At 44.8% G+C, this 72,089-nt stretch overlaps 1 long non-coding RNA gene across 1 annotated transcript; it reads left to right on the top strand.

The window, feature by feature from the left end:
- The first annotated feature begins 34,561 nt into the window (after nucleotides 1-34,561).
- On the top strand, nucleotides 34,562-68,930 carry LOC131812969 (uncharacterized). The gene is made up of 5 exons (XR_009346564.1): nucleotides 34,562-34,718; nucleotides 37,097-37,201; nucleotides 57,883-57,924; nucleotides 67,952-68,014; nucleotides 68,227-68,930. It is a non-coding gene; the product is annotated as an uncharacterized LOC131812969 (long non-coding RNA).
- Nucleotides 68,931-72,089: the final 3,159 nt, after the last annotated feature.

The following is a 72,089-nucleotide window of genomic DNA, read 5'->3' as shown; positions in this document are numbered from 1 at the left end:
CATAATTTCTTTCCTCTTACCTGCTCAGCTTGCTTACCTTCTGTTTCTCTGCCCTCCACTTCACTAATTCATTCCTCTGCTTTCTCCAGCCTATTTATTGCATCTAATGTATTTTTATTTCCATTTATTGTGTTCTTCATCTCTGATTCTTTTTTTGTTTTGAGACTTTGTTAAGAGTCTCACTCATGTCCTCAATTCTTTTGTTAAGTCCATTGAGTATGTTTAAGGATCATTACTTTAAATTCTCTATCAGGAATATTATTTATATCCATTTTGCTTAGGTCTCTTGCTGTGGTTTTGTCCTGTTCTTTCATATGGGACATAGTCCTCTGTCTCCTCAATGTGTCTAACTCTGTGTCTGTTTCTCTGTGTTAGGGAAGTCAGCTACATTTCCTGCTCTTGAATGTTATGGCCTTATGAAGTAGAGGTCATGAAGTAGTGCCTTGCAGTGCAGTGTCCTCTGTTCAATAGAACCTGATACTTCAGGGATATATCCTGTGTGTGTGCTTCATGTGCCCTGTTACTGGGCTGCTTTTTCCTTCAGTCTGCTAATCTGAAGAGACTCTTGTGAGAAATGTTTGGCCAGGGTGGGACACATAGTTTTAGCAGTGTGTGCCTAGGGCTTCCACAGGTCCCACAGCTGCCCCTGAGACCCTACAGAATGCATGGGTCATGGTTTTGGCATGATTTCTGCTAGTCTTTTGGGGGAGGGTACCCACAGCACTGGGACTGAAGCAGCTGTGACTGGGAAGGGTGGATCCACCTAAGCACAGTGAGGCAGGGCTTAACGTAAACAAGTTATGCAAGGGGTTAGGAGAGGGAGATGGTGTCCAGCGACTTCTTTGTTCCTGGAAAAGTCTCTCTGCAAATGCTGCTCTTCTGGTACATGCTCTGAGATGTGTAAATAACTCTTCTTCCTGTGTACCCCAGGCATTTTTTCAAACTGCTGCTTCTACTTGTGTATGCTCTCTTTTTAAGGGCAGGATCTCAGCTTCCTGGGTATAGTTTTTTGTTTGTTTGTTTTTGTTTTTGTTTTTGGCATTTATCACACTTGGTGTTCTCTGAGCTTCCTGAATTTGTGGTTTGGTACTTAAAAATAATTTGGGAAAGTTTCAGTCATTGTTGTTTCAAATATTTCTTCTGTTCCTTTCTTTCTTTTTCTCTGATATTCCCATTATGCCTGTTTTACCATTTGTGGTTGCTTCACCTTCCTTGGATAACCTCTCTTATTTTTTTCAATCTTTGTTCTCTTTGCTATTCATTTTGGAGATTGCTGTTTATACATCCTCAAGCTTAGAGACTCTTTTCTTAGCTGTGTGCAGTCCATGAACAAGCCCAATGAAAGCACTCTAAATTTCTGTTATAGTGCTTTTCATTTCTATACTTCTTTTTGGTTCTTTCTTAGATTTTTATCTCTCTGCTTACATTGCCATTGTTGTGTGCTATTGATTTTACACATTAGAGCCCTTAGCATATTTTTAAAAAAGATTTATTTATTTGAGAGAGAGCGCAAGAGAGCATGAGCAGCGGGGGGGGGGGGGGACAGACAGAGAGGGAGAGAGAGAACCACAAGCAGACTCCCCGCTGAGTGTGGAGCCTGATGCAGGACTTGATTTCACCAACCCAAGATCATGACCTGAGCCAAAATCAAGAGTCAAATGCTTAACCAACTAAGCCACCCAGGTGCTGCAAGAGCCCTTAGCATATTAATCATAGTTGTTTTAGATTCCTAGTCTGATAATCCCAACATTCCTGGTATGCTAGTTCCGATGCTTGCTCTATTTCTTCAAGTTGTATTTTTTGTCTTTTAGTATGCCTTGTAATTTTTTTTCTTGATAGTTAAACATGTATTGGGTAAAAGAAACTATTGCAAATAGGTCTTTAGTAATGTTATGGTGAGGTGTGGAGGAAGGGGAAGCACTCTATAGTCCTGTAATTGGATCACAGCCTTTTAGAGAACCTGTGCCTCTAAACTTCACAAGTGTTTCTCAGTTTCTCCCCTCCCGTTTAGGTGAGACAGGATGGCTAAAGAATTGGGTATTTCAGATCAGTTGGGTTTTGGTCTACTCATTTCTCCTAGGGACAGCTCTTGTTAAGAAGATCAGAATACTCTGGCATATTTCAGAATGGTTCCTTTTCTCCTTTTCCTGCCAGAAGCAGGAGGTGACTTTTCTCTGATATTTACTATGAGAGAGTGGTTGAACTCCTGGAGTCAAAAAAGTGGTGTGGAGGCCCTATGACTGGGTTTTTCTGGAGTTTTTAATTCTCAGATTTGTCCATACTGAACCTCCAGCAATAGGTTCATTACAGTTTATGTTTTCTTAACTTGCCAGTAGTTCCTGCTGCTGTTTCCACTTGCAAGTCTCTGCTCTGTTAGCTGTGTCTCCCTACGTTCTCACCTCTCCCTCTCTCTCATGAGAATTTAGTGTATGATAAAGGCAACACATCTTAGGATGGGTTATTAAATAAATAGTATTTGGATAACTTGGCAACCATCTGAAAAGTAGCTAACTTGGATCCCTACCTCACTCCTTCCATCAAAATAAATTCCATGACCCTCAAATGTGTAAATATAAAAAGTTGAAAAACTCAAAAGATATTATAAAAATTGAGATTAAAAAGTAATAATCTTATCAAGAGAGAGTTTTCTAAATAAGACATAAAACCCAGAAACATTTTAAAAAGTTATTAAATTGAAGTAAAGAAAATAATTTTTTTTTTTTAAGATTTTATTCATTTATTTGACAGAGAGAGATCACAAGTAGGCAGAGAGGCAGGCAGAGAGAGGAGGAAGCAGGCTCCCTGCTGAGCAGAGAGCCCGATGCGGGACTCGATCCCAGGACCCTGAGATCATGACCCGAGCCGAAGGCAGTGGCCTAACCCACTGAGCCACCCAGGCACCCAAGAAAATAATTTTTAATGTGAAAGACAAATACAGCCCGACGGGATAATAAGCAGAGATTAGTATTTGCTACACATGGGTCAATAAATGACTAGTTTCTTTAACATAAAGAATGCCTACAAATAAGTTTTAAAAACCCAATGATGGACCAGAAGCACTAAGGGCAAAGAGATGTTAGAGGAAGCCATCTAAAAGGACAAATTCAAATGTTTCTTAAACAAATAAGAAGATGCTCAGTCCCACTCATAACAGAAATAAAAATCTATAGCTGCATACTCTTTTTCATTTTATCAGAATGTCAGACATCAGAATCTTGATAACACAAGGTAGGTGTGAGAAAACAGTAAATATATAAAATATCTGTGGGCAGTAATTTGGCAAAATGTTTCAGAGTAAGAAATGTACATACCTGCTTCACATCCGCTATCAGGGAAGTACAAATTAAAATAACAGTGAGATACCACTAAACAGCTACTAGAATGGTCCAAATCCGGAACATTGACAGCTCCAAGTGCTGGTGAGGATTTGGAGTAGCCGGAATTCTCAGTCATAGCATTCCCATCAGCTGTTTTCACTTTGGAACAACACCCTTACCATCTGACCTATCCATCACACATCTTGGTATTTACTCTAAGAAGTTGAAAACTTACGCAAACACCAGCACATGGGTGTTTACAGCAGCTTTATTCATACTTTCTAAAACCCAGAAACAACCAAGATGAGTCCTTTAGTAGGTGAATGGATAAATGAATGGTGGTCCATTCAGACAATGAACTATTATTCAGTGATAAAAAGAAATGAGATACCAAGCCATGAAAAGACCTGGAGGAACCTTAAGTGCATATACTATGAAGGGGAAAAGCTACACACTATATGATTCCAATTAGATGACATTCTGGAAAAGGCAAAGCCTATAGAGATAGTAAAAAGATTGGTAGTTGCCAGGGGTTGGCATTGAGGGTATGGATTAATAGAGAGCATGGAGGATTTTTAGGGCAGTGAAATACTCTCTGATATTGTAATGCTGTGTAATGACATGCATCCAATTGCATAGAATTTACAATACCAAGAGTGAACTCTAATGTAAGCCATGGGCTGGGTGATTATAATGTGTCAGTGTAGGTTCACCAGTGGTCACAGATGTATCACTTTGATGGAGCATGTTGATAACGGGGGAGACTGTGTATGTGTGGGGGCGGGGCTTATGTTGGAAATCTCTGTACGTTCCTCTCAGTTTTGCTATAAATCTAAAACTGCTCTAAAGTAAACATAAAATCTTTTTTTAAAAGTACATACCTTTTGACCTAGAAATTTCACTTTTAGGAATTTATTCTTAAGAGATACTAGCCAGATTTCAACTTAATTTTACTCAACGCTTGTTGATTGAGCATCTACTGTGTGCTAAGCACTGTGATAGGCACAAAGGATGTAATGATGAATGAAACACAGCCTCACTGTAAAGTCATTTTATATTTTTTACTTTTTAAGAGAGAGAGTATGCAGGTGCATGTGAGCAGGGGTGAGGAAGAGGCAGGGGGAGAGAGAGAAAAAAATCCCAAACATACTCCATGCCCAGCGCAGAGCTAGATGCGGGGCTCTATCTCAAGACCCTGAGATCATGACCTGAGCCAAAAGCAAGAGTTGGAATCTCAACTGAGCCAGCCTGGTGCCCCTGTAAAGTTACTTTATAATCTTGCGATTGGAATTGAAATACTTTATGCCACAGATGAAAACAGTAAGGTTCAGAGAGGTGAGCAGGATCTTGAACTGAAGTCCGCCTGACTCTAATGAAACACTAGGTGTGTGGGCTAAACATTTCCTTCAAAGTGGCCCTTAAGTGCAAGAGAATAGAGAATGTTTACAAAGAGCGGGAGGCATCGCCTCAAGTGGCCTCTAGGAGGCAAGAGAATATATATTATTTGTTTCTAAAATGTCATGCACATTTTGCGTTCTGTGTTGTCTATCTCTACATGTAAACACGTGCACACACATTTTTTTAGAGAGCATGCACGTGAATGAGTTAGCAGGGGAAGAAGGGGTAGAGAGAGAGAATCCTAAGCAGACTCCACGCTCAGCATGGAGCCCTGCGTGTGAGCTCCGTCTCACAACCCCGAGATCATGCCTGAGCTGAAACCAAGAATCAGACGCCTAACTGACTGAGCCACTAGGCACCCCACACATACATGTTTAATATAAAGTAATGTTTAAAAAATCATGTCATTACTTACCAATTAAAAGACAACTTTTTTTGCCTCAAAAACTTCAAGTACATAACAGCTACATGAGGAAAAAAGCCTGTGTTTATCCGTGGCTTCTCTTCCTTTTCCCACCTCAAAAATATTCCAAAAGAGAGAAACACCACACCAGTTAAGCCAAGCTACTTCTTGAAACTGTGTTGCTTTCTTGAAATTCTTCATCATTTTATCTTTGCATATGTTTTTTGTTAATGGAGGGTCTTGGTGTCTGGCTTATGCAGCCTGGCCTTCTTGCTTCCCAGGGACAGGTTCTGGGCTGCCTTCTTCCTAACTCCTGGTGCACTGGAAAGGGTTTGGGTCAGGTTTTCACCCCACGGCATCTCTGGGTTGGAGCATGGCAGTGGCTCTACTTATCTTAGCTGACTGCACCAGGGTACGCTCCGTAGGTGACTTGGCAGAGATCTCTAGCCACCCCTGATCCAAACACCAAGTGCATCTTGCACAGAAGCTGCAGTCCTTTGGGAGGTTGCCCAAAGCTGTAGGTTGGTGTTGCAGGAAGGAACGATTGACTTCCCCATCCCAGGTGGTCGCAGCATTGGACCTCAGCACGTACTTGCCAAGCCCCTCCCCCTTGCCCATGGTCCACGTAGCAGCTCAGAGGAGTCCACGGAGGTGGGGGCAGTAACGGAGAATGAGCAGTGGGGGTGAGGGAAGGAAGAGGGGAACCCGCCTGTAGGGATCTTTAATACAGTGATGTGGGAAGGGTGACGGGCCACATGTTGGGGGCTTGGTCACCCTCTCTTGGAATGACACCTGGTAAGTAAAGCCCTCTGGCCAGAGCGGGGTCTAGAAAGTCTGGAGGTTTAGAGCATGAGGTTTAGTGAGATTGGAAATATGCCCTCAATTCTTATTCATCCCTCACTGTATCCAAGCCCTTTGCCCTGTGACTCTGCGGCTGCTCCCCTCAGGAGGTGGCTGTTTCCTGCTCTTTGAATCCAAGTTGCCTTGAAATTTTCTTTGGCCAATAGAATGTAGGGGGCCCTGGATCTGGTGATCTGGTGTATTGAATTAGGAATATGAATTAGGATCTGCTGAATGAGAGCACACAGGCCACCCGTAGCAGCTTGGTAGGTAGCTCCCTCAGCATCCGAGCTCCCATTTCGGGAAGTGGACCACTGTCCTCCATTCCACTCCCAGACCCACTGAGCCTGGAATGCTGCCCTAGGTCCCCCAGACCCTCCCACCCCATCGCTCCCTGTCCACTCAGGTGTGACTCCTGACCCGAGATGACTCGGCCACAAGATAGTGAAGGGCACCCCACTGGTGCCCTTCCTGGTCCCACTGGACCCAGCCTGACTTTCCTGGACCTCCTGGCCAAGTGGCCAGGTGCTTGGCAGGGGACTTCACCCAACATCTGCGTGTGTGTGTGTGTGTGTGTGTGTGTGTGTGTGTGTGTGTGTAGGGGCAGCTGCTGGCCTCCTCACCCCAGCCCTGTCCTCTTCAGCTCTCCCCAGCCAGCTAGCGGATGCTGCAGGAGCCGGCTGCTGGCTGGCCTCATTAATATTTATGACAAGGAGAGGAAGTTGCATAAATCTTTCCTGATACTTAATTAAACCAAACTTCTTTTGATTTCCCCTCTTTCTGCCTCACTGAGTGTGGCCAGCATGCCTATTAGATGTGCTTCCTCCCCGAGTGGCCTAGAGTGGACAGAATCCCTTAGCTCCTCCGTACACCCAGTTTCCTTCAGCTCTCAACTGGGAGCTCGGGGAATCCCAGGGACCCCAACATGTGTTCGTAAGACTGTAGCTGTGGCTTTGAGCAGAGGCTCCCCTCCACTCCTCTGGAGTAGCAGAGACCCAGAGAGACACTGTCTGTACCCCTCAAAACATGCCTCTTCTAGCCCAGAAAGATGGAGATTTTAAAAGAGTAGCTGGGGAGAAGCTGCTGCCTCCCTCCTTCCTGGTGCTCAGACAGCGAAGTCAGAGTTAGTCCCAGAGCCACTGAGGAATAGCTGACTCCCTAGAAGGGCTGGCTCTAGAGGTGTCCCTGCACCCCCACCCCCACTTCCTACGTGGCACCCCAGCCAGAGGACCCTAGCGTGAACCTGGTCAGAGCTCAGAGTTTCCCTGCGCTCCAGGAGCTGGTTAGCACCCGGCTGACATATCTTTGATATGGAATCATATACAGGAAGCAGCTTGACCCCTGAAGGCCCCTCTTAGCGTGGGATTGACACCGAGCATTGACTTTGCTTCAGGCTTATCCACAAATCTCAGCCAATTTTATTAAAGAGCCGCGTGTGGTGTGGAACATGCCAGGGAGACAACTTTATTTATAGATCTTGATCGGCAGAGAGGAGCCCACACTTGATTCTGTTGGCGCTGGGCCTCAGGTGGGAGGGGGTGATTGGCAGGTGCGGCTCCTCACTGCCCTCTCCCCCCCCCCACCAGCTGCACAAGGAGACACACAAACACATGAGCAGGCAGGCATGTGGACATTAGGCCAGGACATACATGCATACATTCACAGGAGCGAACACATACAAACATACACACACACGCAAGTCCTACATGGCAATGGACTGAATTGTGCCCTGCCCCCCAACCCATATGCGAAGGTCCTAACTCCCCAGTAGGCCTATATTTGGACTTTTGGGAAGGTAATGAAGGTTAAATGAAGTTGTAAGGGTGGGTCCCTAATCTGATAGGACTGATAAGGTGCCCTTATATAAGAAAAGGAAGAGACAGCAGAGATTGATCTATTTCTCTATTTCTCTCTCTCTCTCTTTCTCTCTCTGCGTGTGCAGAGGGAAGGCCATGTGAAGACAAGTGAGAAGGCAGCTGTCTATAAGCCAGGAAGAGAGTCCTCACCAGATACCAGATTTGCTGGCACTTTGATCATGGACTTCTAGCCTTCAGAACTGTGAGAAAACAGTTGTCTATTTAAGCCACTCAGACTGTGGGATTTTGTTGTGGTGGCCCGAGCAGACTCATACATACATACATACATACATACACACACACACACACACACACACACACACACACACACACACACACCCATAGAGATAGGCACCCGTAGCCTTGCATCAGTTTACACACACATTGGGACAGGCACATGGGGACATATGCTGACCTCGCCAGATCAAGGTCGCATCTCCCCTGATAGACCTAGAGCCCCAAGAGGATGCTCAGTGATGCGCTGGTGACTCTGGGAGGGAGGGAGAGAAGGTGTGTGGATGTAGATGTGAGCGCAGACAGTAGGAACGTCAACCAGTAGGTACGTGTATAGACATTCTTACCCTGTGACTTCGCAGTGTGTGTAGAGTTTTGTAATTAATAGTCATCATCAATAATGCCTACGGGTGGACTTACCCTCAGTAAGTGCAGTTGGCATTGACCGTGTTTTCTGTGATCCGGGCACCTTGCACATGTCATGTCATTTTTGCCTTCACAACTTGGAGGAGCATGGAGACTCTATGGAGAGGACTGAGAGATGTCAGAAAAGGCGCACAAGGGGACATGGCTGAAGACAGACGGAGTTAGCCCACCAGCAGTCCTGTTAATGAGGATTCTAACTGACCCTAATGCTAGCTGGGCTCCAGACCCGGCTGACTCAGCTGGGAAGGGAAGGGCAGAGAGACGTCTGTTGGCCATGCCGCCATCAAGGCTGGCTAATGGGAGAGGTCTTCGGGTCTCCCCATCATTAATTTCAGGCTGCTCTGTGGCCATTAATGTGGACTAAATCCAGACACAAGCAAGTGACCTGTCTGCAAGGTTGCCAGACAGGGTTTCTCTCTGGCTGCAGCAGGGTCAGACTGAAGATGTTTTGGCTCCAGAAACCTCTCTCTGTGTGGAGACAAAGGGTTCCAAAGGGGCACATGGATTGCTGCCAAGTGAGCGTGTTCAAGGAAGATGGACTTCAACCCAAATTCCTTTGGCTCCCTGTGTTGAGCCGGGGCATAAGCTCAACGAGTGCTCACAGCCACTGGCCCTGAGGAGCTCCGAGTAGCAAGATAGTGTGGGGCTGAGAGGGGTCCCCACAGACAGTGAAACCCCTGAGGGGGATAATGCAGGATGTAGGGCCACAGGTCAGGAATGGAGGGGAGAGGCTGAGCTGTGTGGAATGGAGGGCGGGGACTGGAAAGGGGGGCCTTTGTGCTCCATGTTGCATGGTCTCGGGGAGTCTCACATTCCTTGTCTTAACCCTGGTGGTAGTAAGGGTAGAGGGTCTGGGTTCCACGCCATCGGGACTCCAGGCTTTGCACAAAAGGGCAATGCTGGGCTTGAAGCAGGCATCTAACAGTTAGGACAGGGCATTGGAGAAGGGCTTCAGGCTGCAGGGCCCAGCCAGGGATCAGGGCTGACCCGGGGGGCAAGGCTCCTTCTGTCCTGCTGGTGAGGTGAGTGGTCTGGGCCAAGGCTGCTGGGGAGCGTCAGGAAGGGCCCGAGGCAGGCTGGGGAGGCAGTGTTCACCCTGCCCTCTCCCTGATGGCAGCAGGGCTACCAGCAAAGATGGGGTTTCCAGCATGACTGGGAGGGAGAGATCAGCAGGAACAGCGGGAACTCAAGAGTGACTGCTTCATGGGTTTGGGTTTGGGGCTTTATTTTGGAGTGATGAAAATGTTTGGCAGCTAGATACAGTTCGTGGTTGGTAGTTGAAGAACACTGTGGATGTACTAAACGCCACTAAATCATACACTTTTCAGTGGTGAATTTTATGTTATGTAGATTTCAGTTAGAGAAAGGAACTGAGAGAGAGAGAGAGAGAGAGAGAGAGAGAGATGGGCATTTAGCTCTATACTCCTGCTCTTGAATCCCAGCTCTGTCACTCACCAGCCAGGTGACCTTGGAAATGTGTTTATAACCTCTGAGTTTCACCGTCTTCATCTGTAAAATGGGATAATATTAGTACTTACCTAATTTATTATTCTGGATAAAATGACAAGATGGATTTGAGTGCCTAGAATATAGCAGGAACTCTGACGGTTTGTAAAATAAGCCAAAGTACTTTCTAGATGTGCCTTTAAGTCTCCTATCATCCCAAGTCAGACAAAAAAAGAGAGGGAATTTCAGTAGTGCTTGGGACCAGGGCTCTTATTCAAAAATCTGCCAGCCCAGGGGCAAGATTTTCAGTAGCCAGTCCAGGGACCCCCTCCCACCCCTGCATTATTCTCCCATGTCCAAATTAAGACCTCTCTGAAGAGCTGCTTGTGCCACCCCCAGCGGATTGAGGAGCTTGAGGAAACAGAACCAGGAAAGGAGAGGTGATTCCTGGGAATTATAGTTGTTTATTGATTGTTTCCTACCAGGAAATAACTACAGAGCATTCAGTGTCCAGGAATATTGTGTTCCTTATAACCTGGCAGTTCCACTAGGACATTCCTTATCAAGTCACCACATCCATGCCAGATGATCAAACTGAGAAACAAGAACCCATCAGAACGATGCCTGAGGCCTGTTCATAGGGAACAACCTTCCTGGGTGAGGTAGGAGCAGAAGCAAAGAGGAGCCTCCAGCATGTTCTGTGGTAAAGAGTAAAGACGAGTAACCGGGGAAGGTGGGGGCAGCATTGGTTGTAAAAAGACTCTGTGAAATGTACACTGTCGGGGAAGAACAAATATTTAGAGAAATTTTGCCGCAGGAAACCAAAGTAAATTTTAGAAAGTATTTGCTTTGTTCTCTCAATAAAAGTCAGGAAAGCAAGAGCATTAGAAAAACAGAATATGATAAGACCAAGGATAGAGTTGAAAAGCGATGAGGTTAGCAGAAATAAAAACAAGAGTGGCATCTGATCTAGAACTATAAACAAAGGTAAAAATAAAATCACATAGTTAAAAATCAACATTCTTAGAAACAATGATTTTAAAATCCTCACTGCAGAAAACCGAATCTGTCTTGTAGAAGAAAACTTGACAAGCTCTTTTGAAAGCCAAGGGGAGGAAAAGAGATTTTTCAAAATGATTGATAGAAATGACAAAAAAGAGGGAGACCCAATTAATTAATAATCAATAAGTATTTAATAAATATTGCTGCATTAATATCCTTGAATAAGAAAAGAAAATGAACCAGATATATAATTAAAGATACAGGGGAAGAATACTTCAAAAATGAAGAAATTAGTAAACTCACAGATTAAAATGTACAAATTAGTTTTAAGAGATATATGCATAGACATGTTTAATTATAAGAATAAAGCCCCATAGAGATATAGGCAGATGAAAAAGTTGTCTCTGAAGAAGCAAAATTTGACTTGCCCAGACTTGTCTAAACCAGTGAGTACTAGACAACAATGAGGCAAGTTATGAAGGAAAGATTTTGTGACTTAAGCATTTTATGCCTTTGTTGTCTGGCGTGAAAGCAGTTGATATCAGGCTATACCCCTAGGCTCATCCTGCAAAAAAAACACTTTAAGAAATTTTCCAGCTCAGTTCTTACTAACCTTTTCCGTGTGATGGCACAAAAATAGTTTGTCACATACACTGGTTTAAGAAAGTCTGCTCTCAGGGGCATCTGGGTGGCTCAGTTGGTTAAGCACCTGCCTTTGGCTTGGGTCATGATTCCAGGGTCCTGGGATCGAGCCCCGCGTCAGGCTCCCTGCTCTGAGGAGCATCTGCTTCTCTCTCTCCCTCTGCCTGTTGCTCTGCTTACTTGTGTTCTCTCTCTGTCTCTCTGTCAAATTAATAAATAAAACCTTAAAAAAAGGAAAGTCTGCTCTCACAGGATCTGTGAGGATGAGATTTGGACTTTGGGAGGATCATCCTAGAGGTTTAAGGAGGATGGATTACGGAGCTAGGTGGGAACGAGAGCAGTTGCGAGGATGTTCAGTAAAAAAGGTGAACGGCTGTGAGGCAGAGGAAAACCAGGAGCGTGCGCTGTTCTGGAAGCCAAGAGAAGGAAGTGTTTCCAGGAGGCTGAGCTACTGTGACAAATGCTGCTGGGATGCCAGGAAAAGTGGGGGACCAAGAGCTGACCCCCAGAATTAGCAGCATGGAAGTAGCTGATGGGTTGGATATCAGTGGCTTCCAAGGGATGGTACGTTTAGGGGAACGTAAGGAAGAAAAGTCGAGAAATTGATATAAATGATAACATTTTTGAGGATTTTGCTGCAAAAGGGAGTTGAGAAATAGGGCCGTAGTTGAAAGGCAGATGGAATCCAAAGTTGTTTTTTGTAAGGGAGAAATGTGAGCACGTTCAAAGTTTCTTCCCATTGGGAGGGAACTTTGGTGACAGAGGAGAGAGGGGGAGAATTACTGGGCAGTGCCTTTGTGTGACAAGAAAGGCAGAACCTCATGCTCAAGTGGAGGGTTGAAGTGATGGTCTAGAGTGACAGGAAGGAAGCCAGAGAGTACATGGGTCCATGTGCTGGTGGGTGGAGGTGTGCAGTGGTGGATTCCTGCGGAGAGGATGGCAGGTGAGGTGCCAGAGGGAAAAGTCCAGCAGAGAAGATTTTGCAAGGGTCTACAGGGTGGGAGAAGGAATGCATGGGGGAAATGCAGAACAGTTGCTGGGCCACATCAAGGCCATGGAGACTCCTGGTCATAATTTTAAAGTGAGAGCAGTCGTATGCTTTTCTCCATGTCTCACGGTTGCATGCTTTTCTCCAGTTCCATTGAGCTGATTGGAAGCAGGGAAGAAATTGGATTGAACTTGGCAATGGTTTTGCCACATGTGGATCCCAATGTGAGAGAGGAATAAGATGAGGGTGAAGACAAGAAAGAATTTAATGATTGGCTGTGAACTTGAAGCTGAGTAAGGAAGAGAGCAGGTAGGAACAGTGAAAAGGGGATACCAGTGCTTGTAAATCTCTTCGGGGGCAAAGGATAGTTGAGAATGAGGCACTAGAGAAGGCGTGGGCTGGAGAGAGAGGTGATGTTTGGAGAGTAGGGTGGAAATTATGGCGGTGATCGGGGGTAGGCTGCTGGTAACACAGAAGTCTGGAGTGTGATCATAGGGTACAGTGCCTGAGGTAGAGCGGAAGGGGTCTTAGGAGGAAAAGAACTTGGACACTGAGAGCCCAGAAGGTTAGAAGGATCATCTGGGAGGATATTGAAACCATCAAAGATGAGAATGGGAAGTGGCATGGTATCTGTAGATTGCAGTAACAGTCTGGGGCAGAGAGTAGATTCATGGGATGACTTGAGATTCAAAACAGGGATTTTTTAGGGATGAGACAGTGAGGGAGATCAATTGTGGCCCCAGTTTTTCCACCTTCCTGTATCTACACCCTCTGTGACAATTGTGGCAATTTGAAAAGAAAGACCCTTTCTTTTCCTTGAACTCTCCTGGTCCTCTTCCTGGTCCCCCCTTCCCCCTGATGCGTGACTTTGCAGAAACTCCTATCAAGAGGGCAAGTCTGTTTGTCACCCTTGAATGTGGGCTGGGCTTTTGACTTGCTTTAGCCAACAGAAGGCAGCAGAAACAGTGGTGTGCTGGTTGCTCAAGAGGCCTGGCAGCTCCTGCTCTGTCTCAGAACCGAGTCCAGCGGTTGTAGGAACAAATGTGCTGGCCTGGAGGCTGAAAGAGGCCATGATGTGAAACCTGGTTATCTCAGCTTGGGCCATCCAACATGGGTCTACAAACTGCAGACCCCAAAGCTTAGAAGAGAGCCCAGCTCGGGTCTGCAGAGCTGCCTCCCCAACCCACAGCTGGCTAGGGACCACTGAGGGAGCCCAGCTAAAACTGGAAGAACCATCCAGCAGACCTGAATACGGATGAACCAAACAAATGCTTATGGCTGTAAGCTATCTTGCTTTCCTATTGCCGTGTGACCTGTCACCACGGACTTAGTTGCTTACAACATTGCCCGTGTGTTTGCTCACAGTTCCTTCGGTGAGACATCTGGGTGGATCCAGTTGGGTTCTCTGCTCAAGTTCTCGCAGTCAGGTTTGGCCCTCGCTGCAGAGCCAGGGAGTGTACTATGTATACTTGTATTTCCTTTCTCAGGCAACTGGCAGGAGATAGCTGCTGAGCTGCTTTTTGTTTTTGTTTTTGTTTTTATTTGCTTAGAGTTTTATGTCATTGTCACTATTCAAAAGATCTGAGACCTGTTGGACATTCTTTTCACATGGGTGGACACAGCAGGTGTTCTGCCAGCTCTTTGTGTTGGAATTCCTGTGTCTGGGGGCCCACTCTTCAGCTGGAGTTCCTTGGCCTCTCTGTTCTCAGACCCTGGGACTCCCTCCTTCCCTACTGCATTTCAGTAGGAAGGGTACCAGGAGAGTTCAAGGAAAAGAAAGGGTCTCGAGGAGCAGAAAGTGACCAATTGGCCTGAAAGTGACCAGAAAGTGACCAACAGGCCTCCCTCAGGAACTCTCTGAAAATGATGTACGAGAAGACTGCCCCCTTCTGAATGTGCTCCATTCCTCTCACAATTACTCTCTCTTTGGGCTGCATCTTGACTTCCAGATTATAAATCTTCTTCTCTCAGAACTATCACCACATTGACTCCATTGTCTTCCGGTTTCACTGTTACTGTTGAGAACTTTGGCGCCATTCTTTGTGTGTGATTGGTTTCTTTCCCTTTTTGGAAGTTTGGATTGATTTTCTGGGGCCTCATGCTCTGAAATGTTGCAGTGTTGGGGTGGGGCTTTTTCAGTCACTGCCCCGCATCCTCAGGGGGTCTTTCAGTTTGGGAACTCACATCCTTAATTCCAAGTACTTGTCTTCTGTTGTTTCTTTCATAATTTCCTCCCCACTGTGTGCTCTGTTTTCCTTTCTTAGAGCTCCTGTTAGTGAGATGTTGAATTTCCTCAATTGATCCTCAAGTTTTGAATCTTTTTTCCCTTCTTTTTTTTTACTCCCTGCCTCTTAGGGGAGAGGAGTGCCTACCTGGGACATTTCTTCAATGTTTTCTTTGAATTCTTCTATTTAATTTTTACATTTGTTATCGTGTTTTCAATTCTGCATGTGGCAGAGCTTTGTCTTTTCCTTTATTTCTCTTGCAGGTATATAATTCATGGCTGCAATGTCTTCTCTCATCCATCTGAGGAGTTTAATGATTGTCTTTCTAAGTTTCCTTCTACTTCCTGCATTGCCTTGATTCCTCTGTTTCTATTATTTTGGGCCTCTGTGTTTCAAGGACTGTCTACCGTATTAAGTACCAGAAGGTGATGTTTGGTGCCTTTTAATCTTTCATATTTAAGAGTAGGGCTTTAGGGTGCCTGGGTGGCTCAGTGGGTTGGGCCTCTGCCTTCAGCTTGGGTCGTGATCTCAGGGTCCTGGGATTAAGTCCCGCATTGGGCTCTCTGCTCAGCGGGGAGCCTGCTCCCTCCTCTCTCTCTGCCTGCTTGTGATATCTCTCTCTCTCTCTCTCTCTCTGTCAAATAAATAAATAAAATCTTTAAAGAAAAAAAAACGTAGGGCTTTAAAAAGCAGTTGAGAAGGCCTGTGTGCATAGATGTAATCTGTCAACTGGTCAGTTTCACCAGGCAGTGGCCAGATGGGGCTTTGGCCATTTAACTGACCCCACTCCCAAATGTTAGTATCCATAAATCCATAAATCTTTTCTTTAAGACCTTACTACTTTGGGGCACCTGAGTGGCTCAGTCCTTAAGCATTTACCTTCGGCTCAGGTCATGATCCCAGGGTCCTGGGATCGAGCCCCACATCGGGCTCTCTGCTCAGCAGGAAGCCTGCTCTCCCTCTCCCACTCCCCCTGCTTTGTTCCTGCTCTCTGTCAAATAAATAAGTAAAATGTTAAAAAAAAAAAAAAAAAAAAGACCTTACCACTTCTCAGAAGCAAAAAAAAAAGGAAACCAAAACCAAACCCAAACAAACTAAAAAAAAATGTTCCGCTCTTCCTTTTGGGTTGGACTCTGGCTGTTAGAGCTCTTGGAGGTAAGCAGCGGAAGGAGCTGAATGGGTGCAGGCCCTCACACCTGTTGCACAAGCTTTGGTTTTACCTGATTGCAGCCTGGGCCTCTCTCTCACCCTCCTCTAGGCTAGCGCATACTGGCAGTGTGGCCAGCTAAACTGAGATGTATTTTTTTTTTTAAGATTTTATTTATTTATTTGCCAGAGACAGAGGGAGAGAGCGAGCGAGCACAGGCAGACAAAGAGGCAGGCAGAGGCAGAGGGAGAAGCAGGCTCCCTGCCGAGCAAGGAGCCCGATGTGGGACTCGATCCCAGGACCCTGGGATCATGACCTGAGCAGCTGCTTAACCAACTGAGCCACCCAGGTGTCCCTAAACTGAGATGTATTTTAAAGGTAAAATATACAACAGATTTCAAAGACTCCATTTGAAAAAGAATACAAGGGGCGCCTGGGTGGCTCAGTGGGATAAGCCGCTGCCTTCGGCTCAGGTCATGATCTTGGGGTCCTGGGATCGAGTCCCGCATCAGGCTCTCTGATCAGCAGGGAGCCTGCTTCCTCCTCTCTCTCTCTCTGCCTGCCTCTCTGCCTACTTGTGATCTCTCTCTGTCAAATAAATAAATAAAATCTTTAAAAAAGATGTTTGAAAAAGAATACAAAATATCTCATTTAGTAATTTGTATATTGATTATATGTGGAAGTGATAATATTTTCTATCTATTGCTTAGATAAAAATCTATTAAGAAAATTAATCTCACCCATTTCTTTCTCCTTTTTTTACTTGTGGCTACTAAGAAGTTTAAAATTACATCTGTAGCTTTGCATTCTGCCCGTATTGGGCAGGGCTGGTCTGAATGCGTGCTCTAGTTCCTCTCCTCTTGCTCTCCCTTGAACTCGCTTTCATATGGCCTCCACCTCGGCCATTCCACTGAAATGATTCTCTTCAAGTTCACTGACAACCGCCACGTGGCTAACCCTCCGTTTGCAGACCTGCTGTCATGGGACGTTTCAGCAGCCACAGTTGCCACAATTGGTCGCTTTCTGCTCCTTGAGACCCTTTCTTTTCCTTGAACTCTCCTGGTCCCCTTCCTGGTCCCCATCCTTCCCCCTGATGCCCCTTCCCAGTCCCCTTTGCTGGTCCCTCCTTCTCTGCCCCACCTCTGACCAGTGCCGCTCTCCAGAGCTGAGGCCTGGGACTTGCCTGATACTGGTGCTCCGGCCCTTATATCCTTCTGGGGTGCTGTGCTCTGCTGGTTCTGTGCTCATGAGGCTCATCCTTTCCAGCTTTTCTAAACTCCTCATCTTCCTTCCACTTCCCAGAAAGGTACTGATGCCTCTCATCTCCTCTCATGTTCACTTGGTCCTCATGGGTCTATGTCATTTCCATTCCTTCTAGTAGCGTGGCAGGAGGAAGCGGAAATAAAAACATTTCCTCAACCTACCACATTTAGCCAGAAGTCCCAACATAAATACTTCAGGAACACCTTTTTACTCTTGATTGTATAAGGGGTGTGTGTGTGTGTGTGTGTGTGTGTTTTCATTATAATTGGCTGCATGGGATTTTGCTTTGTAGATAGACCATAACTTATTACAGTAATTCCCAATGCTGGACTATTAAAGTTGTTTCTAATTTTTTGTTATGATAAAACACTACAGTTCACATTGTTATATCTTCTTCTATCTCTGTGATTATTTAAATTCTAAGGAATGGATTTTCAGAGGGCAAAGGCATGCATATTTCTAAGCCTTCTGGTACATATTGCTCAATTACCCTTCCAGAAAGGGTTCCAATTTACACTCCTGCCAGCAAGAATTGTTGGAGGGAGCCTGTTTCTACATGCAGACACTAGCAGTGGGTATTATTCCTTGAAGTCTTTAACAGTGTGATGGGTGAAAATTTATCTCTTCTTTTTTGTATCTTCCTTAATTTGTATCTTCCTTAATTACTATGAGGTTGAGCATCTTTTCTTATTTATTAGCCTTTTATATTTCTTCATCTGTTCATGACATATTGTAAAAGATAAAAGCAGGTTACAAAACATTATGTATAATACGATCCCGAGTTTGGAAAATTAAAGTTTATCTCTGCATCAAAAAAGAAGACTGGCAGGAAATCAGACAAATAGGGACCGTGCTTACATCTGGGCAGCAAGATAATGAATGAGCTCTTCTTTTTTCAAGCTTTTGCATATCTTTCAAATTTTATACAATGAACGTGCGATGTTTTTTGTTACCAAAAATATGATTTTAAAAGCAGCTGTTATAATACTAAAATAGCCCAAAGTTTTAAGAACAGAGTAGCTGCCACAGCCCACGGGATCTTAAAAGAAAAGCCCACTCCAACCAAAGCCCCAAGGACATCAAAGACCGGCTTCCTAACAACTGCACAAAACCCACATGTGATATATTCTGCCTCTGGAAAGGGCAAAGGTGGGCTCCTGGGGGCGGGGCAGCAGACCCGGGATGTGGCCAGCGGGTACCAGGCACTCACAGGCATCAGTGGGTAATTACATCTCCTTTTAACGCATGCAAATTGTATCAGTATTATTTATATATTCAAAGCCACGGATGAATAATATATGCATTTATGCAGAGGTAATTGCCTTAGCCAGGTTCTTCCTGGGATTTTTATTGTCTCCCCAGATACTGAATATTCAGCTCCCCTCTCGGATGTGGGATGTGGAGCTGGGGGTGCGGGGACAGTGTCTTGCAGCCTGGACCTCTTTCATGGGAGGGAAGGAGCCAGGGAAGGAGGCCGATGTGGCCGATGCGGTATGTGTGGGCGGGGGGTGGGGGCTTGGGGGCCAGGGCCTTGGGACTTACAGCTCCAGCTGATTCCTCCATGGCACATTTTGGAATGGGGACTCTGGGGCTCAGGGACAAGTCTTGGTTCTGAATCCTTGAGCTTGGCCCAGGGGTGACACTCAGCTTCTTCCTTGGGTGCAGATGGACGTTCCTGCGTGTGTCTCAGTTAAAGCCAGACGTTCAGCCCCATCTGTGCCGCTGGCACCTTGTAAAAGGCCTCTACCTCCTTTGTCTCATGACAGCCTTATTTCTGAACCTCTCACCTTGACCAGTGCCTTTTTTCAGTCTACAGCAGCTAGACCCAGCCAGGTTTCGGCTGTGACTCTGTGACCGTGGTGGGCTTCTGGTCTCTGTCGGGGCATCCTGGGTAGACACCCGCCCTGTCTTGTCCAGCTTTCTCTGGTGCAGTGTGTCCCTCCATTTCTGGCCATTTCTGGAAGGGGTTCAAAGGAGGGAGCAAGGAGGGATCCGAAATCAAAGTCAAATTGCAGAAGGCGAAGGACACAGCAGAGTGCCAGGACCCACGATTGAGGGAGCAGACCCCTAAGCCGGACATCACCCTTTGGCACTTTTTCTAAGCCTGTCTTACCTGTCAAAGTGCCACTTGGTGAGAATGTGCTCAGAGGCAGCGCCCGCACCCCCGGCCGCCCTCCCCCGCCTGCTCCTGACCAGGTGGTAAGCCCATGAGGGTATCAGATGTAGGCTATTTTAAGAAAACTGGCAGAAAAAGGAAATTGAGAGCTTTGATGGAAAGAAAAAAACGCTCAAGGGAAAATTTTTGAAGATGGTACAGACTTCAGCCTACTGTTTAATGATGGGGTATGCCAGTGAGTGGGGGAGGGGGAGGGGGACACCAGGAAAGGCGGTTTGTGGGCAGAGGGGGGCCTCTGGGGAGCCGAGTTGGAATGGGGTCTGGATGGAGGCACCACCTGGGCAGGACAGAGCTGTGTCTTTTGCGGTCTTGAGAGGGGACCAAGCGCGGAGGATGTGAGTACTAGTGACGGAGTGTGTTTGGGAGAGGGAAGCTTCTTTCCATTAATTGTGAGGCCACATGGATACCCAAGAGCAAGGGGAGGGATGAGGAGGAAGGAGTGTGGGACGGCGGTAAACAGCTGGAATGAGTGAGGGGGTCATGGGGAGAGGAGCCCGACATCCTCTCTCACACCCCCTCTTACCAGGCTCTCACTCCACCATGGCCCCAAAGCAGCTCTGCCCTCTGTGTTGCCCAGTCCAGGGTCAGTTCTCAATGCCCTCAGATGCTTTCCTCCTTAAAACACTGTCTTCTTGTGGCTTCCAAGGTGTGCTTGGCTCTTCTACCTCCTTGACTGCTCGTCCTTAGCTTCTTTTGCTGATTCCTCTTCTTCTCATCCTAAAACATTTGTATGCTTAGGGCTTGGGCCTCGGACATCTTCTCTAGCGACACGCACTCCTCAACACGTGACCTCTTCTGGTCTTACAGCTTTAAATCCCATCATTCCGTGGGTTCCCTGAAACGTCTCCAGCCCTGAGCGCTCCCGGCACTGTGTTGCAACAGCTCCATGTGGTTGCAGGTCTGGACCCAGCAACCAGACATACCCACAATCACAGCCCTCCGTAGCTTCCTTGAACCCGCTTCCCCCGGGCCCCTCCATGGACCGGGTTACTCAGGCTGAAACCCGTGGAGTCATTCTTAACACCTGCTTTTCTTCTCCAATGCACCTCCAATCCATAAGGAAACTTGTCAACAGTGCTTTCAAAAGCTCTCGGGGACTGGACCACTTTTGACCACTTCACCACCACCGGAGACATCATCTCTGACTGCCCTCTCCCTGCTTGCTCTGCCCAGCCATCCTGCCTGTCCCTGCTCTGGGCTGGCCTGGGGCCCTGCTTTGGGTTGTGGGTGGCAGCTGTTGTAGTTCAATCATCTTAAAACTCATTTGAGGTGATGTGGAAACCCACCTGCCAACACCACACCACGAGATGTCTGGATACAGCCAACTGCACAGCCAGGTCATGCTCCCACCAGGTCAGCGTCTGCTCCGTGATGCACAGGCCACGGGGGATGGGGGCAGCCACTGGGGACGCTGCAGATGGTGTAGGGGCTGTCATTAGCCAGAGAGCAGCAGGGCCCAGGGCCCTGGTGTGGGGAAGATGATGGAGGAGGGTGTTTGCCTCACTGGAGAGGGTGGATTTTTAAAATTTTTATCCTAAAAAATTGCAAACAAAACATTCAAAATCACAAAGTCTGGTGAACACTCTGTACCTATCACCCGGTTTCAATAAGTATCAACTCATGACCCATTTTGATTTCCTCTCTATGACCATTCACTTACCCTCAATCATTTTTGAAGCAATTCTCATACTTAATATCTTAAACTTAAATACCTTAACCTTAAATATCTTACATATGAGGTTTGCATTTTCATCCAGAGCTGCCTCCATGGGCTAGGGCTGGACTCTTATTCCTTTACTCTCAGAACCAGATGAGCTCTAAGCTCCAGACTCCGGGCTCTGAGTCCAGGCTCCAGACTGGGCTTGGGGTTCTGAGGCTTTGGACACTGTAGTCTTCACCCTGTGGACTGGGTTTCCTGTGAAGGACAGTGTCTTGAGCGGAGTGCTGATCTTTCAGTATACGATTTTGGTGGAGAGGGCAGTGGAGAGCGGCTGCTCAGTGGCAGAGACTTTCAGAGTTCCATGTCTGTTTCCTGGGCCAAACTGGCAGGGTAGGGCACAGAAGTCAGGGAGCCTCCCAAGACCCTTCCCAGAGTGACTTAACAGAAAAACTCAGATCCCAGTGCCATTCCCAACAGGCTTTTTCTAGTAGATATTGACAAGTGGATTCTAAAATATTTATTGCAAAGTAAAGAACCTACAATAGCCAGAACAATCTTATAAAAGGAAAATAAAGTTGGAGGTTTATTCTACCTGGTTTCTAAACTTACTGTAAAAGTATAGTTATCAAGACAGGGAGATCTGGCATAAGAGATCAAATGGATCAACAAATCAGTTAGAAACAGACCTACAAATACAGAGTCCATTGATTTTGTTGTTGTTTGACAAAGGCAGCAAAGATATTCAATGTGAATAGGAAAAATATTTTCAACAAATAGTGATGGAACAACTGGAGAAATGTATGGGGGTAAAACCCCCCTCAACCCCTACCTCACACCACATAGATTTAATCCAAAATAGATTTAAAAATCTATAGCTACAAAGAAAATAAGGGGAAAATATATTGATGACTTTAGGATAGGCAAAGATTTATTCGAGGACACAAAAAGCATGAAAAAGTTGACAAATTAGACGTCAAAATTTAAAATGATCAAATCAATAGGTAAAGCAGATTGGAAGACAACATAAATAATACATACATCTAGCAGAGGACATGTAGTCCTAATAATCCTATAAATTAAAAACCGAAAGGCAAACAACCTAAATGGAACTGAGCAAAATACTTAAACCCTTCACAAAGGAAAATACATAAATGGCCAATAATAACTTGAAAAGGTGACCAATAGCATTAGTCACAAGGAAATGCATATTAAAACGAGATACTACTCCACTCCACAGAATGGTGAGAATTAAGACTGACAATACTGGGAAGTCTGGGTGGCTCAGTCAGTTAAGTGTCCCACTCAGTCTTGGTTCAGGTCTTGATAGGGTCATGAGTTTGAGCCCTGCATTGGGCTCCATGCTGGGCATGGGGCCTACTTAAAATAAAAAGATGACTGTTAATATCAAATATTGACAAGGATGTGGAGCAACGAGAAATCTCTAACTTTGCTGGAGGGGTGTAAAATAGTATCACTTTTTGGAAGACAATTTGAAAGTTTACCTAAAAAGGTAAACATACAGGGTGCCTGGCTGGCTTAGGTGAGGAGTGTGCAACTCTTGATCTTAGGGTTGTAGGTTCAAGCCCCAGGTTGTGTGTAGAGATTACTTAAAAAATGAAATCTTTTTTCTTTTTTTTAGAAAAAGTGAACATACACATATTCTGCTTAGCAGTTTGACTCCTAAGTATTAAGAGACATTTTTAAATGTCTATAATTTGTATTTCTGCAAAAAGATTTGTAGATAAATGTTGAAAGAAGCTATTATTCATAAGAGTCAGACATTGGAAACAGTGCAAATGATCATCAACAGGGGGCTGAGCCAAAAAGCTATGGCATAGTCATGTGGTATTTGAGTATTTGCTATAAAAAGGCAGGAACTACTGACACAGATCCCAAGAGTGTGTACTATATGATCTTGTTGATACAAAGTTCCAGAACAAACATAACTCACATAAAACACTGGTTACCTTTAGGAGTAGGGGAGGGAGTGGACTGCAAAGGGGTAAGAAAAAATTTTAGGTGGTAATGGAGCTGTTCTGTATCTTGGGGTGGTGATTTCATCGGTATATTACATCTATCAATATTTAAGGATTGGATACTTAAAGATGTGTGCATTGCATTGTATGTAATCTCTTCCCCCTACCTCCCCCCCCCCCAAATATCTGGGAAATATTTGGGTCATTCACTCCAACCTTTAGTTTTAGAGGGATTCCTGAGGCCCAGAGAAGGCAAGGGATCTAACTAAGGTCACACAGCAAGTTGGGACCAGACTGGAGTAAGGAATGGAGTTCTCCCCCAGTCTTTCCAACGGTTCTACTCTCGGAAGTCCCTGACCTGGGAAAGAGAAGAGGGACGGAAGCCGAGAGAACGGATGGAATAAAAGAGGGAACCCTAGGCCCGCTCGTGTGGCTGTCCACAAAGCTGTAGAACCCTCTCGGCGCACAGGACTGGGCAGCTCGGGCCTTCCCCTAGTTTTAAAGAGAGTCACATGTTACCACGGTCCAGTGGGGCCCCGAGGGCGTTGGGTCGCAGCCCTCCCCACCGAACCGTCACGCACCAGGCTGGAGAATGTGCCTGCGCAATGCTGATGGGGGCGGAGGGGGAGAGCAGGAGGGAGAGAGGGGGCACTGGGTGGGAGTGTGGAAAGGGGAGGGTAGGGAGAGGGGGAAGGCGGCAGAGCTGGAGCCTCCGCGGACCTGCTTGCCCCTAAATCACGCGGCCGCATGAATAATAAATAAGGACCGCTCGGATCCTTAATAGTAGTCGCATGTCTTATTAAACTAATATTTCACAAACTTTTATTCTCCCTGTGGTTGGAGGTCGGGGACAAAGCCCCCCTTCTCACCCCAGCCTGCAGGCGGGAACGGGCCTGGGGGCGGGGGTGGACCCCGGGTAGGAGCTCAGCCCACCCCCTCCAAAAGGGCCTGGAGGGGGACTGCTCCATCGGTCCATCACTTTTGCTCATGCATTTAGCACAGGTTGACAGGTTCCTCCTCTGTGCCAGGCCCTGTATACTGGGACTGAAGCTGAGTGGGACTCCATTCTGGCCCCAACGGGCCCCTGGGCACAGAAAAGGAAGACAGACCCTAACCAAACCACTGTCCTTGGGAGTGACTAGTGCAGGGACAAAGTAATGCACAAAGGGCTGAAGGCTTCACGGCAGGGGAGACCCCATATCCCCCCCCCCCAACCCCGGGATGAGCAAGAAGCCCTTCCAGGTAGAAAGAACTGCAGACGTAGGGAAGCCGCAGGGTGATTCAGCTGGGGTAAACCCTGCCTCTGCCACCAGCCACGTGACCTTGATGCAGTCTCTGCATCCAGGGAGGATGAGGGACAAGCCCTGAGAGTAGTTCCCACACTTGCTGTGCAAGAAACCAGGAGCAGGGCTCCTTTAGGAGCAGAAGGGGGAGACCCTGCAGAACCAGAGGCCCAGGGTAGGGGTCTAACTGTGTCCATGCTTTTTTCTCACCCAGGGATTTGTTTTTATCAAGGCTCTGGGTTCAAAGTCTGACCCCACCACTGATCTTTACAAGCAGAGTGGAGGGTGTCCACAGGTCTCCAGCAACTTGTAGGGCTGTTAAGGTAACGATCTGAGATCAAGACACACAGTGGGTGCCTGCCTGATCATTATCCATTCCCATCACTTCACCTTGGAGCCACAGCCTTCTCCGCAGCCCTGCCACTCCTCTATAGGCTCCAGTAGGTGGCCTCTGGGAACAAAATCCCAGAGGATCGCTCCTCCTCAGCTCCATTGCTGCATCCTCCTAACGTCCTCAGGGGCCGACCCCACCTGGTGCTGGGTTCTGTGCTGAGCACCAGGGCTCTGGTCTGGGTGGAGACCAGGATCGCTGCCCTGAGGAGCCCCCAGTCTTCCTAGTCTGGTGGAGGAGGCAGCCACAAAGGCCCAGCTTCACCTTGCAGGGGACACAGGCAGAGCTGGGCAGGCACCTGCCCTGCCAGCATCTAATTCCTTCCAGCAGCTCCAACTACCAGTCCTGTGTTGCCAAACCTGGCTCTTTTCAGCCCAGACCACTCTCCTGAGCATCAGACCCTATCTCCATCTGACATCTCCCAGGCCCTTCTGAATCTATGGGGTCCACGCTGAATACCCCACATGCCCTTCAGTGTTCACTCTTGGCCAGATTGCTTTCTCCTTATGAAAGGAAGCATCACCCCTCCATTGATGAGGTCAGGTTGTGTGACTTCCGTTCTCCCATCCCCCAACTCCATCCAGTCAGCTGAAATTCAGCCAGTCCTGCCTCTGAGCTGGTCTTCAAGCCTTTCCTCTCCTCTGCCTGCTCCTACCGCCTTGGCATGGCCATCTCCTCTCTGTCACTTGGCCTCCTGTTTCCTGTACCCTACACAGGTCTCCCTGCTTCTCCCCCCGCCCCAACCCCATTCATCTCTCATCCGCTATTGGATTATTCGGGCAGGCACTCAGGTATAACCTCAGATGGCTCCCATGGCTCATCACTGCCCACAGAATGAAATTCAGGCTCAGAAGCTGACATTCAATGCCTTCTCCACCTAACAGCTGGTTCTGACCCATTATTCTAAACTTAGTTTCCTCTACAGCCCCCAACGCCTCCCCCACCAACACACACATGCTGGCCCAGTCACCCATCTTCAGCTCTGTCCCTTGGTTATTACTGTTTTAAGGCCGAAGAAGGGAGATTTTAAAGAACACAGACCAACAAGCTGCGTTTCTGGGAGTGAGCAATATAACCTTTCTGAGCTTCCTCAACTATAAAATGGGAAAACAAAAAAAAATTAATTAGCTGCTATTATCAGTAACAGTAGTCCGGTGTGAGTTTCAGTATCAGTGAAGATTCTAGAAAGGAATATAAAGGGATGATTGATGAGCCTCTAACAAGAGGAAGTGTGTAAACCCCAGAGAGGGATAGATTTGCCAAGAAAAGATGAGATCCAACTGTCCCATGTTCTTGTCTATAGGGTGGCTGGACCCGTAGGTCAGAGCAGTGAGGCTGAGAGAAGTCCTTTAGATTCCTAGAAGGTGGGCAGTAAGATCTCTTGGAACATGTTTGTAGGGGAGATGGGGGGAAGGAATAGACAAAGAGCCAAGTGAATATCAATATGGCAGCCTATGCCCACATTGAGGGGGGCGTCTCGTGGAGTGCTGCAGAGCTCAGAGCTGTTTGGCTCTGGTCTCAGCCCCTCGTGCATGTAGGTAGAGGTAGTTTTGCTGGGTTTTGGAGGCTGGGGGAAGCTGTGCTGTCTGCATAACCAGGACGAGGAAAGAGAAGCTCAGTCATGACACGACACACGTCCCAGGGACACATAGATGCTCTTATATTTGGAAATGACTTAAAGTAGAGGGTCCTAGGCTACCCAGTGTGTGGTGGGAAGCGGTGGGAGGGGGGAAGGAGGCATGATAATGATAGCAGTGACCACTGGAAAGGCTTTCCTCTGGCATTAAGCCCCTCACACACAAACTCTATTACACTGGAGGGAGCTGGGGCTCCAGCTGGTCAGAGGACCTGTACAAGGTCGCCTGGTCATTGGGTGGCAAAGCCAGGACATCAACGTAGGACACACTGCGTTAGGGCCTACTGCCGGAAGCTGCTTCCTGTTGGGGTGGTAGCCTCAACAGCCTGTAGACTAGGGTCTTTTTACTCTTTATTATGCGGAACTAATGACAAAGGAGACGAAAGGGGGAGGGGTTGTCCCCTCAACTCTAGGGCAGACCTAGTACATCTCTAAGAAACCTCAGGGCTCTGGTGTCAAAGGGAGTAGTCCACCCTGCTTAGCACATAGCAGGTCCTCGGCTCTGCCCCTGGAGGCTCACCCCACTGGAGCTGCCCAGGAGAGCAGCCAGGCCAGGCAGGGAGCACTTGAGAGTGGTTGCACCTGATGATCAGAAAGTGGGGTGGCGAGGGGCTCCTGAGTGGCTCAGTCCATTGAATGTGGGACTTTGGTTTCAGCTCAGGTGGTGATCTCATGGATTGTGGGATCGTGCCCCACATCGGGCTCTGTGCTCAGTGGGGAGTCTGCTTGGAGTTTCTCTCCCTCTCCCCCTCCCCACTTGCGCACATACTCTCTCTTTCTTGTTTTCTCTCTTTCTCAAAATGAATAATAAAGTAAATCTTTCCCCCCAAAAAAGTGGGGCACAGTGCACCCCCACTGGGCTGGGCAAGGGGTGGGGGATCTGACGGCAGCATGTGAAGCCTGATTTTGAGGAAGGACCTTCTCAGAGTCAGTTTCCCAAGAATGGTAATGAGTTCTCCATCCCTGGAGGTGACCAAGTCAAAGCTGGGTGGTGCTGGCCAGAGCTACTGTAGGGGGAGTCCAGGCATTAGAGATGCACTAGGCTTTCAAAGGTCCTTCCAGCCTTGAAATCTGTGATGCTTTTGCATAAATTGTGACTGCCTTCTGGAATGTCTTTCCTTTTAATTCTACTTCAAGGCTCATATCAACCCCTCCTTCTTGCAGGGAGTCTCCCCAAAGCTGCCCAATCAGACCACATCTCATTTTTCTTGATTTGTTTGTTGTACACTAGACACTCTCTCAAATGGAAGAGGATTAAATCAAATGGAATTGTATGAAATTGTCTAGAGCGAGGATAAACCTGCTTTTAGAGCATCCACTGGTGCCAGGCACTGGTCCCCAGGCACAGATGCCCATTTGTTTAATCCTCTTCACTGCCATTGGCATAGGTATGTTGGCTCCACATTCCAGAGGGGGGGCCCTGGGCCCCGGGAGTGAAGCGACCTGCCCAAGGTCATGCACTTGGGGCCAGAGGTGGAGCTGGGATTTGAACCCAGGCAGGCTGGTTCTGGAGGGCCACGCTCTGGGCTTCCAGGATGAGGAAATAAGGACACAGCGGAGAGCCAGCATGTAGTAGGCCCTCGGCACAGCTGGCCGTCCGTAGCACGGCCTCACCTCTCTCTGTCTTTGTCCCCGCGTCTCCCCATCAGTATGCCCGCCCTATCCAGCTCTGTTGCTCTTCATTTCTCAGGCTCCCGGGCTTTGTCGGTCTTTCCCCCTCTCTCCCTGTCCTGTCTGTCTCTCCTCACATCTGCCTTCTCCATCCTCTGCCCCGCCTCTCGCTCCGTGTCCCTGTCCTTGTCTGTCATTCCGTCTGCCTCTCTGTGAAATCCGGCCCCTTTCCCACCAGTCCCCGCATGGCCCCCTGGGCTGTGTGTTTCTGCTTTCCCTGTCTTCGCGGTGCCTCTCACCACCACTGGTCCTTTGTCTTTATGGCCAGCCCGGGTCTCTCTTCCTCTCTCCCTCCATTTATGAGCTTGTGTGCTAGTGGACAGGGCAGCGGGCTGGAGGCCACTCACTAGTGACCTGTCTCTGCGATCACCTCATTATTTATCACCGGGGACGCCAGTGTTTCCATAAATTACCCCGACCCAGAGCCGCCTGCACCAGAATCAATAGTCGCCTCCCGCCTAATACCCAATTATTAATAACCATGGGGGAAGGGTGGCCGGATGTGGCCAGATGTGGCCCTCTGGGCCCTCGCCTGATGGGGGGAGGGGAGGACTGGGAGGGAGCCGGCACTCCTGCTGCGAAATGTCTGTTCAGGGCCAGAGCTGGGGCCTGGAGAAGGAACCGGGAGACCCACACTCTCTCCAGGCCTGGATGATAGAATCAGAGATGTGGTTCCACTCTGAGGTCGGAGGGGAGAGGCGGAGTCCCATCTCTAGGCGCCTCTGGTCTGAGGATGGAGACATGCTGTGCTCTGAAGTCTGCTCCTTCGGGAACCACTTGGGACCCTAGATATGCGGAGAAGCTTCCCCAGGGCAGGAGGCGGTGGCAGGACCTCATCCCCCCCAGGCCGCAGGCGGACTCCACACTGTCAGAGGCAGGGTGTTGGGGAGGGGGTCAGGAGGACCCTTGAACCCTGGGACTACCTCTGGATGAGGATCTGAGCCCGCGGGAGCTGGTGTGGGCAGAGGAGGCCCCGGAGAGAAAGCTGAAGGGCAAGGAGAGGGGCAGAGCCCTTCGGGAGGGAGGGGGCCCAAGTGGTGAAGCCCGCGGCTGGGGCTCGGGGGTCAGAATCAGAGCATCTGTCTGTGCAGGTGATGGGGGGATAAGGGCCAGAGGAGAGGGAGGCTGAGTTCCAGAAGTCTCTGACCTTGATGTCCTAGTACCCAGACACACTCATCCCTCAGCTACTGGCTCTCTCCTCACAGAGAGGCCCAGAGGCCCCATCTCTCACACACACACACACACACACACACACACACACACACACATCCAACAGATCAACACAATCACAAAGCAAAGACATGCTAAGAAACAGAAATGCACGGAGGCAGAAAGTGACTATACACAGACACACACTCTGTTAGTCACAAAGATGTAGGTGCACACACACACACACACACACATACACACATAGGGACATCTATACACAGCCAGAGACACAAAGACACACTCATAAACACAGGTGCAGGAGGGCACACAAACACACCCACCGACAGTGCTCCTAATGCATGTTTGTACCTGTGCACGCAGACCCCTCCCTACGTTCCCCCCGCCCACACGAGCCTCGCACACTCGTGGCCCATCCTGTACAAGCGCCCTTTGTGCACACAGTGTGCGTTCCCTGCCCGCGCAGCCTCTAAGGGCATCTTGCAGGAGCCAGGCTGAGGCTTCCGTTCCTCTGGAGCCCAGTTGGTGCCAACACTGCCACCGTGTGGCTTCAGGGGCGCGGCACCATGCATGCCGTAAGGCTGGAATGCCCGGCCGCGCGCGTTAAGGACAGGGGAGGGACGGCCCTGAAGTCTCACCCCCAGACTTGGGCCTCTTTATCTAGATGAGCCCTTTTGGCCACTTCCCAGTGAAACCAGACACGGGCCTGGGGAGACGGGGTCAGATTGCGTGGCAGCTGGAGCTACTGTGGACCAGTGCCGTCCACCCAGCAGGGCCTGGGCCGCTTCCCTTGGCCTCTGTCTCTGCAACCTGTGGCTGGTGCCAAGTAGTAGGCGGGCAGCCCCCATGACAGTGTAGACTGGATGCCAGGTTGCTTAAACTTCCCCAGAGAGACTGGGGTTCAATCTGAAACTTCATTATTTATTCTTTCACCAAAATGTGTTGAGGTTCTGTTTTGTGTCTAGGTATGATGGGTGGGGTGATAGAATGATGAACATTGTATCAATGGTGAGCATTCAGTAAATGTCAGGGGGGCCTGACATTGAAGAAATAACACTGTAAGTATTAGATTGAACCATAGGAAATTGCCAAAATTTGATAGAGGTCCAAAATGGTCAACTATTGTCAACTTCCTGTGTTCTACCCTAATGATGTTAAAAATCTCAGTGTTACAAAATAGAGTTCAACCTGGGGAGGTAAAATGTCATGGAAGGCTTTCTTGAGAAGATGAATCTAAGCTGAACTCAGATGAGGAGAGATTAAGTGGCTAATGGTGTTAGAAGGGCTATGGAAAGGCCCTGAGGCAGGAGGGAGCTGGCATTTTGTGGAAACCAGGAGATTAAAGTCAGAGAACCAGGAGGAGAGGGGTGGAAGTGAAGTTTCCAGGAACCAGGCTTTCCATGCAAGACCCCAATCATGTCATGTTTAGGACTTTGGACTTTTCCCCAAGGGCCCTGGGAATACCTTTACTGAACAAGGTCACTAACAGAGGAATGTCACAAGTACTCATTGTTTTGGAAAGCTCACTCTGGCCACTGAGTGGAGAAGGACTGGGCAGTGGGACAGAGAGTGAAAGGGTGAGATGGTGATGGGAGAGGGGGCAGAGAGGATTCCTTGGTCCAGTCACTTTCTGAGCCCAAGTTTTGTCCTCAGTCATCTGGAATGTAATTTCCTCTTTGCAAGAAGGATGAAACTAGGAAATGAATAGCAGATATACTTAGTAGTTGCTTGGCACATAATGAACAGTCAGAAAATGACATTTTCTTGAGATGCCTGGGTGGCTCAGTCTGTTAAGCATCCAACTCTTGATGATAGCTCAGGTCTGGATCTCAGAGTTGTGAGTTCAAGCCCTGGGTTGGGCATGGAGCCTACTTAAAATCTATATCTATATATCTCTAACTCTATCTCTATCTCTATCCATCCATCTTCTTCTTCTTTGGAACCCAAAGGAACCCCCCCAACTCCTGCAATTTACCATGATCTGTATCAAGAGGGCAAGCTCACTGATAGAGCCCGGAGCCCAGAGCCCACTGAAGCACATATGTTCTTGCTCTGGTGTCAGAGGTCATGGAGCTCTCTGATGTGCTCTAGATCTCTTCAGAGGTGGGCTCCCCTGGGAGGACCCACCCTGGGAGGACAGGCTTCATATCCTCTTGGATATGCAGAGCCAGGACAGACCCCTGGCCATATAAGCTTGCCAAAGAGTTGCAATGATCTCCCTTATACAGATGGGAGACACTGAGGTCCTGGGAGAGTAAGTCACACACTGAGCTACACTGGCTCTGAAGCCACCGCTGACCCCCATAACTATGCTTTTTATTTTTTTTCAATCTCAGGTGCAGAAAGTTGAGTTTATCCTACATCTCAGTTTCAGGTGGGGTATTCCTGGGAGGTCTGTCTCCTGACTTGTTATTTTTAAGAAATTAGTATGTGCCAACTCTTTTCAGTGCCTCATCCTGTACTAGGCTCATGCCAGAGGACCCACAGGTGGTTCAGGGACAGTTCCTGTCCTTGGGGGGCACGTGGGCGGGTGGCAGCCACCTGCTGGACAAAGAGTGTCTATTGTCCTGCCCTGCCATGCTGATTGGAGGAATTTATCTTAAGGAAAATAAGATCAAAGGTCTATAAATGTATTTGTATCAGAAGGATAATAAAAACATTCATGCCTTTCAGTGGGGAATAAATGCATTATCGTACATCAATTTAATGGAATACTATGCAGCCATTAAAATCGATGGTGTGGGTATTTATTTATTGATGCGGAAAGATGGCCAAGCTTTGGAGTTCAGATTTTTTTTTTTTAAGTAGGCCGTAAAATAATATTTATAGAGATTCCCATTTTGAAAAACAGATATGGCTTATATCATATTTTCTTGCTGCTAAGATGTACATGTTTTCACATTTTTGCATTTCTGAAATCAGGGTATGCTTAATGCAGTAGTTCTTTTCTCCCTAAAAGCTGTGTAATTAAATCAGTGATGCGTTCTATAATCAGTGTTGTCCTGGAATCAAGAAATACACACACGCAGACACACACACATATGGAAAACCAGAAGAATATAAACCAAAGTGTTAGAAGTCGTTAATTCGAGGTGATTTTCACTTTCTTTTTAAGCCTGTCTGTACTGTCCGAATTTTTATAAACTGACCTTACCTTATTTCTATTCTCTATTTCTTTATTCAAAAACAAAACAAAGGCGTGGTTCCAAAAAGCAAAGCTTCTCATACCTTGGAGACCAGAATCATGGCTAATCAGAGCCCCCAACACAAGCTGTAGGGACTCAGAGGAAGGAGAGAGGAGTCAGGAAAGTCCCATGGAGGTGATGTTGAAGGACCCGGGCCTCCTAAGACAGGAAGGATTTGGGTAGATGGAAAACAGGTTTGGGCACCCTAAGTAGGCTCAAGAGACCGCCTCAGAGGAGGCGTGGGGATCTGGAGCTGTCCCCAGGCCTGCAGGCGGATGGTGTGACTTGAGACCATGGTGGTGGTAAGTGGTGGTAGTTAGAAAACAACACAGCCATCATTTACTGAGTGTTGACTCTGTGCCAGGTGCTGTTCTAAGTTTGTCACAGGTTCTTACTCATTGTTATGGGCTGAATGGTATTTCCTCAGCTTCATATGTTGATATCCTAGACCTCTGTACCCAGGGTATGACTGTATTTGGAGACAGGGCCTTTGTTTTCTTCTAGATTTATTGAGATATAATTGACATAAGAGATAGGGCCTTTAGAGAGATAATTAAGTTAGAGAGAGGTCAGGGTGGGCCCTAAGCCAGTGTGACTGGTGTCCTTAGGAGAAGGGGAGATTATGACGCAGACATAGAGAGGGAAGACCACGGGAAGATACAGGGAGAAGGCATTCATCTGCACGCCAAGAAGAGAGGTCTAGGAAGAACCCAACCCTACCGACATCTTGATCTCACACTTCCAGCCTTCAGAATTGTGAGAATACATTTCTGTTGTTTAAGGTCACCCAGCCTGTGGTGTTTTGTGAAGGTGGCCTTAAGCAAACAAATACACTCGTTTACCCTACAGTGGCAACCCTCAGGGTAGGCATTTTGGTCCTGCTTTGCTCTGTGACAGGCTGTCCTAAAACAGTGGCTTAGAAAAACAATTATCATTTATTTTGCTCTAGGGCTTGGCAGGGTCAGCTCCTCTCAGCTCCACGTGGTATGGGTTGGGGCAGATGGCTTTTGGGATGGCTCACACTCATGGCTGGCCAGTCGGTGCCCACCGCCAACCAGAACCTACAACAGCCTCTCCAGCGGGCTGCTTAGCTTCTTTGCAGCACAGCAGCCAGATGCCAAGAGTGAACCTCCCAGAACAGCGCAGTGTACCTGGTGTTTTCATGACCTCAAGAGACACATGACATCGCTTTTGCCCTATCTGTTAAGGCAGTGGGAAAGGTCCACCCAAGTTCAAGGGGAGGGAACACCGTTCCCACCATCCCCTGGAAAGAGTCACGTTTCTTAGGAGAACAGAGCTTGTGGAAGGGGATCTACCTTGTGGCTGACATCTTTGAAAAATGCTGGCTGCTCTAGTATGTACTAGGATTACCCCCCTTTACAGCAGAGGAAATCCATGTAGAGAAAGAATTTCAGTGACTGGCTAAAACCAAGCGTGTGGGTCGTGGCATTGGGTAGGTTGGTGCTGGGCCCTGAAAGGCCTTGAATGCCCAGTGCAGGGTTTTGGTTTAAAGTAGGTAGGCAGTGGGGAACCCCCGAGGTTTCTGAAGCAGGAGGCCACATCAATAGATCAGTGTTTAAGGACAATCAGGCCGCAGAATGGAAAGAGGCGAGGAGACGTGGAAAAGGAAAGCACGAAAGCCATTAGGTGGCTGCGGCCACAGTCCTGCGGAGAGTGGATGCAAGCCCAAGCTGGGGCAGCGCTTGGGGGTTGAGGGAAGGGCTCGGCCATCGCTGCTCCCCAACATAAGGGCTTAGGGGTTGGGGGGCGGGGTCAGTGCCCGCCGCACCCTTCCAGGACCAGCGGAACTCCGTGCGCCCTTGGTTCCTCCAACAGGGGCCTCGAGGTCGCGTGCAGGGGCCTCGGCCAGCCCTTCCCCGCCGGCCCCTCGCGCTGGCTTTCACCGAGGGCTGCTTCGATCTCACTGCGCAGAATGAGTCCTCAGTGTTTGCTGAATGAATGAAGGGGTGGGAGACAAGACACAAAAGACAACATCCTAATAAACGAGGGAGAAAAAAGGCAACTATACCCTAAACGTAAAAACTGCACAGAAACGCAGATGTGGGGCTCCTAACGGGAAAACCCCGCCGGAATGGGGAGCCAGGGGTTTGTAAGTGGGCGGAGTAGGAAAAACCAAAGCCGGGGCGGGGCTGGGTTCTGATTGGATGCAGTGCCTGTCAGTCGCGGCCGCTGGTCGGCGAGCCTATCTGCGGGCCGCAGTCACGGGATTAAGACGCCAGAAGCCTCGCGGGTTCGAATCTCTCCCTGCGAGATCTCGAGCATGTCCCTGCGTCTGCGGACTCAGTTTGCTCAGCTGCAAAGTGGGGGTGAGGGTGGCGCTTCCCGCCCGGCGAGGCGCAGCGGGTCCAACCGAAGTCGGGGCTCGGTAAGTGAAGACCCATCACCTGGGACTTTCGGCCTGAGACCCGCGCCGGCAGAGGCCCCTGGCGGCGGCGACGTGTGTTTGGAGTAGCGTCTGCTCACATCCAACCCCCTACCCTCTTTATCTCCTCTTCCCAGGGCAGGCACTGTGTCCCAGGGCTCAGCCAGGGCCTGGAGGAAGGGTGGGCAAGGGCCGGGGAGTTAGTGGCTGCAAACAGATTCCCTCTGAGGCTGTTGACTATGGGTGGACGGCGGAGTGCCGAGGACAGAAGAGCAGCCCCCGGCGGATGAGGTCGGCTGCCTCACCTGCGGACACCCTGGATGCCAGCCAGGAAGCCCAGGCCCAGTGAGACAGGTCAGGGGGGAGTGGGACTCCCAGCAGCCAGCAACCAGAGAGAGAAGGCGGGGGGGGGGGGGGGGCGGGGACATCTGTGTTGACAGAACGTGCCAGGAGCCATGGCAAGACCTTCATTGTCCCTATTTTACAGTTGGGAAAACAGAGGCTTAAAAATAATATCATGGCAAGTTAGTGCTTTGGGCCCAGGCTTGCCGGATTCTCAGGCTGAGCTCTTTATCCTACATCATGCGGCCTCTGGAGACAGTTTGAGGAGGGAGAGATATCTACACATTAGCAAGGTGGACTCTGGCAGTGATATCTGGGTGCCAGAGAAAGGTGGGTGCCCTCACATGGTTCCTGGGCCCCAGGTACCTCTGCTTGGGCTCTTCTTGGATTGGTTCTGTGTTGCCCCAAAACCTCTGGGGTGCATTCCTCCTAGATTCACCAATCAGATCAGGGGAGGGGGTTTGGGAGCAAAGACAAAGTAGATTTCACTCTTGTGTGCTGGAGAGGCTGAGACAGCTGAGCATCCTTGGCCCAGGCAAGAGTCGTGGGAAGTCACTGGGAAGCGGGTACCCGGGAAGATGGGGTCAGTGGAGAGACCCTTGCAAAGCAAACACAACTGAGGAAGGACCACAGGACGGACTGATGGTCCCCAGATTCCCTATTTTCTCCCTAGGGCCAGATTCGCTCTCAGATTCCAGGGCCCTCCCCTCTGAAGCTCAGCACTGCCCTGAATGAAGTTTCATATTCCCAAGAGTTCCCTGGGCTCTGGGCTAGACTTGAGGCTTCACGCTGTGATCTTCACCCACCTGGCACCCCTCCTGGTCACATCACGGCCCCTCAGCCATCCTGATTGGGGCAGGAAGCTCATCTGGTGCCAGCAGTGGGTACCAGAATTGGCCACACTGCTCTAAGGCCATCAGCAGCCCCGCAGGGCCCCAGCCTTGCCCATACCCTCTCCAGCTGGCTCAGCTCAAGGCCAAGCTCTTACAGCCCTTTGGACACTAGTTCGAACAGCTCCCTGTCCAGCGGGCTGGCCTACAGCCAGGCCAGATCCTGAAATATGCCCCCTTGACTCCCCCAACCCAGCATATCCAAAGCCCCCGTGACCAGCTTCTCCTAAAGCCTGCCCCCCCCCATTTCTGTTGGATTTGACGTTCGCCCTGTGGCCCAGACTCCCAGGACCACCCCCCCCACCAGCCTTGCCTGGGGACCCTGCCCAGGTTCCAGCTGGCTGGCAAGCCCAGCCAAGCATCACGGCTCCCGAGACATCCCTGAGTGACAGGAAACAACTCGCTCCTTCCAAGAGGCGAAGCTCTGACAAACACTCACTAGGAAATAATAAAGTGGCAAAATAATTCTGCATCGGACACACTTACCAGAGCAGAAAGCGTCTGTGGAGGAGACAACATCTTGTACCATCTATCTTCCTTAAATCCCCACGCTGTGACAAAGTGGAGGGCAAAATCATGATGAATGATCGGACACATTTAGCCAGTACCTGTGCTCTGTAACGAGCGTGGCCCGGGAAAAGGGGCTTTAATGAAGATCTGTGCCCCCGCCCCAAACTGGGCCTCGTCGGAAACAAGTCTTTATTACAAAATTGGCGCCTGGTTTTCATACCACGAAGGATGGAGGCGCGAGGTGTGACATGAATTAACGCCGGCACCTGCAGGGTCAGTCCAACCCTTGCTGGCGGTACAGAGACAAACGGGTTCGGCTCCCGCCACCACCCTGCGTCTGGTTGACAAGGTGCCAGTCGCCTTCCGATTGTGCGGGAACACGCCTAGGTTTTGTTCCTACCCGGCCCGCCATCATTTATTCTGCTGCCTCATTTGAATATGATGAATACTGTAGTCCTTTATTTGTTCACAACAACCAAATAATTGTAGATCCGTGGGCTTCGGGGCAATTAATCACATTTTTCCCTCCACCAATCCACCATAAACATGACATTGAACAATAAAGGACATTAACCTCTGCTTTGCACAAAACTTTGCTTATTTAAACACTGCAAGGTTATTTGTTTTCCTTCTTGCCAGGCCCCAGCCACGAGGAGAGGGTGATGAGGAGAGAAGGTGCACCCCATAACCAGCCAAGGCTCTCCGGCCCATCCTGGCCCCCTGCACGGGGCAAGGAGCAAGCAGGTGCGGCTACAGTTACGGGGGTGGACACCGCCAGGGCAGGGCCCGTGACCATGAGCATGTGTACATAGGCATGTGAGTGCACACATGTGTACCTGGATGTGGGTGTATTTGTGTGACTGGGTCCATATTACATGCGTGTTCAAACACATATATATTTTTCAAAGTTTATTCTCAAAGCAGAGGCTCTGAGGACACGACCTAAGACTGTATGCATGGTTATGTCTGTGTATAGGTGTGTATTGTGTGTATGTGTGTGCATAGGGGTGTGTGTGTGTGTGTGTGTGTGTAATCGTCCCTATATGTGCACATGTGTGGCGATTTTAATATAGGGTCACATTTCTTCACATTTCTCCCATCAAGAGGTGGGGGTCTCTGTCCTCTGCCACCTGAATCTGGGAAGGCCTGTGACTGCTTCAACTACATGAACGTGGCAGAGGGGACATGGTGTGATTTCCAAGGCGAAGTCATACGAGGCCTTGCAGCGCCCACCTTGCCCCTAAGAACAGTCACTCTTGGAGTCCTGAGCTGCCATCTCAGAAACCACTGGCTCCTGGACCCCCGTGCTAGAGAGGCCTCATAGAGAGACCTGGAGACCAGGAGGGAGAGAGATGGCCCAGGACACCAGCCATGGGGGTCATCTCAGGCCAGGCGCCAGACATGGGAGAAAAGGTGTCTCCACCTTTTGATTCTTTCCAGCTGAGGCTCTTGTCACGGCGGAGCAGTCACGAGCCACCCCCACAGAGGCCGGGAGCATGGTCAGCTGTCGTTGCTTCATGCCACCAAGTTTGGGGTAGTTTTCTAGGCGGCAGTAGGTGGCTGGAACAGCATGTATTTTCTGTGTGTGCTTGATGCCCGTGTGAATGTGTGTGTGTATGCAAGTATGTGTACTGAATGTCTGCCTATGTATCCGGGGGTCTCAGAATATATGTGGTTCCCAGGTCAGGGCCTGAGAGTCTGAGCATGTGTGTTTGGCAGCATGCACACGTGGGCATGTGTTTGTGGGGACGGTGTGTGTGAGTATGTCCGCATGACGCGTTCATTCTCATTCAGCAGATATGGACCAAGCACCTGTCGTGCTACTCTCTCTTTGTCCTTCAGGGAACAAAATAAAGGTGGTATCTTCATGCAGCTTTCATTCTAACAGAGAGAGACAATAGATGATAGACCTAAACAGTTCTTGAAAATTATGTATTACATCACATGGGCCAGGGAAGGGGGCGTCAGCCAGTGTAAGGGCCCTACAGTGGGAATGCAGGGCCAAGTTCAAGGATGAGTAAAGAGGTGGAGTGAGTAAGAGAGAATTATAAAGGACTCTCTGTGAGTCAGGCGATGGGGGTCAGTTCACAGAATCCTTGGCTCTCTCCTAGGGACTTGGCTTTTAGTTGTGGGTGAATTGTGGGCTCTTTTCAGGGTTCTGAGTGTGGTGTTTTCTAACCAGCTTTTTAAAAGGATCACAGTGGTGCTTTCAGAGTAGTCTCTGGGGCAAAGGCAGAGTAGGGAAGCCAGTTAGGAGCCTAGCCCAGGTAGTCCAGGGGTCCATGGTAAGGCTGGAGGTGGTGAGAAGTGGTTTATTATGGCTATTTGGGGAAAGTCCTGGAAACCAGATGTCCTGACGGATTGGGATGTATGGTTAGAGAGTGTAGTCGGGGATGGCTCCCGAGATTTCTGGCTTGAGAAACCAGAAAGAGAGAATCACCCTTAGCCAGGATGGGGAAGGTTCTGGGAATAGTGGGTTTGGGGTGGGGGTGGATTGGGGTATCTGTGTACCTGTGTGTCATCATATACATGTATGTATTATGTGAGTGTGTGTACATCTGTGCAAGTGTCTGTTTGTATATTTGGATGGTCTCTGGGTTCACAATGGTTTGTGTACTCTGATGTGTCTGTGGATAAACATTTGTGTCTTTAAGAAGTGCTGAGTGGGTATTTGCACTGTGTGTGTGTGTCTGTATGAGTGTGTAGTGACTTTCTGGGTTTGTGGGTTGGCTGGATATGCACAGCCATGCAGGGACAGTGCTGGGGAGCCCCAACCCCCACCCCGCTGCCAGGCTTGTCTCGGGTGGGCGAGGTGGAGGTGGGGTTCACATAGACAGAGCTGTGTTGGAGAAGCTCCCAAAAGAGGACCCCAGAGCAGGGGGAGCCAGGCTTCCATGGAGCAGAAGTGCTGAAAGCCATTGGCCCCCCGTGGATGGGGCTGATGCCCTTTGCTCCAGGGGGTGCCCACCGGCCAACAGCAGGGGATTGGCCAAATGAATTGTACATTTCCAGAGGATGGAATATGGCGTGGCCTTCGAAAATGGCATCTTTAAGGAACAAAGATTTGGGAAAATTCTCCCCCAAATAATGATATGTGTAAAAGGCAGTTCTTCACAAATAAAAGAGAAGCCATTAGGTGCACACTCCGTCAGCGGGCAGCCCCGGACTTGCCTGGCCTGTGCTGTCTTCCCGCCTAAAGGGTTGAACGGAGGGGCTGCCCCTGCTCGTCATGGAGGCCTCCCCTCTTGCCCGAAAAAGCATTGTTCCACTTTTCATTCACCACGGTGCGGACGGCAGCTACCCTCTTGGGTGTGGTATCGTGCCTGAAGCAGATTCATTGCTAGATCCTCAGATACCTAGGGTGCAGCCACTGATTTGGGGAACACATTCTTTTCTGTTCCGATCAGAAAAGATGGTCCAAAACAGGACAGCCGTAGTTGTTTGTAGTTTCGTCGTTTTGTTCCAAGGCTATCTTAACTCTCCCATCCTCTGCCATAAAATAGTCCGAGTTGATCTGGATTGCTTCCACATTATACAAAAGATCCCATTAGGTCAATGTATAATAAGAGATCATCACATCAGTGACTTTGTACTGATATGGACGGACAAGACAAATGTGGCTCGTCTGCTGCAGGTTTTAGAAAGACACGTGCTCACTGGGGGAGGGGCGTGTATGTATTTACAGTTTATGTAAGTTGTATGTATTGTGTAATACTGTTTTTAAGATCTATCCATGTCACTATGTGTCCTTACGATCATTTGCTTCATAATAACAGTGAGGGCCAACCCAGAGGACCGCTGTCCCTCCCACAAACCTGCAGCAAGCATCCTTGTAGATTTCTCATTGTGCACATATGTTAGAATTCCCGTGGATCCTGGAGTGTGTGTGTGCTTAATTTGCATAAGTACTATGGGACGACTCTCCAAAGAGGCTTTACCAATTTACACTCCCATTGGCCATGTGTGAGGGATCCGATCTTCCTCATTTCTGCCATTAATTGGTATTACCCAGCTTTCTAGTTTTTGCCAGTCTAAAGGTGTAAAGTGCTATCTTGTTTTAATTTGCATTTCTTTGACCGCTAATGAGTTTGAGCATCACTTCATGTGCTTATTAGCTTTGGGGGTTTCTTTTTCTGTAAATTGCCTGTCATATCATTTGCCCATTTTTCTATTGGACTTGATGCCCTCTTAGTATTGCTTTACAGAGTTCCTTGTATATTCTAGATGTTAATCCCTTGTCAGTTTTAGACTTTGAAAAAAATCTCAATCCTATCATCTGACTCTTAATTGGCCCATGTTATTTTTTTTATTAAACACTACTTCTTAATTTTGATGTAATCAAATCCAGCAAATTTGTGCATGATGGTTTGTGCTTTTCAAGGGTTGATAAGTAAGCCTCCTTGCTTTTCCCTGAGCCCAGAGAGATCCTCCCCCATTTGTTTCTGTTAGCCCTATGATTTTTAGCTTCCACATTTAGATCTTTAGTTTACTTAAAGCACGCCCTCCCCTCATGCATGAGGATGAACAGGGATTTGGTTATAATTTGCTTAGTAGAGAGAGCCATTTTTCACTAGTCTAAAATCATCCATGCTCTTCCTATCTCCTTTACCTCTGTTAAGTTCGCACGCTTATGTAGGTAGGTCTTGGGGTTCTCTGTGTTTTTGCATTGATGTATTTTCTGTTCTTGTGCTAGCTCTGCAGGAGGCTTTTTTAAAGTACTGTTTGGTAGGGAAAGTCATCCCCTCTTTGCTGTTTTGTTGTTTTGGAAAGTTGACTTTGTTCTGCATGTATCTTCCATTAGTCCACATAATTTTCAGTGTAGATTTACCAAGTTTCCTTTTCAAAGAACATACACATATACTTCCACTTATACATAGAATTGTACTTATGAAAGGGATTGCAGAGAATTTCTTCATTAGTCTGGGGAGAGTTGACTTGGTTTTAATATTAAGTCATCCTCTCCAAAGTTTATCAGTTGATTCAAGTTTTAAAGTTCAGTTCATGGAGGTCCTTTTAAATTCTTGGTTTAATTCTCTGATAAGTAATTTTTGTTGCAATTGTGATGTGATTTTTTAATTGTACTTTGTTCTATTTATGATTTCTTTTATTACATACTGTATTTATTACATCTTGGTATTTCATTTTCTTATTACATTTTCTAGTTGGCTGTCGCTGGTGTAGGAAAATATTGATTTTTGTAAGTGAATCTCATGTCTGAGCAATTTTAGCTGAATTTTCTTGTTCTAATAATTGGTCTGTTAATTCTGTTGGTGCCTATCTAGATAAGTTAGTCATATCTATAAATAATGACAGTTTTAGGTCTTTCCTTCCAAACTTTACAATCTTATTTCCTTATAGTGTTAATTAGAATTTCTAATACTTTGTTAAACAGTGTGAGATATTATTAGGGCCATCTTGTTTTTGTCTGGGATATGAAGATATATATGCCTAAAATTTTTCTGTTGTGTATATTACTTTTTTGGGGATGTAGAGAGTTTATCAAATTAAATAAATTTTTTGCCACTTCAAGTTTTGAGCAATTTTTTTAATCATAAAAATGTTCTGATTCTTATAAAATGACCAATTTAGATTATCATACATTATTTCTTTCCCTCTGTTAACTTTGAATTAAATGGAAGAGTTTTCTGATGCTGAACTATCCATGAATTCCTTGAATATTATGTATTATTTCTAATACATTTTTAATGTATTTTTAATACTTTGGATTCAGGTAGTGATTTAATTTTATTTATTTATTTATTTATTTATTTATTTATTGAGAGAGTGAGTGAGAGTGGTGTGTGGGAAGGACAGAGGGAGAAAAAGAATCTTAAGTAGGTTCCAGGCCCAACACAGAACCAGATGCCAGGCTCAATCTCACAACCCTGAGCCGAAATCAAAGAGTTGGACGCTTAACTGACAGAGCCACCCAGGCGCCCCCAGTTAGCAATGTTTTGTTTAGGATTTTTGCATCTGCTTGTAAGTAATATAGGCCTACAGTTTTCCTTTTTGCCTAGTTCCTATCTGGTTTTAGAAGCAGGATTATATTAGCCCCAGTGGATTAGCTGGGCAGAGTTTGCTATTTCTCTGTTTTCTGGAACAACTTGAATAAAATGGAAAATAACTGTCCCTTAGAAGTTTCGTGGGATTCACATGCAGCACCTGTATAAAACCATCTGCACTCTCTCAAAAAACCATCTGGGCCTTGGATTATTGTGGGGTGAGGTGGGGTGGAGAAAGAGATACCTGATGACCAGTTTTATTTTTCTTAGTATTTATTTGTTCGAGTCTATTTACATATCTATTCAAGCTCGTTGTCTCTTGCACAAATTTCAGCATTTTATATTTTCTTATATGTTCAAGTATCTCATATAGGTTATTGAATTTGTTAGAACAGAGTCACAATACTTTTTTTAAAAAAAGATTTTATTTATTTATTTGACGGACAGAGATCACAAGTAGGCAGAGAGACAGGCAGACAGAGGAGGAAGCAGGCTCCCTGCTGAGCAGAGGGCCTGATGTGGGGCTCGATCCCAGGACCCTGGGATCATGACCTGAACCGAAGGCAGAGGCTTAACCCACTGAGCCACCCAGGTGCCCCACTCTTTTATTCTTATTAGGTAGATAGCACTATCTTGCTATTTAATGTTGTTTTTTTTTTTTTTTTTCAAGAAAAATGTTTGCTTTGGTTCATCCCTGCTTTTTTTCTTCACTCTTTCATTGATGAGTATCTTTATATTAATTCTTTCCATATTCAGTTTGTGCTGTTTTGTCCCTTTCCATTTTCCTGTTTCTTGATACTGATGCCATAAAGTCCCATTAACTGTTTCTTAGCTGTGTCCATAGTTTTGACAAGTACGTTTTTATTAGCATCTGTTTCTAAATACTTCTTTGATCTCTTAAGTACCATAGTAAAGTCTAGGAGCCCTAGAGCCTGTCTGCCTGGATTTGAATCCTTGCTGAGCTATTCACTAGCTGTTTGACCTTGGGCATGTCACTTAAGCCCTATGTTCCTCACTTTTTTCACTTCTATAACTGGCAGTCAACATTGAAATGAATATCAGCTCATGTAAAGACCACCACAGAACATGGCTGCATAAAGCAAGTGCTATGTAAATGTTAGCTATTACAGTTTCCAAGCATATCGGATACCTTAACTCTCTTTTAATTGCTTTGAAGTGTTAATTTCTAGTGAGATAGTAATCTTAGGGGAAGATTCCCTGTGTCCTCTGGAAAGGCAGAAGGGAGAGACTGTGAGCCCATATGAATTTGGAGACCTTGATTTATTAGAGTCACCAGTCTTTGTGACTATGACATTCTTTCCTGGAGGCTTCCATGCTAGGTGTGAGTGAGGAGAATGGGTTGCTTCCAGGAGAGACAGCTGCAATGTAGATGAAAAGGAAGGACAAATGGGCCAGAATGTCAGGGGCATAGACATGAAAATGTTCAAGAGATGATTCCTGAAAGGCAGCGTAGATTAAATGTGGGGCTTGATAAATGTGGGGCTTGAGGGAGAAGAAGGGTCAAGTATGACTTCAGGGTTTCTACAACTAGATAGAAGTGTTGGTTCCCGAGCTGGGGAAACTGGAGAAGGAGTAATCTGGGAGGTGACGTGCAGAACTGGGATTCAGTTCTGGATATGTGATGCTGGGTTTGGTTTGAGCAGGCCCTGGAGTGTGGCTGTGGGGCAGGAGAGCAAGGGAGGAGAGGAGAAAAGGGGGCAGGTCCACTTTGAATGAATATTACCACGAAGGCAAAGAGAGCAGTGGGAAGGGGTGTGATGAGCAGGAGCTGGACATGAATTCTGTCTTAGAAATACCACTGGCTCTGGTATAGAGAAAGGTTGTAGGAAGAGAACAGAGGAGAGAGACAAGTTGGAAGGGATCTGGCTTACTGGACACTATGCGTCACCCAGAGATGGATTCATGAGTGTGTAACCTGTACACAGGGCTCTGCTTCATGCTCTGCTTTTGCTGTTTTGAGATTCTGTTAATAATTTTATCTCTGTTTTGTGAGTCAAGTCCAATGAGCAGGGGATCACATATATGGGCAGAGGAGAAATACACAATATACATCTGCCAGTTCCTTGCTGCCGCATTTGAGTACAGCATTTGTGATGCCCTGTGAGCACAGAATTCAAGTGGACCCACAGTGCATGGATCTTGCGTGTTCATAACTATTTGGTAGCCTTTACATTTGAAGAAAAGCTTGCTTGGATATAAAATCTGTGTCCCTTTGTCTCCCTTAAATATTTATAAAATATTGCTCCATTTTGAAAACATAAAATGTTACTGTATCAAATCTTGATGCTATCCTTTTCTTTTGCATAGAAGTCACTTGGACTTTTTAGGTGGGTGCCTAAAGGTTTTTATTTCATCCTTAAGGAACAATAATATCACTAAGCTAACTGTCAGCATTGACCATTCTAGATAATTTTCATGGGACTGTGTGTGTGTGTGTGTGTGTGTGTGTGTGCGCGCATGCTTTAAATTTTTAGATTCAAATCTAATTCTGGTCCAAAATATATTTTTTTAATTCAGTTTCTAAGTGAGTACTTTCTCTGTTAATTGTTTAGGCTTTATTCTTTAGAGCCTTCAATTATACATAAGTTGGATCTCCTTTGCCTGACTTCTAGACCACTTTCTCTCAGATCCCTTTTATCTCTTTCTTTGTTTCTGTTTGATTTTCTTCACTAGTCTATTTTATGTCCTCTGTCTCCTTAACTGTACCTGTCTCAGTGTTTATTCTCCCTTGTGGTCCTTCCAATTTATTCTTCCTGTATCTCTCTCTTTTAAAGTAGGGTTCATGTCCAATGTGGAGCCCAACACAGGACTCAATCTTACAACCCTGAGATCATGACCTGAGTTAAGATCAGGAGTTGGACACTTAATCAACTAAACCATCCAAGGGCCCCTTTGTTCCTTCTAATTTAATCCTCATTTCAGAATTGTGATTTTCTTGTCTTTGTTCTCCAGTTGCACCAGATTTTTGATAATCTCCCTGTTGTCTGGCCATCCTGTATCTGAGCTCTTCTATTTCTGGCCCATGCTGCTCTTTCAGAGCTAATCCCAAGTTCTTAATTGCTCTCAATCCATTTAACTTTATGTCCACATGTCTTCTCTTTGTCTACAAGATAGTATTTCATTTATTTCTGTCTTTTTTCCCCCTGTAAAAGCCTCTGTTTGGAGTTATATTTCTCTTTTGTTTCTTAAATGAAAAAAAATGTCATTTCCTAGATTCATAGGAGAAGATTTCTGTAGAATGGAGCAGATGGGCCATGTGGCTTTCCCTACATTTTTAGTTGTTACCATGAAAGGCTTACATAGCAGTCTGTCTGTGTAACTGGTTTTCGTTTTGTTTTGTTTTGTTTTTTCATTTCTCAGAATGAAGCCTTTGTCAGAAAGGCTTTCTGCCTCTATTGCTGAGTTTCCTAGAGCTCTGTCTGTGGGTCTTGCTCTTTAAGATAATTCTCTAATCTAATCTGCTTGTTCAGAGCCCACTAAGGGTGAGGTATTCTTCCTTGGGGTATGCAAATGTTCTAGAGATTTGGGGGCCCTGGGTCCATCAATAGTCTGATATATATGTATCAGATATATATACATGTATACACAAACACACATGAAATCAGCCATATAAAAAGATGAATATACAAAGATGAGACATTTGTAATGTCAAATTCTACAACTCATAATGAAAACAGTTACACATATCTATGTATCTAGCACCACGGAGATGCAAGAAGAAACAGAGACAAATTGGTAATAAGAAGCTTTAATTCACTTCTCTGAGTTCATGACATATACATAAAAAGTAATAATATAAAACACCTAAAAATGTAACTATTGAGATAAGTCTGATATGTAATTACACTGACTAACCATTAAAAACAGTGATTGTGCATTACTTTCAGGTGCTTCTGTTGACTCACGAAGTGGGCTGTGTGTTAATTCAAAAAGAAAACAAAGGTAGGAATAGTGAGATAACATTCTCTGATCAGAATGCAGCAAAACTAAAAATTACAATATGCACATACAAATTTTCTTCTGCCTATGAAATTTAGGCAGAACTTGCAAACAATTCTTAGGTCTAGAAGAAATCAAACCTCAAACTTCGAAGTGTTCAGAAAATAGGGATAGTGAAAATCCTATCTGTCAGGTCTATGAGAGGTAAAACAGTGCCCAGAGGAATACTGATAGCTTTTGAATATGTATATTAGTGATAAAGAAAGAATGAACAAAAGTGCATCATGTTTAGCTCAAGAAATTAAAAAGTTAAACCTTAAAAAGTCAGGAGGAAGAAATCGAAAAGAAAAAAGGGGACATCAAGGAATTAGAAAAGAGGGGAAAAAATAGCGTTGCTAAATCCAGGTCCTAGTCCTTTGGGAAAAAACCAAGAATGTATCTGTGGTTTGATAATTGAGAGAAAATAAAACTACACAGAACAATCATGACAGTTGGGAAGTAATACAAATAGAATATTGTAAGACATACTTTGTTCAACTTAATGCAAATAAGCTTGGAAACTAGAAGAAATGATATTTTTCTTAGAAAAAACATGATTGGTCAAAATTGACTCCAGAGGAGAAAGAAATAATAAACCCACAAATTTCCATAAAAGAAACAGAAAATGCCACCAAAGATTTACACACCTTCTTGGAAAAATAAGCTGTCCCAGAGAGTTTTCCAGGGGAAATCTACCAATTTTTTTAAGTGCCGGATAATTCCAACGCCATTTAAAGTGTCCTGGGGCCTGAAATTTTTTTTTTTTAAAGATTTTATTTATTTATTTGACAGAGAGAGATCACAAGTAAGCAGAGAGGCAGGCAGAGAGAGAGAGAGAGGAGGAAGCAGGCTCCCTGCTGAGCAGAGAGCCCGATGCGGGACTCGATCCCAGGACCCTGAGATCATGACCTGAGCCGAAGGCAGCGGCTTAACCCACTGAGCCACCCAGGCACCCCCTGAAATTTTTTTTGAATGTCCAGATGTTTTGTGAAGCACCAGAGACACAGAGATGCCCATGCGTATCACATATGCATACATTTGTGAATATTGATACAAAAGTCCAAATTAAAATAATAGCAAACAAAATACAACCATGCTTAAAAACAAAACAAAACTAATACACTATGACCAAGTGTTTAATACAGCATACCAGAATGGTTCAATATTCTAGGTTCTAATAGAATTAGTTAAAATTGGTGAAAATCAATATTGTAAAACATCTATTTGTGCAATGAAGCAAGAACAGTAAAGTTAATGGCAGAATGTAGGGAGTAGACAACATGCTTTTTCAGTGCAACATTCTCACAAATTTGGTGTAGGTTTGAAAAATTTCATAATAAAATGTTGGTAAAATATCTAATAATAGAATTTATCATATTAATAGGTCTAAGGAGAAAGATCACAAGATCATCTCCATAAACACTGAAAGGCATTTGACAAAGTTCAGTATCTATTCTTGATTATAAAGCATTTAATAAAATAGGAAGAGATAGCTACTTGTTTAACATAAAAATAGATTCATCTCAACCCATAAGCCAGCGTTTTGCTTAATGGGGAAAACACTAAAAGCATTCCCATTAAAGTCAGGGTAAAACAGAAATGTCCAATATAATAATATTTATATATATGTAAATACTATATATAATATAGGATTATTATTTAGCATTGTTGTGTCAGAAATAACCAGTGTAATTAAAGAAAGATATTAGAGGTATGAAAATAAGAAACCGAGATATTAAATTATCTTTATTTGCAGATGATATGGTGGGATGATGTGATTGTATAGCTATAACCCAAGAGACTCAGTTGAAAAACTTACAAAAATAAGATAGTTCAATAATATTGTTGGGTACAAAATTAAAAGAAGAATCAAGAGCATTTATATACCACTTTCTTGATACTTAAAATATTGAGTATTTTATCATAATGAGAAATACGTGATATATATGTGACTAAAACTTTGAAATACAGAGGCTCATAAATGATGACTTTAAACATGGAAAGTTATCTCATGTTCTTGGGTAGGAAGACTCAAAGATGACTGTTCTTTTAAAATAAATTTACAGTGTAATGGGTTCCCACTAAAATGCCAACAGTATTACTTAATGAAACTAGCTGATTCTAAAATTCACATAAAAATGAACAAATCAAAATAGGAAACCAATTTTTTAAATGTCAAGAAATTAGGGAGAAATAAGGCACCAGATATTGGAACAGTGTAGGATGGTTACTTATTTGTATAGACAGATCCACTGATAGAAGTTCATAAGTTCCATACAGATAGAAGTTCAGAATTTTCCCAAATATGCACTGTAGCTTAGTGTATAATAGAGGTGGCATTTCAGATCAGTGGGAGGAAGACTGATCATTCAGTAATATGTCTTGAGATAACTGGATAGTCATCTTGGGGGAAAAGTTGGATCCCTGGTTTGTGCCTTACACAATAATTTCAGGTAGATCAGAGGAGAATCATAGGAGAATGTTTTTCATAATCTGGGCAGAATTGATCTTGGAATGGCAAATGCCTTTCTAGAAGCCATAAATAAAATGATTGATAGATTCAACTACATTTTTAAAAAAATCTGTAAGACAAAAATCATCAGAAGCTAAATTCTTAGAAACTACAGATTGGAGGAAATGATTTGGAACTCACCACAAAGAGTCAGGTTCTCCAACATATGAAGCATTCCTAAAAAAAGGAAAAGAATAGAAAGACTGCCCCATAGAGGAAAAATGTGCACAGGCTCTAAAACACACATTCTCAATATATGTCCTATGGTCCTCAAGAGGGCAAAAAATTGTTTCTTGGGGAGCAGAGTATCTCAGCTATTACAATGGTTTGTGACCATCCAGAGCTCATCTCTGAGGAATTAGTCTTATTCCTTAGTATTTAATTCCTGTTGATAGGAAGAAATGAAATTAAATTTTTAATTGGTTGATTAAACAAACTCATTATAATAATCTAAACTATAAGAAAATAATTGTAGTAATTAATGAGAGCAAAATTTTCAACTTTTCAGGGTTGATACTGAGAAAGTGTTGAGAAATACAAATCTAAAAAAAATGGTTGACAGAAAACATACAGATGGCTGTTGATCATACGAAAGTAATGCTCCTATAAAAGCTTTATGGAAATATCCACGGCAGCATTATTCATAGTAGCCAAATGGTGGGAACAGCCCAAGTGCCCATCAACTGATGAATGAATAAAGAAAATGTGATAGATCCAGGCAGTGGAATGTTACTGGGCTCTAAGTAAGAAAGTGTTGTCACCTGCTTTCTTGGATGAATTTGGACAGCACCATGATAAGTGAGAGAAGCCAGTCACAATAGAGCACACATTGTGTGATTTTATTTATATGAAATGTCTAGAAAAGGCAAATCTGCAGAGAAAGTGGTTGGTTGCTTAGGGTTGGGGGTGATGGGGTATTTGGAAGAGTGGTTGCAAAGGGTCCAGTTGAAATGTTCTAGAATTGATTGTGGTGGTGGTCACACAACTCCGAATATACTAAAAGGCACCAAAGTGTACACATTGTGGGTGAATTGTTTGATAATGTGAATTACATCCAATAAAGCGGTTACCAAAAAAATAACCAGTAGTAGTAGCTCTTGGATTTCTTTGGAATGGACTACTTTAGTATCTCTCAGAAGCTGTGAATACTCTCCAGAAGGATTTGTACATGCAGAGAAGTTTGCATTTAATTCAGTGAGTTTAGGGACCCCCAGATTCCCTAGGAGGCCATGCAGTTGAGCCCAAGAACTTCTGCAAAATATTTAGAACATTTCTGGAACATGTTCCATTTCTGGAACATTTCTCACTTACTCTTGTACGTTTGTCATTCACATCTTCCTTTATGTCAAGTTGTGTGGTTCTCTTCATGTATCTGTACTTCTTTTTTTACTATTTAATAATTTGTGTTGCTCTCTTGAATTGTATTTTTATTCCAATATTACTTCAAATTTTTATTGCTGCCGCATGTATTTTACTAATGGCCGCCTTCCCAAATGCTCGTTTTTTGACATTTTGCCCTTCCATCTTATTTAATTTTGAAAATGCAACAATCATTATTGTTTCTGAATATAAAAGTCATATATGTTCATCATTTTAAAATTCAAACCATTTAAAAGATTAGAAAGTGAAAGTATATCGATTATTCTGCCCCTAGAGATAGCCACTGTTTCTTATTAGTTGTAAGTATTTTTCAGTTAATTAGCTGGGGCTTCCCAGATAGAAAAATTGTATCATCTTTAATTAATGTGTGACAAGGATAATGTTTGGAGGATATTAAGCCAATGCATTTTCTTTAAAAAAGAATCTTAATTATGAAATATCTTAAACCTACAGAAAGGTCCAGAAAAGGATGTAACGTATTCATTTTACCATTGTCAGAGTTTGGGAGTCCTCCTATCCAATCTCTTCCTTCTCCTTCTCCCCCCAAGGATACCACCCATCCATATATGTTCACGACATAAACATATATCCACAAACAATACACAGAAGTATTCTGTGTGTTCTTCAGTGTACATGAACCGTAGCATACCATCTATAACTTTTTAAAAGATTTTGCAATTTACTCAGGTTGATACACATAGGTGAGTTTTCATTTTATCTGCTTACTAGTATTCCATTGTATGCCTTTTTTGCCTGTTTCCCTTCCAAGGTGCAGTTGTTTCCATTTTTAAACAATAACATATAGCACTGGATAAACATTCATATCCATGCCTTCTTAGGTACACCAGGGAAGATTTATCTAGGTTAGATATTTGGTTGTGGAAATGGCACTTTCCACCATACTAGGTCCAGTATTATCAAAAGCTCTCCAGTGTGATCATACCAGTATACTTTCCCACCAGCAGCATGTTCTGTAAAAGTGCTTGTTTCCTTGCACCCTCCATCATTAGGTACCATCTGATTTTTAAATTTTGCCAGTGGATGGATACGAAACCTATCTTGTCGCTTTAGTTGATTTTCTTGATTACCTGTGAGGTTGCAGAGCTTTTCATTTATTTATTTACTATTGAGGTTTTCTCTTCAGAGTCCCTGTACATAGCCTTAGTCCCCTTCCCCCCCTCATTGATTTGTAGAAGTTCATTATATATTGTGGACACTAATATTTTGTTGCAGATAACTTCTCCCAGCCTATGCTCTGTTTTCACTTTGTTTATAGTATCATTTATTGTGTGCAAATACTTTATTTTTATGTACTCAAGTTTATTCATGTTTGCCTTTATGGTTTGAACTTTTTCTGTCTTGCTTAAGAAATCCTTTCCACTCTCGTGTCATATACACATGTTCCTGTATTTACTTCTAAAAGTTTCAAGATAGTTTCAATTTATAATTTGTCTTTAATACACCTGGAATTAATTTTTTATATGATGTATAATTTGTATATGGAATTATTAGGAATTTTACTTTGTCTTTTCCTCATATGGACAGTAGTAATTCTAGCATTATTTTCCCCTTTTTGAACTCTTACTTGAAAAAATTTCAAACATATACAGAAAACAGGATAATAAACCTCATATCCTTAATCATCCATGAATGCTCATTTCATTGCCAATCTTGTTTCATCCATAGCACCAATCATTCCCTCTCACGAATTATTTTAAAGCAAAGTCAGACATCATATTATTTCATCTGTAAATATTTCAGCATGAATCTTTAAAAGATCAGGTCTCTTTTGAGCCATAATAACATTATTATGTCTAAAAAACATTAATTCCTTAATACCAATAAACAGATTTCTACAAACCATAATTTTCTTTTTGCAATTGGTTTGAGTCAGAATCCAAATAAATTCCATATGTTGCAGTTGATTGAATTTTCTTAAGTCTATTTCAATACATGGATATCTCCTTCCTCTTCCCCCCCACACCTTAAAATTTATTTGTTGAAGAAACTAGACTGTTGGTTCTGTACAGACTCCCACATTCTAAGTTTTCCTAAGTGTATATTTGTGGTGGTACCATTCAACATGTTCCTCTGTCTCGATGTTTCCTATAAACAGTTAGTTTAGAGACCTGGTGACATTCAGGTATGACATTTGGCAAGAATACTTTGTCCAAGATTCTGTGCATTTCCGTTAGGTATATAATGTCTAACATCACATATTTGGGATATTAACAACCATTGATGTGCCTAGATCCATTGCTTCATCAGATCTTGGAAAATGGCAATATTCTAATTCCATCATTCCATTATCCTGTATTTTGGCATCATTTATTGAACAGTCCATTCTTTTGTCACTCATTTGTGCTGGTTCCATATACATGTGGCTCAGTTTCCAGGCTCTCTCTACTGTTCTTTTGACCTATTTGTCTGTCTTGGCACTAATGCCATGTTACTTTAGTTACTCTAGCTTCATAGTAAGTCTTCATATCCGGCAGAAGAATACATCGCAGATTACACACACACTGGGAAAAAAAGCTCTTTTTGACCCTTTATAATTCCATAAATACTTTGGGATCTGCTTATCAAGTTCCATGGAGAATTCCCTTGATGTTTTGGAATGACATTGTGTCAAATCTGTCCTTCAGTTTAGACACAATTGCCATCTTTGTGATACCAAGTCTTTGCATCCACTAACATGAATTAGTTATCCCTGCATTCAGCCCTTTTATGCCCTTCAGGGAAGTTTGATGATTTTCAAAGTTCTTATGCATCTTCCGGATGTTGTCATGGCGAATGGTGTCTTCTTTTTGAATTACACTTTTTAACTGTTCCTACTGGATAGGAATGCAGTCAATTTTTATATATATGATTTGTATTTAGCAGGCTTGAGGAACTCTATTCTTCTGATAGTGTGTTGGTAGATTTTCCTGGAATTTTTTCAAACATACGCAATGATTTTTAAATCTGGGAATAATGTCAGTTCTGTCATTTCTAATCCATATATCCTTCGTCTTTGGTCTCCTCAATTATATTTGTCTAATATTGAATACAGGTGGTGATGGTCTTTTTTTGCTTCTTTCTGAATTTCACAGAAATGCTTTTCACTCTTCAGTACTATCATGTATGTTGAAACTTTTTTTTTAACCTTATTTTTTTCCAGCTTTATTTAGATATGATTGACATATATATCATGCAAGTTTAAGTTGTACCATGTGATGAATTACGGTATGTATATATTACAAAATGATTATCATAAGGTTAGTTAGTACCTCCTCACCTCACCTCACATAATTACCAGTTTTGTTGTGATGGTGGTGGTCATTGTGAGAATGGTTAAGATTTATGCTCTTAGCAACTTATATATGTACAATACAATTATTCAGTCACCATGCTGTACCTGTCCCAGAACTTACTCATCTTATAGCTGGAAGTTTATGCCCTTTGACCAGTACATACCCTTTATGAAAACCAGATAAGCTCCTTTCTATTTCCTAGGTAACTTTTCATAAATAAGTATTCAATTTTATCACGTGCTTTTCCCCACATATGTTGAGATGATAATGGTTTTGTTTGTTTGTTTGTTTGCTTGTTTTAGTATTACTGGGCTATGGGGCTTCTGGTTGGCTCAGTCAGTGGAGCATGCAACACTTGGTCTTGGAGTCGTAGGTTTGAGCCCCACATTGGGTATAGAGATTACTTTAAAAAGTAAATAAAATTTAGGGGCGCCTGGGTGGCTCAGTGGGTTAAGCCACTGCCTTCGGCTCAGGTCATGATCCCAGGGTCCTGGGATCGAGTCCCGCATCGGGCTCTCTGCTCAGCGGGGAGCCTGCTTCCTCCTCTCTCTCTCTGACTGCCTCTCTGCCTACTTGTGATCTCTCTCTGTCAAATAAATAAATAAATTCTAAAAAAAAAAAAAAAAGTAAATAAAATTTAAAAATATGTATATATTACTGGGCTAATTACATTAATATTTTAAGTTCTAAACTATCTATGCTTTCCTCAAATAATCTCTGCTTGTTATAATGTCTTGCTCTATTTTTCACTCATTGCTCAATTTGTTTAATATTTAGATTTTTATGTCTATGTTCCCATGTCTTACAACAGGCAGTCCTTGTAGCTTCCTTGTCTGTTTTGGTATTAATGTTGTCCCTTCTTCATAAAATGTGTTAAGGAGCTTTCCCATTTTTTCCCCCATTCACTAAAACATGTTGTAAAGAATAAGGATTTTCTATTCCTTGAAGTTTTGGTAAGTCACCTATAGAATCATCAGTGCTGGATGATTTTGTTTTGTTTTGCTTTTGTGGATGAATTCTAAAATATGGATACCATTTTATTAGTGATTAAAACTCCATTCAGGTTGTTTCTTCTTTCTTGTATCGCTTTTATAAATTACACTTATCTATGAAATTGTTCACATTTTTAATTCATTGTTATAAACTTTTTGCAGTGTCCTCATACGATTTATTATGTCTGAAGTTCTGTCCCCCTGCTGTTCATTCTTAATATTGTTTATTTGTGCCTGCTCTCTCTTTTTTCTTGATAAATCATGGTAGAGGTTCGTATATTTTATTAGTCTTTGCAAAGAACTGATTGAGGGACTTAAAAAATATTCTCTACTATTAATTTTTTTAAAGATTTATTTATTTATTAGAGAGAAAGACCACACAGAGGGAGAGGCAGAAGGAGAAGCAGAGAAACAGGCTCCCCACAGAGCAGGGAGTCCGATGTGGGGCTCGATCTCAGGACCCTGGAATCAGGGTCTGATCTGAAGGTAGATGCTTAACCGACTGAGCCACTCAGGTGTTCCTCCTGTCTCCTGTTAATTTAATTGATAGATAATTGATCTCTGTTTTCTTTGTTCTCATTTTTATCATTGTCCATTGAGTTTACTTAGTTACTTTTTTGCTAACTACTAGTTTGGATGCTTAACGTGGTGATTTTCCATCTTTTTGAAGCACTTTCTTCTTTCAGTATTGCTTTCCATATTTTTAAAATACAGTACTTTTATTTTTGTTAAATTTTCTAAATGGGGTGTGTTAGCCATCTATTTGTAATTTATTTCTAATTTTATTTGTTGTCAGAGTATATGATCTGCATGTCTTGGAGTTTTCAAAGACTAGTCTGGTCTAGCTTTTGGTTATTTTTATAACTGTTCCATAGATGCTTGAAAAGATTAATTTAGGGGCTCCTGGGTGGCTCAATGGGTTAAGCCTCTGCCTTCAACTCAGATTATGATCTCAGGGTCCTGGGATTGAGTCCCACATCTGGCTCTCTGCTCAGCAGGGAGCCTGCTTCCCCCTCTCTGCCTACGTGTGATCTCTGTCAAATAAATAAATAAAATATTTTTTAAAAAAGATTGATTTATCTCTAAATTTTAAGTACAGGGTTCTAAACAGATTTACACATTCAGGCTCGTTAATTGTATTGTTCAAGTTTTCCTTATCTTTACTAACTTTATTTTTCATCTGCTTGACATGTAATGAGGGAGAGTTCATTAAACATCTCCCTTTGTGATTGTGGATGTGTCTGCTTTTCCTTATAATTCCAGCCATGTTTGGCTGTATAAAATTTTGAGGTTGTTGTTAGGTGCATACAAATTTAAGATTCTTAAATGTTTTTGGTTTTTTGGGGGGGCAGGGAGAGAGAGGGAGAGAGAGAATTTTAAGCAGGCTCCATACGCAGCACAAGCCCAACATGTGGCTTGCTATCACGACCCTGAGATCATAACTCAAGCCAAAATCAAGAGTCGGAGACTTAACCGACTAAGCCACCCAGGTGCCCCAAGATTCTTACATCTTTTCCCTTAATTGTTTTGTATCATTATGTAACATCACTGTTTATCTCTACTTTTGCCTCAAAATCTATTTTGCCGGATGTTAATATAGCTACACCACTTTCTAAGTTATTTTTTAATTAAATTTCTCTGATTTAACATTTTCTGTTCTTTTATATTCAGTCTTCCTGAGACGTAATCTTACACTGCTTATAGCTGTTCGCTTTTTTCTTCCCCAGTCTAAGCATCTTTGTCTTTGAATTGGCAGAGTTGGTCCACTTATATTTATTTTTAGTACTAACTTGTATTCCGACCATCTTGTGCTGTTTCCTATGCTTTCTACTTATTCTCTCCCTCCTCCTATTTTCTGCCTTGTCGGTGATGGATCAGATTCCTTTATTCCTTCCCTTCCTTTGTTCTCCTCCAGTGGTTTGGAAGTTCTAGCATCTATTTCTCCGCTTTCAGATGATAAGCTTAAATTCTTATAACTCATGCTTGAATTACCAAAGTCCAGGTTAGTCGGTATTCACTCCCTTCTCCTAACCTGTCCAGGGATCGGATGACCACTCCCTCCCACACTATGCATGTTATTTTGTCTAGAAATATAATGCAGCATTGTTTTAAGACTTATCCAAATTAATTATCTATTTAATGTCTGGTCTCTCACCTCAGGGCTAGTGAACTTTAGTTTGCACATCTACAGCTCTGGTTTTTAAAAACATCCCTCTTGATTTCTCATATCTGAACATTTTCATTTATGTGTATTTGTGTGTGTGTGTGTGTGTATGAGACAGAAAGAGAGATTGAAACTATTTTCAATAGTTTTGAAAATTTTGTGGCATATTTTATATAGGATTTCTAGGAAGATTCTAGATGAGAGCAGAAAGGGGCACCGCATTATTTCACTTTGCCATATTGAGTGGCGTTCCGATTTTTTGGCATTTATGTATATGCACTTAGAGAAAATAGTTTTGCTGTGGATTTTTTTTTAACATATAGAGTATCCTATTGTATATGCTCTTCTGTATCTTTCTTTTTCTGTCAGTAATAGCATCTTTCCTGTCAGTATCTATGCATAAAACTGATTTTCACCGTTGCAGTTTATTGCATAGTATGGATTTAATATAGTTTATTCAACCACATTTTGCTTGGACGCTAAGATTATTTCCAGATTTTGCTATTAAAGGGAATGTTGCAGTCAAAATCACGTACTAGCTGCCTTAGGAATGCATGCCAGGGTTTCTGTAAGAAGCAAAGTTGTGGTGTTATATAGAATATTCATTTTTTCATTTTGATGCTGCCTAAATGCCCTTCAAAGTGGGAATGCCATTCTATGTACATTTTCATATACATTTTATATTCCTCTTATACTGTATAAATCTTTTACCCCCATCCTGTCAACACTTGTTATACTTGATCTTGAAAAAAATTTGCTGAACTCGTGGTTGTAAATTGTTCCTTTATTTTACTTTGCATTTCGTCCCGATTACTAGTAAAATGAAACATCTTTTATATATGATTACTGCCCATTTGCATTTCCTTTTCTGTGAATTGCCTGTTCATAGTCTTTGTCCATTTCCTATTCTAGTTTGTCTTTTTCTTAATGATTTGCAAGACTCATGGCTTATAGAGTAGTCAACTTTTACTAAATGTTGCATTTATGGCTTTTGGGTTTCGTGCATTATTTAAGAAGCTTCCCAGGTTGATCATATAATCTCCTATATTTCTCCTCACACAATTGTTTTGTGTTTTGCTTTAGGACTTTTATCCCTTGGAAAATTTTCCTTATGGATAGTGTGAGGTAAGGATTTACTTTTATTTTTTCATATGTCAAGGGGTATATAACTTCCTCGCCTATTTGATATGGCATCTTATTTAGATTAATAAATCAATGGATAGGATATATGTGAACTCGACTCAGTTCTCTTACCTGTTGATTTCTCCTGTACCAATGTCACACCATTTTAATTTCTCACCATTTTAATTTGCAAAGTTATGAATCTTATAGATGAACACAAATGTTATGTTTAATGTTTATTCAGTAAATGTGTGTGCATTTGCTCTTCCATATTAATTTTAGAATCAGCTTGTAAAATTCCACGAAAAGTTCTCTGGAGTTGCAGTCAATATTATATTGACTTTAAAGATTATTTGAGGAAGAGTTTCTTTTGTATTCCAAATGCTTTGATCTTTTGATTTGCTCAAACTTTCCTCTTCAACTTCTTATTTTATTGCATTTAGGTTTGAAAATATAGCCTTCTTCCTATAATAAATATTTCTTGAGCGCTGACATTATGTCAGCCACAGTGTTAGGCACTGAGAATCAGTGGTGACAAGACTTATGTTCTCTGCCCTCACGTGGCTTACATTTCCTTTGCGGGCTAGGAAAGTGTTTCATTTTTTTAAAAAATGCTAGGTGCAGTGTTTAAGATTATGTATTCTATGTCTGTACATTATAGATTTTGAAATGTTTCTAGTAAATAACCTTATTAATGAAGTTATTCATAGCTTCCGTATTTTTATTTCTTTTTGCTACTTGATTTGACAAAGCAATGCAATAATATTAAGGTATCCTATTAAGATTGTGATTTTGCTAAATTCATCTTGGTATTCCTAATAGCTTTTGCTTTGTAGATTGCTTTTTTTAAAATGCTACCGTTTATTAGGTTTTTTAATAAAGAAAATGTTAAAAAATATCCCATAATCTCACAATCCAGATAATCCTCACCGAGTCCCCAAACACACACATACACACACACACACACACACACACACACACACACTTGCACCCATGATTTAGGAAGTGTATATTGCACAGAAAACAAAAATTCAAGTTTCCTGCTTCGCTACCCCTCCTGGGGAAGGCAGCCACTGTCGACAACTTGGCAGATTTTGCTCGAGATCACCTTCTTTCTCTTCAGCATTGTTCCACAGAGCCTCGTGTTTCTGGAATGCCAGTGATGAACAGAGAACTCTCTCTAATGATATAGCCATGTGTCTTGGAGTAGGTGTTTTTGGGGCTGCGCCAGTGCATCTTGCTTTGGAACCGCTTAGGCCTTCCAGAGCAGTGCTTCTGAGACATTTATGTGCACACAGATCCCTGGAGACATTGATCAAAAGCAGATTCTGATTCAGTGGGTCTAGGATAAGATCCGAGATTCTGTGTTTCTAACAAGCTCTCAGGCAATAGCCCGGGCTGCTGGTTCATCAGCCAGGCTTTGAATAGCAAGGTCCTGTCCTGAAACTTGTCTGCCCTTTGGCATCCCCTGGGGAGTTCTATAAACTCTGAGTGCCTGAGTGCCACCCCCAGAAATTCTGATTTAATTGCGAAGGGTCGTAGCTTACACAGGGCAGATTAAAAACTCTCCAGGTAATTCCAGTGTGCAGCAAAGTGTGAGAACCACTGTTCTAAAGAAGCCTGCGCCCTCATCCCCGTACTTCGCTTTTGCTGTAAAACCGCTCTCGGCAGATGCCTGCGCTGAAGCTTCAATCGAAACTCACTGTGACCTGTTTTCCTGGAGTCCTGGCAAGGACCAAGATCCCCAAGGGGGCAGACTTGCTTTGTTCCGTGCCTCAAGGAGATTTTCTCAGCAGTTTCTGGTCCTCCTGTGTTTCACCTTTTGGGAAGGCACTGTCTTAGGAGGTCCCCCAGAGTGAGAGGGAATGAATGGTCTGGCCATTCAGAAAGCATCCACTGAACAAACAAATATTGCCCAGTGCTGCTTCCTAAATGGGATAATCTTGCCCCGGAGATCTAACCTCGGCCCGCCTCCATCTCTCATTGTCCTGCTCGGTCCCCATTTCGTTTGTCCTCCCTTAACAGTGCCTTTCCTTAGAAAATGCGGTTCTCAACGTGGGGTCCCTGGGCAGCGGCCTGAGTGTCACCTGGGAATGGGTTAGAAAGTCAGAATTCTCAGGCTCCTCCCCGGTGTTACTGATCAGAAACTTGGGGCTGGAGCCCAGAAATCAGTGTTTTATCAGACCCTTCAGGGGATTCTTATGCCTACTCGAGTTTGAGAACGCTTGCCCAAGATGCCGACTGATTTATTTGATCTGGGGTGGTGCTCAAGCATCACTGTGTTGAAAAGGTTCCCCAGGTGATTCTCATGTGCAGCGGGAGCTACGAACCACTGCCTTAGAGAGTTCTAATGCCTTAGATTTATCAACCCATTCTCCTAGGGGCCAAGTAATAACTTGATCTCCAGTTATAACGGTTCCATCACCTTGAAACTCCCTTTGTAACGCTTCCGCTATTTTGTGCCACTCTTCTTCCTCTTTCCTCTCAAATTTGTCCAGATTTTCTGTAACTCCTTGGTTTAGATGCCCTGGGGTCTTAAGTCGAGAGTTCCCAGTTGCTCCCAGTGATACGATACACTGTGTGTACGTGTGTGTTTGTGTGCACATGTGCGTGCCTGTGTGCACCTGTGTGTGCATATGCACATATATGTGTGCATATCTGTGTGTGCTTGTGTGTATGTGTGCGTGTACATGCACATGCATTTGTGTGTTTATACATGTGTGTGCGCATGTGTGTGTGTGAAAGGAGCCGTTTCACACGGGCTCTCTGGGTGTGGTTCCCTTGGGGAGACTCATTCTGCTCTTTGGCACATTTCCTCGCGCACCGTTTCTGGCGTAGTGACAGCTAAGATGGGGCCCCTTCTCTAATTCTCCATCTAACTTTTCCTTTCTGTTAGTCTCTTCTGCTTCAAGGTCCCATTTGACATTTCATAGCCATCCAATCTGCTCCAAAGTTCTCAGTGTTTCTCTTCCGCCACTCAGTGGGGCTGTTTTTAATTGTTTTCTTTTTTCCACTGCTCCCGCTCCTATAGTCTGAAGTATACTTTTTTGTGTAAACCTCAACTTTCTGGACGACTTAATTCTTAGAGGCAGAATCCTCCACGGACATCATTTCTTAACCTCTCTGTAGTTTGTGGGTTTACAGTCATTTTATTGAGGTATTTCTCTATGAACCTAAGAAGACAGCACATCTCTTTGTAACAGATTCCCTCTTCCTTTTTATTGGTACATTAATAAAATATGCTGTTCTCCTGAGCGTGGATTCTGAGTTTGGATCTCTAAAATCCAAGGCTATGATTATTCCAGAGCCCACTTTAGACCATGTGGTAGGGAGTGTGACCCATACAGCCTATGGGCAAGTCATATAAATGCAGAGTTTCCCTTGGCCCTGAATGTACCACAAGACAACATAGAAGGGCCTGGAATGGTGACTGCCTACCTGGGCTGTCTACCTGACTCTCATACTAAGAGTATACAGGTGGAGGCTCACACATGTACGTTGTGTAACATATATGGAAGTTGAGCACAGTATAAATGTTACAAAAATAACCGTAAAAAGGAAAATTAGTTGTTCCTCCCCTTAATGTCAAAAAGGTTAACATTGTAGGTGCTTAATGGCCTCCCAAGATGTGCATATTTTGTCTCCAGAACCTGTGATTATGTCACCTGACATGGTAAAAGGGACAGGGTGGTGTATTAAGTAAAGGATCTTGAAATGGGGGCATTAGACTGGATTATCCCGGTGAGGTCTAACTGTAATCCCTAGAGTCCCTGTAAGAAGCAGGCAGGAAGTTCAAGGTGAAGAAAAGTTGATAAAACAACAGAAGCAGAGGGAGAGAGAAAGAGAGGTTGGAAGATGCTATGAAAGAAGATTGCTATGGAAGAAGCTGGCTTTGAAGATGGAGGAGGGGTCATGAGCCCAGGAGTGCAAAGTGTTCTGCTGCATCTTCATTTTCCCCTCCCATGAGACAGCAACTTTCAGCTTTTAGTGATCTCTTCTGCTATTTGCCTTTGTACTTCAAGGCAACGGTTTATGCTGCTAGTTCCACATTCTGGAAAAATATCTGTTGACTTTCTAGTGAGAATCAGATGAGGATTTAATTCTTTTTTTTTTTTTTTTTAAGATTTTATTTATTTATTTGACAGAGAGAGGGAGACAGTGAGAGCAGGAGCAGAAGCAGGGGGAGTGGGAAAGGGAAAGGAGGCTTCCCGCCAAGCAGGGAGCCTGACACGGGGCTCGATCCCAGGACCCTGGGATTATGACCCGAGCCGAAGGCAGATGCCAAGTGACTGAGCCACCCAGGTGCCCCAAAGATTTAGTTCTTTCACATCACATCATACACTTCCCTTCTTCTCATTCTTCCAACATGATTATATGACAACTTTTATTAATCAAATACTCAATATTTATATAATTAGTCCTATGCAAAGATTGGTCACAGCTGAGCCACATAGTGTACTATTAATACATTTCTTTTCCTGTACAACTTTTGTTTTTCCCGGTGTTAACAATTTGTTTCTTTTTTATATTTGCCTGGTTTTCTGATTCTTGACCACTTCTGCTTCAGACTTGCCAATGAACTAAAATACCCCTCCAGATATGATGATCAAACTCACCAGATAATCTATCATATTTTTTTTTTCTCCACTGGATATAGCTCTTCTGCGGCCTTCCATATTCCTGTGATGCTCCAGGGTGATTTTTCTGCAGGCCTCCATGGCATACGACTGTCCTCTTTGTACATTTCCTTCCCATCATTCCCTCTGCCTTTCTGTTGGATCTCACGTCCCATATTACATGCTTTTCTCTTTCTTGCTTTTCTCTGTCATTTAGCCATAGCATATCTTCTTAGCACCCTGAAAAGGAATGCAACGGCGCTGATACATATTTTTAAATCTTGCACGTCTAAAAATGTATTTATTCTTCTTTCACAGTTAATTGATAACTAGGTGAGACTCAGAATTCTTGGCTGGAAATAATTTCCCCTTATCATTTGTAAATCTTTGCCCCACATTTTCTAACTTCCAGAGTTGCTTTTTGGAAATTCCATACCATTCTGGTTCCCAGTTCCTTGTGTACAACTTTGTTCATTTCTGAAAATTTCTAAGATCTCTCTTTATTCTTGGTGTTCTACGATTTCTAAATAATATCCCTAAATTTTCTCATATTTTGCCTTCTATTTTAAAAAATTATCTCTATCTTTTTATTCTAACTCCTGGATTCTCTAAACTTTACCTTCCAGCTTTTCTGTATTCTCTCAGTATTCCTTTAAAAAAATACATAGATCGCATTCTAATCTCATTTTATGGCTGCAGGGTCTTATCTTTCAGAGGATATTATTTATAGAGGTTTAGTCAAATGTTTCCCAGCTCCCTATAGTGTCTCTCTTTCCTCCTACCTGCCTTTTCCTATGTACCTAAATCTCTGGTCTCTGTCTTTCATTCTAGAGACTTCTACAGGTATCTGGAGATAATTGGCTGTCATTCATATTTCAGAGTATTGTGTATGGACCTGACTCGAAGCTCTGTGTACGTGGGTGGGGCTCATCCAGGGTGATCGGAGACCCACTGGCAGTTTCACTGGAGGGCCTCTGGTGGTCTCTGTAGACCTTTTCCCTTGTCCCAGGCAGTTTTCCCAGAAAAGAAATTTTCCAGTTGCCTGAAACCTGGAGGGAGAAGGAGGCACAGAGACAGCGCTTAGCCATCTGCCAGCATCCTCTGAGCACCAGGAGAGGACAGGGATGCTGGTTTAAGTGTGGGCCTCACCCTGTGCGTAGCTAATGTTGCAAGTAAGGAGCCTCCAGTCAATCTCTCAGAGGGTAAACTTCGTGTCTCTAGCTGTGGTGGGAAGTGTGGTTGGTCCCCTGGCCGACTGAGGCTTGAACCTTACTTCTCATGTTACTCCCTCCCAGCCCCCTTCGGAAGGACCTAGCCTCCATCCCTGAGCCTTTTTCAGGTCTCTGGGGCCAGTTGGTTTGCTCCTAGTTGGCTTCCCTTCCTGCAGGCTCAGATTTCAGCTTTCCCTACTCTGCAAGTCAGTGGCCATCATCCATTTTCCTAGGTTCCAAAATTTAGTTAATAACTCCATCTGCTTTTGTTTCCTCTCCTGTTCTCTGTACCCTGTGGGTTTATACATCTTGAAATTCCATTAAAGCCCATTTTGGTAAGATTTCAGGAGTGAGTAGAAACAAGCACATCTTCTGTCATCCATTTTATCTCAAGTTTCCTTTCTCCATTGTTTTCTTTGCTTGAGCCATATCTATTCTCTCTCTGATTCTTCTTCTTCCTTTTTTTTTTTTTTTTTTTTTTTAGATGTATAGTTTTGGTTTTTTGGGGTTTTTTTTAAGATTTATTTATTTTAGAGAGACCAAGTGAGAGTGAAAGCATGCATGAGCAGATGGAGGCAGGGGCAGAGGGAGAAAGAGAGAATCCTCAAGCTGACTTCCTGCTAAGTGTGGAGCCAATGCAGTACTTGATCCCAGGACCCTGAGGTCATGACCTGAGCCAAAACCAAGAGTCAGACATTTAAATGACTGAGCCACCCAGGCGTCCCTCTGTCTGATTCCTGAACATGTTAAGTTCCTTCCTGCCACTGGGCCTTTGCACATGCTCTTTCCCCTCTTCTGGAACATTCTCTCCTTCTTGCACTTGCTCTTCACTTGGCTGTGGCTTATCGTACATATCTCAACTTAGAAGTCACCTCCTCGGAGAGACCCCCACACACACCCCCAATCCTGAGACTTCTCTCATCGAAAGCAACTCTGGTAGCTCTCTCTGCACAGGCCAGAATTGCTTGCTCTGGACCGTCTGTGGCCCCCTTCCTCCTTCATAGGTGCCGGAGGTTTTCAGAAAGAGGGAGAGAAGGAAGGAAAGGCAGTTTCCTCTCAGAGCCTTGAGGACCCTGCTGGAAGCCCCCAGGCCTGGCGGTTGCCTCACCTACCTTCTGGCCATATGTCAGCAGCCTTAAGAGCCGAGCTGGGGCCTGAGCTTCCTCCCAGCAGCAGGCCAGGAGCGAAAGGTCAGCAGGAAGATGCCTGCCCTTAGTCCTCTCAGCCTCCTTGCTCATCTGGGACTTTTTACTCACACTCTGTTGATCGCTGCCTCTGTCACACTCTGTGGGTCTCAGCCATTCCTCCGTGTCTCTCTGAGTGTCTCTCTCTGGGCCCCTGTTCTCTCCGCACTCATGTCTCCGGCTCCGCCCCTCTCTCGTGCTGCGCTCCCATTCGCCCTTCGCCTCCACCCACATCGCTTTCCCTTTGTCTTTCTCCGTGTTCCTCCTGCACCCTCGCTGGCTCTGAGAACGCCTCTCTCTGCCTGGCACCCCCCACCCCCAGCACACACAGACAGACACACCCCCCCCCCCCACACACACACACAGAGCACCTCTGAGCCCTTCCCCGGCCTCCGCTCAGGTGCACGGTCGGTGGGGGCCTTCGTGCGGTGGGGCCCAGGTGTGGTGTGGCCTGGTGGCCGGCCGGACCGCCTGCTAACACTCTTGTAAGGTTACTATTTATCTAGTGCAACCGAAGTTGGCACACACATCTGGCGCCTGGTACTTAGTGCAATTATTTATGATTTCCACCAAGATTTAAAAGCTCATCGCCGGCCTTGTAATGCAGTAACTGATTGCGCTGCTAATGTAATTAAGAAAAGATTATGATGTCCACGTGGCGTACCAGATGGTGGCATTCATGGTAATCGGCGCGCACAACTGGCAGACAACTGCACAAGGGCAGCCGAGCGGAGGCAGCTGGAGACCAGCGTCTTCCTCCAGCCACTCAGGAAGGAGAGAGGCTTCTGGGAGCGCTGGACAGGGCAGGGTGGGGGGCGGGGTGGACAGAGAGGGGCAAGGACAGCTGGAGAGGGTGGGTCCGTCTCCCCGGACCTGCAGCTCCTAAGCTGTGGCCTCTTTGTTCCTGCTCCCGCTCTCCCACACACTCACGCACGCAGAGCACATACACAGGCACCCACGACACACATGCTCCAACTGCCGTAAGGGACTTTTTCCTTCATTTACTCCAAAGTATTAAATGACTAGTTCAGTTTGCTTTTGCAACTTGTTGTCCTCAGACCGGAAACCGGATTGATAAATAAAGCATACAAGATCCCGTTCCTTACGGAGTTCGACAGACTAGGGAAGAAATAAGCATTGATCGACTAACCACAGGAATAAGTGTAAAATTGAATTGTGATCAGTGTTACAGATGTGAGGTGGATGGTGTTATGAGGGTTTTCACCGTGTGCTTAACTTGGTCAGGGAGTTCAGAGAAAGCTTCTGTGAGGAGGTGACACCTGAGATGGGCTCTCACCCAGAGATGAGAGGAGGGAAGGGTGTTTCAGCCGAAGGGACACAAGCAAAGGCCCTGGGGTTGGAAAGGGGGCATGGCCAATACAGTGCCCAAGAATAGCCAAGGTTGCCTAGGGTACTGTATTGAAAAGAAACAAAACTGAGGCCAAGAGTTCTTAGATTATTTATTTATTTATTTGACAGACAGAGATCACAAGTAGGCAGAGAGGCGGCAGAGAGAGAAAGAGGGAAGCAGGCTCCCTGCTGAGCAGAGAGCCCGATGTGGGGCTCCATCCCAGGACCCTGAGATCATGACCTGAGCCAAAGGCAGAGGCTCTAACCCACTGAGCCACCCAGGCACCCCCAAGATTTCTAATAAAGCTATAGTTGTTCAGACATTGTGCCATTGGCACAAGAATAAACAAACTGACCAGTGGAACAGAGGAGAGAATCTGGAAAAAGACCCACACATAGATGATTACCACATTTATGACAAAGGTGACACCATAGTCCAGTGGGAAAGAGGTGGCTTTTTCAATAAATGGTGCTGGGGTAATTGGATATCCACGTGAAAAAAAGTGTCTGTAAACTCCTGCCTCCCATTAGACACAAAAATCAATTCCAGACAATTTGTAGAGCTAAATGTGAAAGGGAAAACAGTAAAGCTTTTAGAGGAAAACATAGGAGACCAGTCGTGTGACCTGGGCGTAAGGCAAATCTGCATTAACAGGACACAAAAAGGCTAACATTTTAAATGAGGAAAAAAATTCATCAATTGAATGTACTAGAATTAAGAAATTCTGTTCCTAAAAAATACCAGCAAGATAGTGAAGATCTTAACTAATGGAGTGGGAGAAGATGTTCACGACTCAAATATTTTACAAAGAACTTGGACTCAGAATATGATTTTTTAAATGGCTACAAATCAGTAGGGGGAAAAAAACGGACAATTCAATTTTTTTCTAAAAAAGGCACCTTACAAAAGAAGATTTTTCCAAAGGCCGGTAAACATATAATGAGATGCTAGACTTTATGAGTCACCAGAGTCATGCAAACAAAAATTACAGTGAGATACCACCACTGCCCCCTATCAGAGTAGCTAAAATTAAGAAGATAAAATATCAAACACTGAAGAGGATCATCGGAAGAGTGGGGACCCTTGCAAACTACAGGTGGGAATGTACCTTGGGACCTTTTTGGCGCACTGTTTGTCCTTGCCTGCTAAAGCTGAAAATATGGATAGCCAGTGACCTACCCCTAAACGTATTTTAAATGTGTACCAAAGACATGAACTAAAATGCTCCTCGTTTACCACCTATAATGGCCAAGAACTCAAAACTGCCTACGTGCTTGTTAGTAACATGGATGAATTTATCAAAATCGAGCAATTGCCGTATGTTCATACATTCGGATGCTACCCAGAAATGCAAATAAATGATGCTTGTTACATCCCGCATGAATCTCATAGATCCATTTATGAGTGAAAGCAGACAAAGTAAAAGCATAGACACCATTTCCATCTATATCAAGTACAAAAACAGGCAAAACTAGCCCATGGTGTTGGAAGTCAGAGAATGGTTCTCCCTGGGGAAGGAGAGGCTGAAACAGGACACAAAGTTGGCTTCTAGAGTTTGTGGTTCTCTGTTTTGTGCTCTGGGGACTGGTCGCATGAGTGACCTGTTCAAGTTCTTGCAGCTGTATACCTCGGACACATGTGTTTTTCTCTGTGTGTGTTACGCTTCAGTAACAAGTATGAAGGCAGAAGAAGCAAGAGGCCAGTGTGGCTGCAGCGGGGGAGCCTGAAGAGGTAAGTGGGGGGAAACCAAGCAGTGCCCACAGGCCCTGTCATGGAACAGTGAAACCATTAAAGGGTTTTAAATGAAAGTTGGGGTGGGAGTGGGGGGCAGGAAGTGGGGGTGATGTGATCTGTTCTACATTTCATACAGATCAGCCCAGACCTTTGTGTATGGATGACTGACTGACTGATCCGTGTGTGTTTATCTCCTTTTTCTCCTCAAGCTTCCAAAAAGCCGTGAAAAAAAATAAAAAGGATATACACTTACAGTGATGAAAAGAACCAGGAGGGGAGATATCATGGCTAGACCTTTCAGCGAATTTCTGGAAGCTAAAAAGTGGATGGGAGAGAGGTGTTGATGGAGCCACTCAAGGGACTCTCAGCTTCCGCGCAGTCTGAGGGCTCTCTTGACGAAACGGTTCGCTCCCACAGAACCCACGAGAGCCTTCATCTCAGAGATGCCACCGTTTGCAAAGAAAGTGGGAGGGACCGGTGGGGCCTAAACCAAGCTGGCAGGAAAGCCACTGACTTCTGTCCCTCCCACACTACGCCTACACACAGACTGCAAAGAACAATCAAATAATAAGAAGGGACTCTGAGGGGTGCCCAGGTGGCTCAGTGGGTTAAGGCCTCTGCCTTCGGCTTGGGTTGTGGTCCCGGGGTCCTGGGATCGAGCCCCGCATTGGGCTTCCTGCTCCGCGGGGAGCCTGCTTTCTCCTCTCTCTCTCTGCCTGCATCTCTGCCTACCTGTGATCTCTGTCTGTCAAATAAATAAAATCTTTAAAAAAAAAAAAAAAAAAGGAAGGAACTCTGAGAAATTAAACAATGAATTGCTCAAATGAAAAAAGTTTAATAGAATGCAAAGATGAATTTAAGATCTCCCAGAACATAAGAGCCAGGTAAAAGAGGCAGGAAATACAAGAAGAAAATAGGAATAAAGGATTTATTTAAGGATTTCAATACCTGACTCATGGTCATTCCAGAAAATACTAATTTAAAGGGGGGAGGTATGGGAGGAAGAATTAACAAAGAAATAATGCAAGAAATTTTCCCAGAGTGGAAGGACATGTGTCTCCAGAGTAGATCCACTGAATGCTCAAGAAATTGAATGCCTAAGAACTCATATGTAGTCACGTTGACATGAAATGTCAGAACCCCAGAAACAGAAGCTGTTAAAATATTCGAGGAAGAGAAATACATGTTACCTGGGAAGGATTGCGTGCCAAAATGGCATCAAATGTCTTCTGACAAGAGCAGATGCAATGTTTTCATTGTCCTCAAAATTTTGAAGATGATTTTCAGTGAGAGTTTATATGCCCGACCCAACTTGATCGATGTAAGAAGAAAGATCATCTCTGAAAATTTACCTCCAGTGCATCTGTTTTAAAAGAAATTGCTTACAACTGCGCTCCAGCAAAATAACAGAATAAACCAAGGGAAAGGAATACGTGATGTCCCAGAAACAATGGACCAGAAGAGCAGCAGAGAAACTCTAGGAAGGAGACAATGCAGTAGATCGAAGGAGGAACAGTCCACATTGGAGGCGGTGTCTCCTGGGAAGGGACAGTGTCACAGAATACAGAACACAAAGGGGGAGTGGTGGTGGCTGGGGACCATACAAATAGGAAAATGGCAAGTAGCACAGGGCAAAGGGGCAGGGGAATGTGATATCCAAGAAGAAGATAGAACCCTAATACACTACTTGGCTCTTCAGTGAACAGTATTTAAATAGTGTTTTCTGTGAGCTAAGCCCTTACCTATCCCAGCAATGAATAACGTTTAAGATCTGTATGTCCAGAGACAGAAGTGGAAGCGTGTTATCAGAAAGTATCAGAGATCCTGTAAATGGAAGCTAAAGGGGCTGGAAGTTGTCTCTGGGGTGAGGGCTAAGGGGACTGGGGTTGATACGGGGCGGAGATCTGTTGTCCTTCACGACTGCATTTAATACTTGGATGTAATTTTTTAAATTGTGATTTCACTCTGGCTGCAGAGTGGAAACCTGATTGGAGGAGGTCAAGGCCACAGGGAGACGGGTTAGGAGCAAGCTGCAGCAGGGCAGGCAAGAAACAAGTTTGTCGGACTAGGCTGGTGGCAGCAGAGATGGAGAGAGGATGGACACACGCTTGCTTAGGAGGACACAAGCGTGGGACCTGCAGTGGACGGGGTATAGGGATGCTGAGAAAGACGGAGACCTTGTGTCTTGCTTGTGTGTTTTGAATGGACAGTGGAGGCATCTATTGAGAATCCTGGCTAAGAACTAGGTCATGAGGAGAAAGTAGACTTCAGTCGGACACATGCTGAATCGAGGTGCTTTGGGGACACTGAAGACACGCTAGGTAGACAGTTGTAAACACATCTCTGAACTCAGATCAAATATCCAGGGACAGATAGTGACTAACGTTGCTAACAGATGAGATCCCCACGGAAGACAGTCCAATCCAGGTGCCCTGGAGGGATTGAGTGAACAAGAGAGGGAAATACCCGATGCGGTAAGATTGACGCGAAGTCTCACATGGTTGCAGGTGGCACAGATGTGAACCCATTCACACGGTCACAGTGTCCTTACAAGCACTTTATAACCCAGACGCCGACAGATTACCCCGTACTTTACATTATAGATTATTTAAGCTCACATCCCAAGTGCCGTGGAAGGTGTCCCCCACTGTCCGGGTACCCATATAGACTCCCAGGTCGCCATGATCTGTAGCCGCCCTCACCACTATTCCCAGCCCCTGCCTGTGGCTCTGACCTTCATCTTCGACCGTGTGAACAGACTCTCCTAAAGACTTGAAGCTGTGGGGGACAGTGACAGAACACAGCAGGAAGCAGGTTAAAACTCAGTGTCAGACATCACCATTCCTAGAAGTGTATTGCCTTGGCCGTGACTTTCCATGGAATCCCTGCCTTGTCCCCCGTTGGGTCCTCTTGCTGCTCACTGGCTTTTCCTCCCACCTGCTTTTGTCCTGTTTCTGTGCTCCTCATCCCCTGCCTCCTGGGCTGTCCTCAGAAATTCTGCTGAGAAATCCAGCTCTCCCTTTGTTCCATCCTTTGCCTTCTAGGCCTTGCCAGGCCACTTACAACACTCATGGGGGCCAGCAATGTACTTTTTGAAACAAAGAACCATCTCCCTTGAGATGAATTACATTTGTCCTCTACGGCGGCAAACTGGCTGCCTTCTGTTCATTCTTTAAAAAAGCTCTTACGCACATACACTCTTTGCAGACATGCACCCTCACCTTGACATTCAAATAAACACACTCACGTGTGGGTGTGCACACACCCAACTGCATGTACACTGTCCACCTGTCTGCATGTGCTAGTATCTGGGTGTGGGCCCATTCTCTGCTGCTCCGGCCACTGAGCTGTTCTGTCCTAAGGGAGTGTCCTGTTCCTTTTTTTTTTTTTTTTTTTTTTTTTAAATAATCTCCACACCCAACATGGGGCTCATACTCACATCCCCGAGATCAAGAGTCACATGTTCTACTGACAGCCGGTGGGGCCCCACAGGAGTGTTCTGTTCTTGAACTGGTGCCTGTCCCCTGGGGAAGAGGCATCCATTTAGTTTCAGCCCAGAAACTGGAACTGAGCTGTGATCCTGAGATTATGGGCTATGGCTGTGCCCCCAGAAATGTGATCTGTCACAGTGTCACCAAAGCAGTCCTACCCTGAGCAAACAAGCCAGGAATCGTGGGCTATGGTAGTCAGAATAGTGGTCTCTCTGAGATGTGCGGGTCCCAATCCCTGAAACCCAAGGGTATGTTACTTTCTGGTAATGCCAAAGGACCATTGCCCACGTGATCGGCTAGAGATCTTGAGGTGAACAGAGTGGGGCCCCTGTGACCGTGATCATCGTAGGGAAACAGGGAACTGGGAGAGTCAAGAAGGAGATAGGACGACAGAAGCAGAGGGCAGTGATGTGAGGCTGGCTTTGAAGATGGAAGGAGCCTCGAGCCAAGACATGCAGACAACTTGTAGATGTTGGAAAAGGCAAGGAAAGACTTCTCCCTGTGAGCTTCCAGGAAGAATGCAGTCCTATCCACATTCTGATTTTTGCCCAGTGAAATCCATTCCAGACTCTTACATCCCT

This window comes from Mustela lutreola, chromosome 12 (genome assembly GCF_030435805.1).
Source record: "Mustela lutreola isolate mMusLut2 chromosome 12, mMusLut2.pri, whole genome shotgun sequence".
NCBI lineage: Eukaryota > Metazoa > Chordata > Mammalia > Carnivora > Mustelidae > Mustela > Mustela lutreola.
Note: the sequence above shows the minus strand (reverse complement) of the source record. Positions and strands in the feature narration are given on the sequence as shown.